Raw genomic sequence first — 71,784 nt, 5'->3', positions numbered from 1 at the left:
CTGAGCTGGTCCCATTTGCCTACATAATGTGGTGGATGTGGAGTGCACCCATGGAAGTCCAGATTGTCCCATCACACTCCTCTCCTGTAGATTTTTTTTTGGGGGGGGGGCAGGTTTTTTTAGAGGCATCCGTTAGTCTTGTGAGACCATGGATTTGCGCCTTGGAAGGTTTCCAGGGCGCAGGCCTGGGCAAGGTTGTATGGAAGACTGGCAGTTGCCCATTCTGCAAGTCTCCCCTCTCCACGCCACCGATGTTGTCCAAGGGAAGGGCACTAGGGCCAATACAGCTTGGCACTGGTGTCATCGCAGAGCAATGTGTGGTTAAGTGCCTTGCTCAAGGACACAACATGCTGCCTCGGCCAAAGCTCGAACTAGTGACCTTCAGATCACTAGACAAACGTGTTAACTACTTGGCCGTGCTGGGGGCAGATAATGTGGCAGATTTGGAGTGCAAGATCTACAACATCCAGAGAAGCGGGGAGTGTCTCGTCACACAGCTGAGCTATGCTTTATAGATGGGGGATGGGTAATGTGGATGTGAAGTGCATGGACTTACTGCACCCAGACTGTCAAGAGTGTGGCAACACACTCTTGACTGACAGCCCCATTTGCCTGTGTTTGATCCACATCCCTTTAACTCTTCCAGTCCATGTACCTGTTCAAGTAACTTTTAAATGTAATTTTACCTGCCTCTACTATCTCCTCTGACAGCATGTTCCATACACCCACCACACTCTCTGTGAAAAACTCAGAGCAGGAGCTCGGTGCAACAGCGCAGCACCTTCAGAGAAAAGTTTATTATAGTGGAGGAGGTGTTCCATTGCTGAGGCAAAGTTCGGGTTGTGTGGGTCAGTTCAAGAGTATAGGAGATAGATTTTTTGTTGAAGTTGAAGAAGATATTGGTGAGGCCTAATTTACAGTGTTGTGTGCAGTTCTGCTCACCTACCTGCAAGAAAGACTTCAATATGCTTGAAACGGTGGAGAGAAATTTTACAAGAATGTTGCCAGGACTTGAGGACCTGACTTAGAGATGGCTTGAATAGTTTAGGATTTTATTCTCTGCAGTGCAGGGCAATGAGGGGAGATCTTTTAGAGGTATACATAGGATAGTATAGATAGTGATTTGGAGGGATTTGGGCCAAGTGAAACTTGGAATAAAGTTGAAAGAGTGCAGAGGAAATTTACAAGAGTGTTGCAAGGACTTAAGGACCTGAGTTGCAGAGGAAGCTTGAACAAGTTAGGAATTTATTCCCTGGAGTGCAGGAGAATGAGGGGAGATCTTTTCGAAGTGTACAAAATTAAGAGGGTTACAGATAGGGTGAATCAAATGTATGCAGACTTTTTCCCCTCAGTCTGGGCGAGACTAGAATGAAAGGCCATAGATTAAGGATGAAAGGGAAACTTCATCACCCAGAGGGTGGTAAAAGGGTGGAACAAGCTGCCAACAGAAGTGGTAGATGAGGGATCGATTATAACACTTAAGAATAGTTTGAGCAACACATATAAAAGATGCTGGTGAACGCAGCAGGCCGGGCAGCATCTCTAGGAAGAGGCACAGTCGACGTTTCGGGCTGAGACCCTTCGTCAAGACTAACTGAAAGAAGAGCTAGTAAGAGATTTGAAAGTGGGAGGGAGAGAGGAAGATCCAAAATGATTGGAGAAGACAGGAGGGGGAGGGATGGAGCCAAGAGCTGGACAGTAGATTGGCAAAACGGATATGAGAGGATCATGGGACAGGAGGCCTAGGGAGAAAGAAAAGGGGGAGGGGGGAGCCCAGAGAATGGGCAAGGGGTATAGTGAGAGGGACAGAGGGAGAAAAAGGAGAGAGAGAGAGAGAAAAAGAATGTGTGTATATAAATAAATAAATAACGGGCGGGGTATGAGGGGGAGGTGGGGCAATAGCGGAAGTTTGAGAAGTTAATGTTCATGCCATCAGGTTGGAGGCTACCCAGACAGAGTATAAAGTGTTGTTCCTCCAACCTGAGTGTGGCTTCATCTTTACAGTAGAGGAGGCCGTGGATAGACATATCAGAATGGGAACGGGACGTGGAATTAAAATGTGTGGCCACTGGGAGATCCTGCTTTCTCTGGCGGACAGAGCGTAGGTGTTCAGCAAAGCGGTCTCCCAGTCTGTGTCGGGTCTTTTTTTTTAATAGTTTGGATAGGCTCGTGGATGAAAGAAGTATGGAGGGATATGGTCCAGGTGCAGGTAGATCAAACTAGGTAGACAAGGCCAATACAGACTAGGTGGGTCAAAGGGCCTGGTTATGTACTGCAGTGCTCTATTCATCTAAAAACCTTATGGTTGTAGGGAAGAAACCGTGCCTGAAACTGCTGGTGTGCACCCATGTCCCCTCTTTCAGGGAACAATGCACTTGGACCACAAGTCCAACGCATGTTTGTTCCAAGTACTGGGAGAAAAATAAATTCTATAAGACCAGAATTTGGCCATTCAGCTCATTGAGTCTGCTCCACCATGGCTGATTCTTTTATTCCTGCCTTCTCTCCTTAACACTCCTCTCCAATCAAGAACCAATCAACCTCTGCCTTGAATATACCCAGTGATTTGACCTCTACCATCACCCTCAGTTGCAATTCCACAGATTCGCTGAAGACATTGTTCCTCATCTCAGTTCCAAAGGGGTGTCTCTTTGTTCTGAGATTGTGTCCTCAGATCCTGGACACTCCTACTGATGGAAACACCTTCTCCACACCCGCTCAATCCAGGCCTTCCAGTATCTGGGAGGTTTCAATGACGTTTCCTCATCCCCATCTTTCAGAACTCCATTGAGCACAGGCCCAGAGAATTCAAAAACCACTCAGATCTTCACACCAGACTCACCTGCTTCTGCCATAACTGAGCACTATCTTACTCTTAAGTGATGGTCCCTCCCTTCCTCCTTAATTCTAGACTATCAACGCAGATGCTGCCTTACCCAATGAAATGCTTCAGGCTCTCCCGGATATTACCTTGGCTTTTGGAGGCTGTGGGAATTCACATTTGGGTCGCCAGCCTAACATAACATCTTCCTCCCTTTCTCTACACAGAATGAGGGGCACCTGAGGAGCCATGTCCCCTCCAACCTCTATGCCCACGACAGCTCTTCCCGCTGGGACAGTGACTCGGGTGCCAGGGAGACCTCTGCCAACCTACCTGCCCTCCCAGGTTTTATCTCGGGCTCTTGGCAGCTGTGGGATTTCATGCTTAGGGCACCATCGGAATGGGAGGCCTCTCCCACTCCCTCCAGGACAGGTGCAGGGCACCTGGTGAAGCTGTTCCCATCTGACCTCCATGCAGGCAAGAGTTCAGGGGCTGGGACGACATCTGCCAACCTGTCCAATCTCCCGTCCCAGCTGGAGTCCTTCACTGGACAGGATCCGACGTTCCTGCAGCAGCTCGGTACGGTGAAGGAGAACGTGTGGCGGCTAAGTCCTCAACAGATGCAAACACGCGACTCCAACCAAAGAACGTAAGTCCCCCCTTTTGTTGACTCACTGCCTCACCTGCAGGTGCTGCATACCTTTTTGACACCCCCTCTCCCCTTGTGTGGGCACGTGGCCAAGTGGTTAAGGCGTTCGTCTAGTCATCTCAAGGTCGCTAGTTCGAGCCTCAGCTGTGGCAGCGTGTTTGTGTTCTTGAGCAAGGCACTTAACCACACATTGCTCTAGTCTGTGCGAGGAGTGGCGCCCCACACAGACTTCCAATCTGCGCCTTGTAAGGCACGAAAATGCCCGACACAGGCCTCTCATGATCTGAGTCGACATTCCCTCCCCTCCCCCGCCCCTGAACTCAGGGGTCTGTGGGCAATAATGATCAGCAGGAACCCTGTCTGATTCTCCCCCCTCTACTCCATGGTTCATCGGTCAGGATAAACCAATACCAATTCCCAATGGAATGAGCTGTCTGAAGAAATGGGAATTAGCATTGGATCTGGAGTTAGAATTGGTTTATTGTTGTCACCAGTACTGAGGTACAGTGAAAAGCTTATTTTGCAAACTGATCATTGCATAGTGCATTGAGAAGGAACAAGGTAAAACAATAACAAGATGTAGAATAAAGTGCAACAGTTGCATAGAAAGTGCAGTACAAGCAGACAATATCACAGCAAGGCAGATTCAATTGCAGAATTTCAAAAAGACATTTGGACAAGTACCCACTATTGACGGTGTGTGACCTGCCCCTGTTCCTCTGTCCCTCAACACCTTCCACCCACTCCAGTACTGTCACGTCTTTCCTTTAGCTCTGAATGGGCCACAGCTCTCAGTAGAGTGACAGATTCTGAGGACATCAGCGCCTCAGTACCCAAGAGCAGAATTAATGGTGTAAGTTAGCACAATTAACTCACTGACAAGCATATTGACAATCTCAAAGCTTCTGCATCCTTGCAGGACCTGGGACTGGGTCCAGAGGGTGCAGTGTGGGAGAGGCTGAGGGATTTGGGCCAGGAGAGGGAGGAGGGGGAGTGCAGGCACTGTATTTAGAACCTTCCTCCTTCTTCCTCTGACAGGCTTCTGCACCGAGCCGTCCTCCTCCGCAACCGAACCCTGGTCTACGTGCTTGCAAAGAGGATGTCAGAGATGGGATCTCTCGACGCTCAGGATGTCAGCGGGAAGGTCAGTGCGTGTGCAAGTGCGTGCATTTGTGTGCAACCCGATCCCTTGTAACTCTTAGGACATGTGATGGAAACAGTGTCTGAACTTATTGCTTTCCCTCTTCTAAACCACCCCCGCACTCCCCCCATCCCTACAGACTGCTCTGCACTTTGCCGTGGAACGGAACGAGCCCCTCATCGTCCTTGACCTGCTCAGCCTCGGGGCCAGCCTCTGCATTCAGGATCACCTTGGCAAGACTCCGCTGCACATCTGCGCTGAGGACTGCCTCAGTTCTGTGCTGCAGGTAACTATCCCCCTCTGGTGACCAGTCACAGCCAGCAGCCGCCACCTCCTCCATTCCAGTGACTGGAGGAGTGTCCGCCGTTCAGCCTGTGGGAATATCTGAGTTTCCCATGCCTGATTCACTGAAGGGTCTTGGGCTGCAGATCCACAGCTCCCTGAAAGTCAATGGGGAGTAGAGAAAGCACAGGTAAACAGGCTTGTGGAGGAGGTGTTAAGGCATGCTTGCCTTTATCAGTCGGGACACTGAGTACAAGAGTCAGGAAGTCATGTTGCAGCTGTATAGATCTTTGGTCAGGTCACTCTTGGAGTATTGTGTGTAGTTCTGCTCACCTCATGACAGGAAGGATGTGGAGACTTTGGAGTGGGTGCAGAAGAGTTTTACCAGGATGCTGCCTGGATTAAGGGGCTGATATCCTGAGCATCAAGAGATACCATCTTCGACATTTTCCTTGCAAGTACGTAGAGCCAGGTTTGGCTGTGGAGGAGGACAGCTCGGTGCTGGAGCCTGTCAGAGGATGGACAAACTTGAGTTGTTTTCCCTGGAGCAGAGGAGGCCGAGGGGAGTCTTGATAGAAGTTTATAAACTTATGAGAGGCACAGACAGAGTAGACAGTATCTTTCACCCCATAGTTTATGAGATGCATAAGACAGAATAGACAGCTGGTTTCTTGTACCCCGGGTCAAAATCTCTAATACCAGAGGGCAGGCATTTAGTGTGAGGAGAAGGATGTCCAAAGGAGATGTGCGGGGCAAGTTTTTTTTCCACAGAGAATAGTTGGTGCCTGGACTGCGCTGCCTGGTGTGGTAGTGGAAGCAGATATGATAGAGGTGTTGAAGAGGCTGTTAGACAGACACATAAATGTGCAGGGAAGCAAGAGAAAATCTGAAAATGCTGAAAATCCAAAGGGATTTCTGAAGGGTCTCAGCCCGAAACATTGACTGTCCTTTTTTGTCTTGTTGTGCTTTCCCGGCGTTTTGTGCGCGTTGCAGGGGATGGGGGGATGTGGGCCATCTGTAGGAAGAAGAGCCTTGGTTTAGTTCGACATTGTGTTCATCATAGAGATCAGATTCAGATTTGCTATCAATGAAATGTCACGAAATTCGATGCTTTGTGGCAGCAGTACTGCGCAGGATGTAAAAAACTACCACAGGTTACAATAAATAGTGTAATCGCAAAGTAGTGTTCAGCAATTCATGGGCCAGTCAGAACTCTGCTGGCAAAAGGCAAGAAGATGCACCTAAAATGTCGAGTGTGGGTCTTCAGACTCCCGTATCTCCACCCTGTTGGTAGCAGTGAGAAGAGAGCATGTTCTGGGCTGAGTGGCCTGCTCCAGTGTTCCAGGAGCCTCCTTTCCTTTGTGTCCAAAATGAACCACCACATTCTGAAGACTTAGCTTAGAACAGGAGGAGTGCTGACCCGATCTTTTGCCTGGACCCCTAAACCTGTGCCCTCTAGTTCTTGATTCTTCACCCTATCTCTGCCCCTCATGATATTCCGCATCTCTGGAAGGTCACCCTTCAGTCTCCTACGCACCAAGGAACAAAGTCCCAGCTGCCTAACCTTCACCCTGTAATTCAACCCCTTTGAGTCCTAGCAACTGCCTCAAAACTTTTAAACTTTTGCCAAGTATGTCTTTCTTTAGAGGAGACCAAAATTGTAAACAACTGGTAGTATGTTTAATACTGATATATGTTCTGAGATGCAATGAACTGATTTTGGTTGCTTGCCATCCAGGTAGATCATTTCGTGCATAAGTACAATGAGCTAGTAAAAAAAGAAAACAGAATATAATGTAACAGGTACATACCATCTGGTACAGAGGGGCCACTGCACAGGATCGGAAAAAGCTGCAGAAGGTTGTAAACTCAGCCAGATCCATTATGGGCACTGGCCTCCCCAGCATCCAGGACACCTTCAAAAGCTGATGCCTCAAAAAGGCAGCATCCATCATTAAGGACCCCTATCCACCCTCTCCTCATTACTACCATCAAAGAAGTGGGACAGGAGCCTGAAGATGCACACTCAGTGTTTCAGGAACAGCTTCTACCCCTCTGCCATCAGATCTCTGAACTGACACTGAACCCATGTATACTACCACACTATCTTTTTTGTTCTTTTTACAGTACCTATTTAATTTAATTTTCTTATTTATATATATATAGTGTATGTATTACGCTGCTGCTGGCATGACATATGCCAACGATATTAAACCTGATTCTGAATTCTAATTCTGAAAGTGCAGTGCAGGCAGTCAATAAGGTTCAAGGGTCATTGCAAAGTAGATTATGAGGTCTAGAATTCACCTTTAGCATTTAAGAGGTCCATTTAAAGAGTCTGATAACAGTGGGATAGCAGCTCTCTCCAAGCCTGGTGGTACATAGTTTCAGGCATTTGTATCTTCTGCCCGATGGGAGAGGGGAGAAGAGAGAATGTCCGGGCTGGGTGGGGTCTTCGATTACGCTGGCTGCTTTGCAGAAGCAATGAGAAATGTAGGGAGAGTCCATGGAGGAAAGGTTGGTTTCTGTGATGTGCTGAGCTACGACCACAACCCTCTGCAGTTTCTTGTGGTCACAGGCAGAGCAGCTGCTACATCAAACCAAGATGCATCCGAATCAGATGCTTCCTGTGGGTCCATCAATAACAAAAGGTGCAGGTCAATGGAGGAATGTCAAATTTCTTTGGCCTTCTGAGAAAGTAGAAGTACTGGTGAACTTTTTTTGGGCAGTGACATCAGTGTGGTTGGACCAGGACAGGCAATTGTTGATGCTTTCAACCCTCTCCACCCCAGCACCTCTGATGTAGGTAGGAGCGAGTGCACTGGCCCGTCTCCTGAAGTAAGGTCTCCTCTCAGTCTCCACCATTCGAGAGAAGATCACCCAAGTTTGTCTAGAACAACACACACAGAAAGTCTGAGCAACTCAGCAGGTCAGGCACCACCTATAGAAATAAACAGTCAACGTTTTGGGCCAAGACCCATCATCAGGACTGAAAAGGAAGAGTGATGACACCAGTATAAAAAGGTGGGGTGGGGTGGGGGGGAGAGGAGGACAAGCTAGATTGTGACAGATGAAGCCAGGGAAGGTGGAGAAGAAAAGAATCTGATAGGAGAGGAGAGTGGAAAATGGGAGAAGGAGGAGGGGCACCAGGGGTAGGTGATAGGCAGGTGAGGAGAAAAGATCAGAGGCCAGAGTGGGGGATAGAAGAAGGAAGAGGGAGGGGAAAAGAAACAAAAAAACAAAAGGATTATTGGAAGGCAGAAGCAATGTTCATGCCATCAGGTTGAAAGCTACCTGGAAGGAATATAAGGTGTTGCTCCTCCACCTTGAGAGTGGCCTCATTGTAGCAGAAGAGGAGGCCATGGATCAACATGATGGAACGGGAATGGGGATAGGAATTAGGATACTGGAAAACTTTCCACTGGAAAATTCCACTTTTGGCAGATGGAGCAGAGGTCCTCCACAAAGTAGCCCCCCAATTTTTCCTCAGGTCACATCAGCAGTACCCAATTTGCAAGTGAAGTGTTGCCTCATTTGGAAGGAATGTTTGGAGCTCTGAATGGAGGTGAACTAGCAGGCGTAGTGCTCCTGTCTCTTGCAGAAATATGTGCCAGGAGGGCAATTAGTGGGGAAGCATGAATGCAGAATGGGATCACAGAGGGAAAGAGGGGGGGGGACAAAAGGAATCTGTGAAGGTGGCAGAAGATGTCCAGAAAACGGAGGAGATGTAGATGAGGGCAGCATCAATGGTGGAGGAAGGGAAACCCTGTTCTTTGAAGTAGGAGGATATCTGTGATGTCCCGGAAAGGAAAGCCTCATCCTGGGAACAGATGCAGCAGAATCAAAGGAACTTGGAAAAGGGAATAGCATTTTTACAGGAGACAGGGCAGGAAGAGGTAGAGTCAAGATAGCCATAGGAATTGATTGCCTTATAAAAGAGCTCAGTAGACAGTTTGTCTCCAGAAATGGGGCAGAGAGGCTGGAGGTAAAGTCATTGAAATTGACAAGCTCGGCATGGGTGCGAGGAGCAGCACCGATGCAGTCATCAGTGTAGTGGAGGAGAAGTTGGGGGGTATCACCAAGGAAGGACTATTCTACGTAGCTAATGAAGAGGCAGGCATAGCTGGGACCCACGTGTGCCAATGACTACCCCTTCAGTTTGGAGAAGGCGGGAGGAGCCAAAGGAGAAATTGTTGAGGGTGAGGGCCAGTTGTGCCAGACAGAAGAGGGTGGTGGTGGAGGAAAACAGGTTAGGTCTTTTGACCAGAAAGAATGGATGTCCAGCTTCTTCTGTAATCCAGGCAGCATCCTGGTTTATCCTCATCGGTACCCTCTCCAAAGTCTCCATCTCCTCCCTGTAAGTGAGGTGACCAGAGCCAAATGCAAGTCTCTAAGGGCAGCCTCATGCACACTGACTTTATCTCAGAGTAGCAGCAGCTGCGGATTGATAATCCCCTGGAAGGTGGTCCCCAACCTCCGGGCCTCGGACCGATATATTGCCATGCAGAATACAGCGGTGCAGCGGTAGTCGGAATGCACCCAGCACATCTTTAAGAAAAAGGCCGAAATAAACAAGCTAATTAATTAGGTGCTGCCCGGCACATAAGTGTCCGCCCAGATCCGGGCGGCCTAATTAATTAGCTTGTTTATTTTGGCTTTTTTCTTAAAGATGTGCTGGGTGCGTTCCGACTACCACTGCACCCAGTGCATTCTTCGCAGCAATGTATCGATCCGCGGCCCGGAGGTTGGGGACCACTCTCTCTCCACTTTCAACCTCCTTCCACCCTGCTCTGGGTACACCTGGATCAGGATTTCTACTGCAACCCCAAGAAAATGTGTGAGCTTATTCTGAGCCCTTCTTGAGAACCAGAGACTAATACACCAACATTTCTTTTTCATCTCAGGCAATCCAACTGATGGGATTGGATGGAGCATTAATTGCACAGAATACAGAGGATAATAACGGTAAGGTCCTGGTCTCATGTAGGACCAGGGAAGGGGGCCGAACATAACTTCCACACCCTATCCAAATGCTCCTCATTCAATGTCAAACAGGGCTAAGAAGTTGGGTCCCATAGGGAGTGTGATGGTGCAAGTGAATGGAGAGGGGTGGGGTCGCATTGGGAGGATGAACGATGGGAATGAATGCGGAAGTGGGGGGTCCCATTGGGAGCATGGACAATGGGAGTGAATGGGAAGCGGTAGGGTTTCATTGGGAGTGTAGATGGCAGGACAGAATGTGGAGGGGTGGGGCTCCATTGGGATTGCGGGGGATGGGAGTGAAGCCATCGGGGCATGACCTATTGGGAGTAAAGGTGCTGGATTCATTGGGAGCATGGACTGGGGTTGGAAGGGGGTGGGGTTCCTTTAGGACTGCAGACAGTAAGAGTGAATGAGAAGGGGTGAGTTCCCAATGGGATTGCAGGTACTGAGAGTGAATGGGAAGGGGTGGGGTCTCGTTGGGAGTGTGGACAGTGGGAGTAAATTGGAAAGGGTGGATCCTATGGGAGTGAATAGGAAGGGACATGTCCTATTGGTAGTGTGGACATTGGGAGTGAATGAGAAGGGGTGAGTTCCAATTGGGAGTGAATGGGCAGGGGGTTGGGTCCCATTGGAAATGTGGATTGTGGAAATGAAAGGGAAGGGGTGTGGAGAGAAAAGCCTGCGTTCATAACTGAAACCCATTTCCTGTGGAATCCCTCTCTAGGATGCACCCCCATGCACTACGCAGTGGAAAACCTATCTTATCCCAATCTGATCCCTGAGCTGTGGTTTTGGAGGGAAGAGGCATACAATGTCATCAGCAGTCTAATCCGGCTGGGGGCATCTGACCACCTACAGGTGAGGCCACTGCTCACTGCTCCAAGTGCAGGTGGGTTAGGGGAGGGTCAGAGTGGGACAGTCATGTGTGTGTGTGTGTGTGTGTGTGTGTGTGTGTGTGTGTGTGAAACCCATCCCCAGTGAGCGTCAGTGCTTTGTGTTGGTGCAGGTGTGTGTGTGTGTGTGTATACGTGCGCGTGTGGGTGTGCATGAGGGTGGGGGTTATGTGTGGGTACGTGAGTGCCTGTGCAATGGGGTAGATGGTTACTCACCAGCCCTAATGGCCCCCTTTCCCCCGGTACTTTTCCAGGGACCTGGCCATGAGGCAGCCATGGGCGGAAGACAGAGGACAGAACCCCATCTGAGCCCAGACGTCAGACGCACAGAAAGATGCCAGACACCCGAGGGGATTGCGTTGTACTGACCGATGGCAGACGACATACAATACACCCCAGTCTGACATTGGCTGTGGAAAATTATGATTTTAATGATTTATTTCATTAATATTACTCAGAATATCAGGTGCCGTGGGAGGGGCGGTGAGGAGGGAGCCCCGTGGGAGGGGCTTTGAGGAGGGAGTGGTGGGAGGTGCAGTGAAGAGGAAGCTCCGTGGAAGGAGTGTTCAGAAGGGAGCTCCACGGGAGGGGCGGTGAGGAGGGAGCTCCATAGGAGAGAGCGCTGTGGTGGGGCGGTGAGGAGGGTGTATTGTCGGAGGGACGGTGAGGAGGAAGAGCGCTGCGGGAGGGGCGGTGAGGAGGAAGTGCTATGGGGAGGGGTGGCGCCTTCCAAACGAGATACAGTATTCCCAACATTACACTTTGAGTAAAGTCACTAAGAGAGCCAGACGTTGCGGGAAAGCCTGTGTGCCCCCTCCTGCCCCTACACCCATCCCTGTGTCGGTAACCCTCTCCCAGTGACTCTCCGGACACTGATCGCTGGTACCCCACACCGTCTTACATTCCAGAGGCCAGGTGTCCTGTGGGTGGGGTTAAACTCAGAGGGAGCAGGTCCAGAATAGATATCCCTCGGAGCAAGTGCCTCCTTCAACAGGGCTTATGTGGGGATGGAGGAGACATTTCTGGACCCAGACCTGAGTCTGAGCTCTGCAACCCCTTTCAGCCCTATTACCATGTGCCTACTGAGACAGTGATTAGGGTGGCACCGAACGGTATCGGTTCCTGAATCTGGCGGGGCTGGGCGGGGCAGGTCTGCAGGCTTCTGTACCTCCTGCCCAATGGGAAATGACATGGACCGGGTGGCAGCGCCTCCTGATGGTGGGGAGGGATATGACCGTGATGTACTGGTCCGCTTCGGTCATTTTATGTTCCTCTGCATTAGTATTGCCATACCAGACTGTGATGCAGTCAGGATGCATTCAACGGGGCATATGTTTTAAATATGAATAGTGTTTTAATTATTGAGCACTTTGTTGTATCTTCCTATAACATTGAAACAATGATTTGTGGATTGTATTCTTAATTTTTAAAAAATCACAGATTCAATTCTCTGAAACTTGTCTTGCTGTATCTCTAAGAGTTACCAGGCCTCATAGTGAAAAGTCCTAATAGTAGGGGCTGGATCGAGCAAGGTGGTTGTGTTAGCTGGGAGGCAAAAGTCAAGTTTATTTTCAAGTCCATGTACGAACAGGAGCAATGAATATCTTACTTGCTGCCGCATCACGGGCATACAGCATCAGATAAGCAGCATCCACCGGAAAAGCACCAACTAAACATAATTCTTAGGAGAAAAGCAGTTAGATCAAGTTTAAGAAAATATTGTCCACTGTAGTGTTCAGAGGTCACTGTTTCTATACCGAGGTTCTACCTAACCCTAACCCTAAAGCAAGACTGATGGGAAGTAGCTGTTCCTGAACCTGGTGGTTTGATACATCAGGACAATGTATCTCAATGGTTCTCAACCAAGAGCCAATGGACCCCTTGCTTAATGGTTTTGGTCTATGGTATAAAAAGATTGGGAGCCCCTACTGTAACTCCTGCCCGATGGTAGCCCCAAGAAAAATTTTCTTTAGCTATTGGGTGGTGAATCTATGAATTCATTGTCACAGATGGCTGTGAAGACCAAGTCAGTGGGTACATTTAAAGTGGAGATTCATAAGTTCTTGATTAGTCAGGGCGTCAACGGGGAGAAAGCGGGAGAATGGGGTTGAGAGGGATATTAAATCAGCTGTGATGGAATGGCGGATAAGTCGATGGGTCCAATGTTCTAATAATGGTCTAAAATGGCATGGCACAGATGTTGGGGATCTTTGATGATGGACGTTGCCTAATGCCTCCTGTAGATACTACCGATGTTGGGGAGGGATGTGTCCGTGTACTGGGCTGAGTCCGCTGCTCTCTGCAGCTTCTTACATTCCTGTGTACAGCATTCGATTGCTGTACCAGACCAGATGCAACCAGTCAGGACATCTGTAGAAGTGTGTTAGAGTGCTGGGTGACAACCCGACCTCCTTAACCTCCTGAGAAAGTAAAAACACTGGCCTTCCTTGATGTTAATGCCCAGGAATTTAAAGCCGCCGACTCTTCCCACCAACGATCTCCAGTGCTTGTTTGCATAATGGCTGCGCGCATCGCCGCCTGACTGCGGCCGCAATAAACTGCAGAGAGCTGCGGGCACAGCCGAGCACATCACGGAAAGCAGCCTCCCCTCCACACACTCTGTCTACATTTCTCGCTGCCTCAGTAAAACAGCCAGCATAATCAAATCCCTGTCTCTTCCTCATTCGCCATTTCAGTCTCTCTCCCACCTTCCTTTGCCTCTTTCTCTCACCTTCCCCTCTATCTCTAAATACCTCCTTTTCCCTTCCTCTCTCCTCCTTCCCACATCACCTCTTACCACTCTTGCTTTCGTCATCCATCTCTCTCTAACCCCTCCCTTTCTCTAATCCCTCTCCCTCCCTTCCCTTCCCTCTCTCCCCAGTGAGGAACATGACGCACTGCACCGCCACCACTAGATGGAGCTGATCACTGAATTTTGAGGGCCTTCAGTGCCTTGAGCTGCTGCCCTAACCGGCCTCCCCTCCGCGGACTCCGTCTACACCTCCCACTACCTCAGTAAATCAAAGACCCCACCCGCCCCGGACATTCTCTCTTCTCACCTCTTCTTTTCGGGCAGGAGGCACAAAAGCCTGAAAGCGCAGACCACCAGGCTCATCGGTAGCTGTTACACTTCACCAGTGTTGATGGTCAGCGAGGAGGAGATTATCACCTCTGTCCGTGCCCAGATAGGATACTGTAAAGACGCCCGGGCACGGACGCAGGAAGGGGAGCTGGCGATCAACTCGGACAGTCTTCGGCTGCCCGCACCTGGTACAAACAAGCCGCAGCCGGGGAAGCTCGCCAACACCTCTACTTTTTAGGAAGCTAAAAAAAAATCATCGTCATGTCCCCGTTGACCCTCACCAATTTTTTACCGATGCACCACAGAAAGCATCCTATCCGGATGCAATACGTCTTGGTACGGCAACTGCTCTGCAAGAAACGGCAGGGAGTTGTGGACACGGCTCAGCACATCACAGAAACCCGCCTCCCCTCCATGGACTCTGTCTACACTTCTCTCTCCCTCAGTAAAGCAGCCAGCATAACCAAAGCCAACCCTGGACATGTTCTCTCCACCTTCTCCCATCAGGAGGAAATCATGTCTCAAGGACAGATTCTATTGCATTGTTATAGACTATTGAACTGGTCTGTTAAAGTAGGCTAAGTTGGACTCTTGACCTTACAATTGACCTTGTTATGATGTTGCACGATAACAACACTATAATCAGCGTGACAGTGAGAAAGCAATTTACCAATTTGCTGGATTGTAGATCACCCAGACAGAATATGAACTATAAGACCATAGACCATAAGACACAGGAACAAAATTAGGCCATTCGGCCCATTGAGTCTTCTCCATCATGGCTGAATTATTAACCCTCCCAACTCCATTCTCCTCCCCTCTCCCCGTAACTTTTGACGCCCAGGTTAATCAAGAATCTATCAACATCCGCCTTAAATATACCCAATGACTTGCCATGCACGGTGTTTATGGCAATGAATTCCACAGATTTATCACCCTCTGCCTAAAGAAATCTTTCCTTATCCCTGCCTAAATGGACATCCTCTATTCCGAGGTGGTGCCCTCTGGTGCTAGACTCCCCACTACAGGAAACATCCTCTCTACAAATGCTCTACCTTGGCTTTTCAATATTCATAGGTTTCATTGAGATACTCTCTCATTCTTTTAAATTCCAGCGAGTACAGGCCCAGAGCCATCAAGTGCTCCTCACACGATAACTCTTTCATTCCAGTATTCATTCTGGTGAAACTCCTGTGGACCCTGTCCAATGCCGCACGTCTCTTTCTCAGATAAGGGGCCCAAAACTGCTCACAATACAAGTGCAGTCCAGTCAATGCATTATGTACTTGCTTTTGTATTCTGGTCCTTTCAAAATAAATGCTAATATTGCAATTGCCTTCCTTACCACCGACTCAATCTGCAAGTGCACCTTTAGGGAATCCTGCACAAGGAACACCAAGTCCCTTTGCACCCCTGACTTTTGAATTTTCTCACCATTTAGAAAATAGTCTCACCTTTCGTCCTTCTTGTCAAAGTGCATGACCATGCACATCCCTTCACTATATTCCTTCTACCACTTCCTTGCCCATTCCACCAATCTGTCTTCATCCTTCTGCAAACACCCTGCTTCCTCAACACTATCTTTGTATCATAGAGTCAAGAGTCATAGAGAAGTACAGCAGATAAACAGGCCCTTTGGCCCATCTAGTCTGTGCTGAACCATTTAAATTACCTACTCCCGTTGACCTGCACCGGGACCATAACCCTCTATACCCCTAATCATCCATGTACCTATCCAAACTTCTCTTCAACATTGAAATCAAGCTTGTATGCACCACTTGTGCTGGCAGCTCATTCCACACTCTCACAACCCTCTAAGTGAAGAGATTTTCCCTTATGTTCCCCCTAAACTTCTCAACTTTCACCTTTAACCCATCTCCTCCGGTTGTAGTCCCACCTATCCCATCACCTGTACTCCACTTTCAACAAATTATGGACCTGTATTCCCAGATTCCTTTGTTCTAACACACTCAGTGCTCTACCGTTCACTGTATAAGGCCCACCTTGGCTGGTCCTATCAGAGAGCAAAACCTCACACTTGTCTCCATTAAATTCCATCTGCCATATTCAGCCCATTTCTCCAGTTGGTCCAGATCCTGCTGAAAGCCATGGTAGCTGTACTCACTGTCCACTACACCCCCAATCTAGGTGTCATCTGCAAATTTGCTGATCTGGTTAACCACATTATTATCCAGATTATTGATATAGATGACAAATAACAAAGGACCCAGCACCGATCCCTGCGGCACATCTCTAGACATGGGCCTCCAGTCAGAGAGGCAAACCTTTACTACGACTCTCTGGCTTCTCCCACAAAGCTAATGTCTAATCCAATTAACTACCTCATCTTGAATGCCTGAGCCTTCTTGACCAGTCTCCCATGCAGGACCTTGTCAAAAGCCTTGCTAAGATCCATGTAGACAACATCCACTGCCTTGCCTTCATCCGCTTTCCTGGTAACTTCATCAAAAAACTCTGTAAGATTGGCTAGACATGACCAATCATGCACAAAGCTATGCTGACTATCCTTAATCAGTCCATGTCTATCAAAACACACAAAAAATGCTGGAGGAATTCAGCAGATGAGGCAGCATCAATGGTTTATTCCATACATTCCTGGTTTATTTTCAGACCCTTGCTTAAACAGCAGAACAACATTGGCTATCCTCCAATCTTCTGGTACCCCTCCTATCGCTAAAGATGATTTAAATATCTCTGCTGGGGCCCCAACAGTTTCTGCAATTGCCTCCTGCAGGGTCTGAAGGAACATATTGTTAGGCCCTGGAGATTTATCCACCCTAGAGGAGGAGAAAGAGGAGAAGATGGCAGCGCGATGGCAGCGCGCGCGGCCTTTCCGGTGATGAATATCTGTTATCTGTCAAGTAGGGGACCGTGCACAATTCTGATTTGATGGGGACAGACGTGAGAGTACGGAGGAACATCTGGAAAACTTCTGAAATGCCCGTTTCGCTGCCACTGTGACTGTGTGGTAACCAGAATCTCCGGAGCAGAAGGCCCCAAAATCCTCGGCTTTGTGTGTTTCAGCGGCCAGGGCGAGGTCGAAGGTGCTCGGCAGAGGATGGCGCTCAGGAGGCTGTATCGGAGAGGCTGGTCGGAAGCTCGAAGTTTTCGGACGGATGGACTCAGTGTCCGCTGTGGTCAGCTGCTTCCAAGGCACCGGCAAGTTGACGGTGCCTGGAGGTTTATGGCAGGGAGTTTCTCCCTTTTGCCGCCTGCTATCGGGGACTCGGGAGTCGATCGACTCGGGGACTTTTGAGACTTTTTTTTACCGTGTCCATGGTTTGTTCTTCATCAAATTATGGTATTGCTTTGCACTGCTGTAACTATATGTTATAATTCTGTGGTCTTGTCAGTGTTAGTCTTTGGTTTGTCCTGTTTTCTGTGATATCACTCTGGAGAAACATTGTATCATTTCTTAATGCATGTGCATTTCTAAATGACAATAAACAAGGACTGAGTGTTCTCATAGTCTAATTTGCCTAAACATCACCTCCACTGTATAGAGTCCATGAAGTTGCTGCCACTTTGCCTCACTTCTATAGACTCTGTGTCTGTCTCCTGAGTAAATACAGATGTAAAAAACCCACTTAAGATCTCCCCCATCTGTTTTGACTCCACACTTGGATTACCATTCTGATCTTCCAGAGGACCAATTTTGGCCCTTTCAATTCTTTTGCTCTTAACACATCCATAGAAACCTTTAGGAATTTCTTTCACCTTGTCTGCTAGAGCAACTTCATGCCTGCTTTCAGCTCTCCTGATTTCTTTCTAAAGTGTTCTCTTGCATTTCTTACATTCCATAAGCACCTCACTTCTTCCTACTTGCCTCTACCTGCTACGCACCTCTTTTTTTTTTCCTTAGCCAGGGATCGAATCTCTCAAAAACCAACGTTCCCTACTCTTATAATCTTTACCTTTTATTCTGACAAGATTTGCACTCTCAAAATTTCACTTCTGAGGGCCTCCCACTTATCAAGTACACTTTTGCCAGAGAACAGCCTGTCCCAATCCACACTTGCCAGATCCTTTCTGATACCATCAAGATTGGCCTTTCTCTAATATCAGCCCATAAGCCAGACCTATCTTTTTGTATATTTACTTTGAAACTAATGGCATTGAGATCACTAGAGGCAAAGTGTTCCCCGACACAAACTTTTGTCACCTGCTCTGTCTTATTCCCTAACAGCAGATCAAGTTCCGTGTAGTCTCTCAGTGGGACTGATTGAAAACTTTCCTGAACACATTGGACAAACTCTATCCCATTTAAGTCTTTTTACAGTATGGAAGTCCCAGTCAATAAGTGGAAAGTTAAAATCACCTCCTATAACACCTTACGTTTCTTGCAACAGTCAGCAAACTCTCTGCAAATGTGTTCCTCTTTAGTTCTCGGACTGTTGGGTGGTCTGTAATATAGCCCTATTAGCGTGGTCATAACTTTCTTATTTCTCATTTCGACCCCTAATGCTTTACTAGACCAGTTCTCCAGTCTGCCTTGACTGAGCACTGCTGTGATATTTTCCCTGACTAGTAATACCACCCTTGCTCCCTTAATCCCTCCCACTCTGTTGCATATAAAACGGCAGAACTCCGGAATACTTTGCTGGCCGTCCTGCCCCTCCTGCATCCAAGTCTCACTAATGGCTACATTATCATAATTCCAGGTGTTGATCCATACCATGAGCTCATTTGCTTTTCCTACAATATTTCTTGCATTGAAATATACGCAGCTCAGGACATTAGTTGCACCATGCTCAACTTTTTGACTCCAAACGTCGTCTGAGGTCTTAACAACATCTGTCTCTACAATCTCTCCACTAACTGTTTGGGTACTGTGTTTCCCATCCCTCTGCAACACATCATAAACTTGGCCACAAAGCCATTAATTTCTTCATCCAAATCATTGACATATAATGTAAAAATCAGTGGTCCTAACACCGACCCCCTGTGGTACACCTCTAGTCACCAGGTCACCAGCAGCCAACCAGAAAAGACCCCCTTTATTCCCATTTTTTGCCTCTTGCCAATCAGCCAATCTTCCATCCATGCTAGTATCTTGCAATACCATGGGCTCTTTTCTTGTTAAGCAGCCTCATGTGCCGCACCGTGTCAAAGGGCGTTCTGAAAATCCAAATAAACAACATCCACGGACTCTCCTTTGTCAATACCGCCTGTTATTTCCTCAAAGATTTCCAACAGATTTGTCAGTCAAGATTTTCTCTTGAGAAAACCATGGCCTAATATATCATGTACTTCCAAGTATCCTTAATAATAGACTCCAACATCTACCCTATCACTGGTCAGGCTAACTGACCTATAATTTCTTTTCTTCTGCCTCCCTTATTAAAGAGTGGAGGGACATTTCCAATTTCCAATCGTCCAGATTCATTCCAGGATCTAGTGATCCTTGAAAGATCATTATTAATGCCTCTGCAATCTCTTCAGCTCCCTCTTTCAGAACACTAGAGTGGAGTCCATCTGGTTTTCTAGTTGAACTAATTAATTATTCCCGAACAACTGGGGGTATGGGAACGGAATTTATTTTTTTATTTAGAGATACAGTATAGTAACAGCACCCTCTGGACAGAGAGCCTGAGCTGCCCAATTACACCCAGGTAACCGATTATCCTGTATGTCCTTGGGATGTGGGAGAAACACAGAGGACTTAGAGGAAACCCACAGCAAATCGGGCAAGTTTGAGTGCTACATTTTATGGGGAGTTAGGACTGACACAGTGAGTGAAAAGTGTCGCAGAACAATGAGATGTAGGGGTACTGCTACATATTTCCCTGACAGTGGAGACACAGGTAGACCGTTTGGCATGCTGGCCTTCACTGAGTACAGGAGTTGAGAGTCACATTCCAGCTGTACAAAATTCTGGTGAGACCGCACTTGGAGTATCACGTGCAGTTCTGGTCACCCAGGACATCGTTAAGCTGAAGAGCGTGCGGAAAAGATTCACGAGGATGTCACCAGGATTGGAGAGCATGAGCTATAAGGAGAAACTGAACTGGCTGGGACTGTTTTCTCTGGAGTGAAGGGGGCCGAGAGGTGACCTTATAGAGGTTTATAAAACCAGGAAGGGTGTTGGCAAGTTAGATGGGCACAGTCTTTTCCTCAGGGTAGGGGAATCTAAAACTAGAGGCTGCAGGTGAGAGGGGAAAGCTTTAAAGGGGACCTGAAGGGCCATCTTCTTCACCCAGACGGTGGTGAGTGTGTGGCCAGCAGAAGTAGTTGAATCAGGTACAATAACAACATTGTTCACCTGGGGATCCCGTCCCGTCGAGATTCCAGTCTCTCGCACTTATCCTGGAAGGGGTGATAGATCTCAGGGTATCACAAGGAAGGAGGGGTGGGAGGAGAGACGGGAGGGAGGGAAAGGGAGGAGTTTAGTGAGAGGAAGGAAGGCAGGGAACAGGAGCTGGAGGTGGGACAGAAAGCCTGGCCTGGATGAATGGGTACAAAGGGCCTCAAAACTCATGGAGAACGCAGCATCTAGAGGCGCAGTGCTGAGTGTCATGGGCGGAGGTGGAAGAGGGGGAAGAGAAGGAGGGAAGGAGGAGCACTGGGGGCAAGCAGGGAAAGGGGAAAAAGAGGGAATGGGTTACAGGGGTGTAAGGGAGAGTGGAAAAGAGAGGGAGACAAAAGAGGGAGGGACAGGGAGGGGTTTAGAGAGAAGAAGGGGAAGAAAGAGGGGAGGAGAGGGAAGAGGAGGGAGAGGGAGATAGGAGAGAGGGAAAGGGGAGAAAGCAGTGGTGAGCGGGAGGGGAGGGAGAGGGGAAGTGAGGAGGGAGGCGAGGGAAGAGAGAGGAATTGGAGTCAGAGGGGGAGTGGGAGAGAGAAGGAGAGTGGAGAGAGATTGGAAGGGGTTAGAGAGAGGAGAGGAAGAGAAAGTGGGGGAGAGAGGAGGATGGTGAGAGAGGAAGGGAGGAGGGGGAATGAGATGGAAGCGGAGGGGGAGAGTGAGGGGGGAAAGGGGAGAGATGGAGGGAGGAGAGAGGAGAGAAGCAGGGAACTGAACCATCTGGATGGAGGTGAGGTTGAGAGCAGGAATGGCAGGGGGTGGGGGGTAACAGCTGATGACCCAGTTGAATACTCTAGGGTGGCGGCTATCAGCTCTGGAAGGGGAGGACGTTGCAAGAGAACAGAGACAGAAAAGCTGAGAGAAAGAGGTGGCATCTTCATGCTCGGGAGTAGTAGTCCGGCCCCTCCTTATAACTCATGCCCTCCAGTTCCAGTAACATCCTCGTGAATGTGTTCAGGAAAGTTTTCTAAATCAATATATAGAGGTATCAACAAAAGAGGTTGCAATATTTTATCTCCTATTAGGGAACCAGACAGGTCAGGTGACATAAGTATGAGTAGCTGAACATTTTGGGTCCAGTGACCATAATGTCATTAGTTTCAAGTTAATTATGGATAAAGATAGGTCTGGCCCTCGAGTTAAAGTTCTAAGTTGGAGAAGGGCCAATTTTGAGGTAATGAGAAAGGATCTAGGAAGAGTGGATTGGGATAAGTTTTTCTGGCAAGGATGTATTCAGTACGTGGAAGGCATTCAAAGGCGAAATTTTGAGAGTGCAGAGTTTGCATGTTCCTGCCAGGATTAAGTGCAAAATTAACAGGCATAGCGAACCTTGGTTCTCAAGGGATATTGGTGACCTGGTTAAGAAAAAGAGAGAGGTGTATAGCAGGTATAGGCAACAAGGAACAAATGAGGTACTTGAAGAGTATAGGAAATGTAAGAAAATACTAAAGAAGGAAATCAGGAAGGCAAAAAGAAGACATCAGGTTGCTTTGGCAGATAATGTGAAGGCAAACCGGAAGGGTTTCTACAAGTATATTAAGAGCAAAAGGATAGTAAGGGACAAAATTGGTCCCCTAGAAGATCAAAGTAGTCGTCTATGTGTGGAGCATCATGAGATGGGGGAGATATTAAACATTTTTTTGCATCGGTATTTACTCAGGAAACTGGCATAGCGTATGTAGAAGGAAGGGAAACAAGCAACAGTGTCATGGAACATATAGAGATTAAAGAGGAGGAGGTGCTTGCTGCTTTACAGCGAATGAAGATAGATAAATCCCCCGGGCCTGACATGATATTTCCTCGGACCTTGAGAGAGACTAGTGTAGAAATTGCAGGGGCCCTGGCAGAAATATTTAAAATGTCCTTAGCCACGTGTGCGGTGCCGGAGGATTGGAGGATAGCTCATGTTGTTCCGTTGTTTAAAAAAGGCTTCAAAAGTAAACCAGGTAATTACAGGTCGGTGAGCCTGACATCAGTAGTAGGTAAATTATTGGAAGGTGTTCTGAGAGATCAGATATACAAGTATTTGGACAGCCAAGTGCTGATTAAGGATAGTCAGCATGGCTTTGTGTGTGGTAGATCGTGTCTAATGAATCTTGTAGAGTTTTTCGAGGAGGTTACCAAGAAGGTAGACAAAGGAAAGGCTGTGGATGTTGTCTACATGGACATTAGAAAGGCCTTTGACAAGGTCCCATATGGGAGGTTAGTTCAGGAAGTTCAGACACTAGGTATCCATGGAGAGGTTGTAAACGGGATTCAAAGTTGGCTGTGTGGGAGAAGACAGGGAGTGGTAGTGGATGATTGCTTATCAGACTGGAGGCCTGTGACTAGTGGTGTGCCTCAGGGATCTGTGCTGGGATCATTGTTGTTTGTTGTCTATATCAATGATCTAGATAATAATGTGGTAAATTGGATCAGCACGTTGGCTGATGACACTAAGATTGGAGGCGTTGTGGACAGCGAGGAAGGCTTTCAAAGCTTGCAGAGGGATCTGGACCAACTGGAAAAATGGGCCAGAAAATGGCAGATGGAAGTTAATGCAGACAAGTATGAGGTGTTGCATTTTGGAAGGACAAATCAAGGTAGGACATACACAGTAAATGGTAGGGCACGGAGGAGTGCGGAGGGACAAAGAGATCTGAGAGTTCAGATACATAATTCCCTGAAAGTGGTGTCACAGGTAGACAGGGTTGTAAAGAAGGCTTTTGGCATCCTGGCATTCATAAATCAAAGTATTGAGTATAGAAGTTGGGATGTTATGGGGAGGTTGTATAAGACATTGGTGAGGCCAGATTTGGAGTATTGTGTACAGTTCTGGTCACCTAACTATAGGAAGGATATCAGTAAGATTGAAAGAGTGCAGAGAAGGTTTACTAGGCTGTTGCCGGGTCTTCAGGAGTGAGTTACAGGGAAAGATTGAACAGGTTAGGACTTTATTCCTTGGAGTGAAGAAGAATGAGGGGAGATTTGATAGAGGTTTACAAATCTATGAGGGGTATAGACAGTGTAAATGTGAATAGGCTCTTTCCACTTTGATTAGGAGAGATAAGTATGAGAGGACATGGCTTTAGGGTGAGAGGGGAAAGGTTTAGGGGGAACATTAGGGGGAACTTCTTCACAGAGGGGTGGGAGTGTGGAACGAGCTGCCATCTGACGTGGTAAGTGCGGGCTCACTCTTAAGTTTTAAGAATAAATTGGATAGATACATGGATGGGAGAGGTCTGGAGGGTTATGGACTGGGTGCAGTTCAGTGGGACTAGCGGAATAACGTTTCGGCTCAGACTAGAAGGGCCGAATGGCTTGTTTTCTGTGCTGTAGTGTTCTATGGTTCTATGAATGAAAAAGGAGCTAGTGCTTTCCCAGTATATATGACGAATAAACTGTTCTTGGGCTACCAGCTGGGTACAGGTATCGATTATAACCAATGATTCGATGACAAACTCTGCCATCTTCTTCAGCTTCTTTATTCATCCTGGTGAATCATCCCTGCACCCTCTCCAGCTTAATGACATCCTCCCTATAGCTGAGTGACCAGAACCGCACACAATACTCCAAGTGCGGCCTCACCAACATCCAGTACTGTTGTAATGTGATGTCCCAACTCTTGTACTCAATTACCCCGACTGATAGAGGTCACCATGCCAGACACCTTCTTCACCACCCTGCCTATCTGCGCCGCCACTTTCAGAGAATTGTGTACCTGTACCCCAAGGTCTCTCTGTTCCACAACACTACCTATTCACCACCTAAGTCTTGCCTTTGTTTAACTTCCCAGAAATATAACACTCACACTTTTTCGAGTTAAATCCCATCTGCCAGTCCTTGGGCCACTTACCCAGTTTATTTGTTCAATGCAGAAGAGTTTGTTGTTCAACTAGAAGAACATAAGAACATAATCTCAGAAATAGGAGCAGGAGTTGGCCATCTGGCTCATTGAGCCTGCTCCACCATGCCATAAGATCATGGCTGATCTGGCCATGGATTCATCTCCACCTACCTGCCTTTCCCTCATAACCCTTAATTCTCCAACTATACAAAAATCTATCTAACATTGTCTTAAATATATTCACTGAGGTAGCCTCCACTGCTTCATTTGGCAGAGAATTCCACAGATACACCACTCTCTGGGAAAACCAAGTCCTCCTCATCTCTGTCCTAAATCTACTCCCCCGAATCTTGACACTATGTCCCCTAGCTCTAGTCTCACCTGCCAGTGGAAACAACTTTTCTTCCTCTATCTTATCTATTCCTTTCATAATTTTATGTTTCCATAATATCCCCTCTCATTCTTCTGAATTCCAGTGAGTACAATCCCAGGTGACTCAATCTCTCCTCACAGTCTAACCCCCCTCATCTCTGGAATCAACCTGGTGAACCTCCTCCGCACCGCCTCCAAAGCCAGTATATCCTTCTTCAAGTAAGGAGACCAGAACTGCACGCAGTACTCGAGGTGCAGCCTCACCAGTACTCTGTACAGTTGCAGCATAACCTCCCTGCTCTTAAATTCAATCCCTCTAGCAATGAAGGCCAACATTCTGTTTGCCTTCTTGATGGCCTGCTTCACCTGCAAACAAACCTTCTGTGATTCCTTACTTTATTGTGTCCATTACCGTTCATTGTGAACAGTAGTTCATATTCCGTCTGGGTATTTTACCTCCCAGTAATTTGGTAAACAGAATGGTAAATTGGTTCATTATTGTCACAGGTACGAAGATACAGTGAAAAGCTTGCCTTGCATACTGTTCATACAGATCAGATCATTATCCAGTACACTGGGGTAGAACAAGGGAAAACAATAACGGAATGTAGAATAAAGTGTGACAGTTACAGAGAAAGTGCAGACAATAGAGCACACCTTCATTATGAGGTAGATTGTGAGGTCAAGAGTCCATCTTATCTGTCTAGAGAACCATTCAATAGACTTATAACAGCAGGATAAAGCTGTCCTTGAGCCCAGTCGTATGTGCTTTCATGCATTTGTATCTTTACCCGACGGGAGTGGGGAGAAGAGAGAATGTCTGGGGTGGCTGGGGTCTTTCATTATGCTGGCTACTTTACTGAGGCAGTGGGAAGTGTTGACAGAGTCCATGGACGGGAGGCTGGTTTCTGTGACGTGCTGAGCTGTGTCCACAACTCTCTGCAGTTTCTTGTGGTCACGGGCAGAGCGGTTGCCGTACCAAGCCGTGATGCCTCTGGATAGGAAGCTTTCTGTGGTGCACTGATAAAAATTGGTGAGGGACTTGCCAGATTTCTTTCAGCTCCTGAGGAAGTAGAGGTGTTGGTGAGCCTTCTGGGCCGTTGCATGAGGAATCAATTTTCCAGCAGTCTCCCTCTACCTCCATGAGTCCACCCGGAGTTTCTCCCTCCCTCCAGTTTTCCATCCTCCACATTCCCGCCTCATTTCCCGCACTTGTCTCCCTCATCCCACCTGATCCCTCTCTCCCCTTTCTTTCTCCTCACCCATCAAGCCCCACTCCCTGCCCCTTCTCATTCCCCTCTCCTCCTCCTCCTCCACCTTCTGCACACTCTCCCCCCTCCCCTCCTGAGGGACTGCTTCCTGCAGACGAGCTCCCTCCCCACCGCTCTTGCAGCTGACAGTACACCCGGAAGCAAGGCTGTGCGTGGGCCGGTGCCTATGCGCCCTGCGGTTTCCTGCCTTCCCCGGAAGGCTGTCACTGTGCTGGTACGTGAGGAGAGGCCGGGAGAAGGGGGAGGCGTTTCCCTTCCAGCATCGCATGCACTATGTACGGTGAGGGGGCTCCATCCCTCCGTGACATCACTCCCCACCTGGTGACAACACTCCCTCTGCCATGATGTCACTCCCACCCCAGTGACATCACTCCCTCCCTCAGTGACATCACAATCTCTATCAGTGATATTACCCCCGCCCACACCCCTCCCTCGCCTACACCCTTCCCCATCTCTGTGACCCCCTCCATCCCCTACACTCACCCTTGCCCTATATCCCTTCCCATTTCTGTGACCCCCCTCACCTGCACTCCTCCCTATCTCTGTGACCCCCTCCCTCCCCTACATCCCACATCTCTGTGACCCCCCCCTTTCCTTCCCTACACCCCTCCCTCAGCAGAGATTATGCTTTTCCTCCAAAGGTGCTTAGGGTCTCGAACTGACAGCCCAAGTGGGTGTTGGATACAGAACACCCTTCTGATATTTACACAGGTCTCAAAGGGCTGTGAAGCAGTCCCCCTCCCTAACCACCACCTAACTACGAGGTTAGATATTATAAGGAACTCTTTTATAGAGTCACACAGCAGGAAAACAAATCCATCGGCCCAATTTCACATTCTGACCAAGCTTCCTCATTGAAGCTAATCCCATTTGCCTGCATATGACTCAAACCCCTCTAAACCTTCCTATCCTTGTACCTGTCCAAGTGCTTTTTAAATGTTGTGCGTGTACCCGCCCCAACCACTTCCTCTGGGCAAAAATATTACCCCTCAGGCTCCTATTAAACCTCTCTGACCCCACCTTAAACCTGTGCCCTCTAGTTTTTGATTCCCCAACTCTGGGGAAAAGACTGGGTGCATTCACGCTATCTATGGTTGTATAGGATATCCCTTCAGTCTCCTATGCTCCAAAGAAATTCGCAACCTGCTCTACCTCTCCATAATTCAGTCCCTCGAGTCCCAGCAACATCCTCTGCACTCTTCCCAACTAAATGGCATCTTTACCACCAAAGTGTGACCTCACCAACATGTTGTACAACGGTAAACATGACATCCCTGACCCTTGTACTCAGTGCCCTGGTCAATGAAGGCCAGCGATCGTCTTCTTCATCACCTTGTCTACCCCCTAGCTGGAACAGCAGGGAAGGGCCAAATGGCCTTTCCTGTGTGTGTATATATAAAACATAGAACATCGCACAATACATGCCCTTTGACCCACTATATCGTGCCAATCTATATAAACCAATTTCACAATTAGTCTAGCCTTCCCCTCTTGCACAGCCCAATGCCCCCATCTGTCTTCCTCTCATTCCGCAACCAGAGATAATGCTAAAGTACAGAGGCTGCTAAACAAGAAAAGAGCCCATGGTAAGAGCAAGAATTATAACGATACGGGGGTAAGGCAGGAGAATAGCATTGAGAGGGATAATAAATCAGCCATGACCAAATGACAGAGCAGACTTGATGGGCCAAATGGCCTATCTCTGCTCCTGTGTCCTATGATCTCATAGTCTTAATGACCTGGGGTTGACGAGGATCGAGAGGGAGTCTTTCTCAAGGGCTCTCTCTCCGCACTGATAGGGTTGGTCTCAGACAATTGTGGTGCTTTGTTCTGGGCTCTGGGCTTGTATGACTGGGGGGAGGGGAGAGGACACCGAGCTCCAGCTGAGGCATGAGGACAGTCCCTCTGACAGACATAGCAGAGTGGTGGCCTCAGGGCTGTGACGCTGCTTTGGGGCAGTTCAGCGGGATTCCCAGTGTGGATGGTGACTCACCAAGAGCAGCACAAGGCGAGGTTTGAGGTGGCTGGGAAAGAAGAAGTGAGAGTGAGAGTGCATGTGGGGGGAGGAGAGAGAGAGGGCCCAGCTGAGAAACTCAAACCAAAACATGTAGCAAAGCTACAGCAGTGTTTGTATTTGTGTGTGTGTCTGTGTGTGTGTATGTGTGTGAATGTATGAGTGAGTGTTTGTGTGTGTGTATATGTGAGTGAGTGTGTGCATATATGTGACTGTGTGTGTATGTGTATGTGAGTGCATGCATATGTGTATATCTAAGTGTATGTGTGTGTATCAGTGACCAGTGAGGGGCTGTGTGTGTGAGTGTGAGAAAGAAAGAGAGAGAGTATGTATATGAGTGTGTGTGTGTGTGTGTGTGTGTGTGTGTGTGTGTGTGTGAGTGAGAGAGAGAAAGAGAGAGAGAGAGAGAGAGAGAGTGTGTGTGTGTGTGTATGCACAGGAAGGACTCACACATGCAACTGTGTCCTAACTGTAATCCCCTCTCTCTCTCATATATTCTGTCACCCTCCCTTCTTCCCTCTCACACTCTCTTGCTCTGCCCCCATCATTCTCCAGCTCCCCTCTCCCTCTGTCTTTCCTCCCTTCCTCAGACTCACAGCCTTCCACCCTTTCATATCCCACTAACACACTCTACCCACCCCTACCCCCCCCCCAGTCATACATGCACACACTCGGTACTCCCCACTGCCGTTAGATCTCCATTGAATCTCTAGCCCCTTTCACTGCTCTTTTTAAATACACCAGTCACAAACCTCCTTCCCCAACTTCTACTCCCTTGCTCCCTCTCTATAACCCCCCTCCCCCGTGTTCTGGGTACATATAATATTCTCAAATGTATTAATATTCTATCTCTCCCTCTCTCCTTCGCTTCCACACCCTCCCCCCATCTCTCCCTTACCTTTCCCTCTCTCCCCATTTCTTTCTCCATCCCTCCCTCCCTCTGCCCTTCCCTCACTCCCTCTTCCTTGCTCTCTATCCCCTTTCCCTCTCATGGTCTCTCTCTCTCTCTCCCCACCCTCCAACCGTCCTTCTTTACGCTTCTCCCTCCCTCGTCGTGGGGTGGCTCAGTTGTGTAGTAGTTAACGTAACGAGTACCAGAGACCCGGGTTCAATTCCCACTGCTGCCTGCAAGGAGTTTGTACGTTCTCCTCAAGATCGCATACTGGTTGGGAGGTAAATTGTCCCGTTCCAAGGCTGGGATTGAATTAAAGGATTGCCGGGGCGCAGTTTAAAGAGCCAGAAAAAAAAACAAATTCCCCCTTCCCTCCAACTCTCCCTCCCTTCAGCCCTCTCGATTCCTCTCCTCTTTCTCCCTCACTATCCCTGACCAATCCCCTCTCCCTCCTTCCCTGCTTTTGTCTGTCTCTCCTTTCCCCACCCCTCTGTGGTCGTTTAGATTTGGGCAGATTCGCCGGCGGTGACGCAGTGGGAACTCCCCCCTCCCCCCTCGCCCGCCAGCCCGCCCCGAGACGCCTCCGCTGTGGGTGGGGCCTTTTAAAGCCGAGGAAGGGAAGGAGGGGAAGAGAAAGCAGAAGCGAGAGGGAGGGAGAGAGAGTGAGTGCGAGCGAGCGACAGCTCCGGGCAGCCTGCCTGAGGATGCACTGGCAAAAATGTGAGTATCCGGTTTCACAGCGGCGGGTGGTGTTGCAGTCCCCGCCATCTGCTCCCTCTCTCTCTCTTAACCCTTCTGTTCCATCCCTTCTCTATCCCGTTTCTCAAATGCCTCCCCATCCCAAACCCCTTTTCTCTCCCTCCCACCCCCTGCCCCTCTCTCTACTCTCTCATATTTCCCTCCCTCACGCATTCCTTCTCCCATCTCACTCCTCTTTCCCCCTCGCTTCTACCACTCCTTGCCGCATTCTCTAACTTTCCATCACCCTCTCTCCCTTTTTATCACCTACCATCCCATTTATAACCCATCCTTCGCCGTCCCCTTCACCTGTCCCTTTCTCTTCCCTCTTTCCCATTCTCCTCTACCCTCACGCTTCATCCATCTGCCCCACTTGCTTTATTCCCCCATCTCTCTACATCTTTCTACTCTTTCTCACCCTCCTCTCCCCGTCTCCCTCTGCCCATTTGACTCCCTCTCTCCTTCCTTTCCCTGTTTCCTCCCTTCCCTCCCCTACCATCCTCATCCGTCTCCCCTCCCCTTCCTCCCTATCCCAACCATCATCCATTCAAACTCTCCCAACAACCATCCATTCCTCCTCTCCTTCCCTCCATTCCCCCCTTCCTCCCCATCTCTCCCTTTCCTTCCATTCCTTCCTCCCTCTCCCACCCCATCTCCCCTTTCCTTCCCACCCTTCCTCCCTCTCCCACCCCATCTCCCCTTTCCTTCCCACCCTTCCTTCCTTCCATCCTTCCATCCCTCCCCCCTCCCTTCATCCCTTCCCCTCGCCCCCTCCATCCGTCACCTTTCTCTCCCCCTCCATCCATCACCTTTCTCTCCCTCCCTCCATCACCTTTCTCTCCCTCCCTCAATCCCCTCTCCCTCCCTCCATCCCCCTCTCTCCCTCCATCCATCCATCCCCTCTCCCTCCATCCATAACCTCTCTCTCCTTCCCTCCACCCCTCCATCTCTCTCCCTCTCTCCAACCGTCCCCTCTGTTTCCCCCTCCCTCTCTTTCCCCTCCCCATCCCTCTCTCTCTCTGCTTCCTCTTTCTCCCTCCCTCCCCTCTCTCCCTCCCTCCCTCCCTCCTCCAAAGCTGACCCTTTAACCATGACCTCATTCTACATCTCCAAACTAAGCGGAACCCCGCGGGTAGTGACGCGCGATTATTGGTGTGGGACCACCTTACAGGGGATTTCCCCGCGGGGATTCCGCTGCGTGCGTCACTATAGGTGGGGTGTAGGGTGGGCTCCGTCCGCCGTGCGCCAATCAGCGCCACGTTCTTGTCTGACGTCACCTCCCTATCGGCAACACTGGGTTCCAAGCGGAACCCTGAAAATTTCCGTAACGCCTTGTCGCAGCTAATCGGCGGAGCGAAATCCGCAACCCCTCGCTGCCATTCTGAGCACGGGAAGATACGAACTGCGGCCGAGATGATATCACCGTACGGGACACAGGGTGGGGGGTGCGCTCCGCGCTCTCCCTCCCACTGCACGGCGCTCCCTCCTTGCATCCCGACGTTTCCTTCGAGGGCGGAGCGTCCCCTCGGCGCCTTCTCAATGTTGTATACAATTAGATTGACAGTACTGAGGGAGGTCTGCCCTATGAGAAAGGTCGACGGTGAGGGTGCGCCGCTCCACAATACAGACCAGGATATTAACCTAAGACCCCGACTACCGAACGTAAAATAAAATCCACGGCCACGATCGGAAGGGAAAGCGGGGATTTGGTGGTGGGGGTGTAGTTTTCCTGGGTCCCGGATCCGAGATTCACTCCTTGGGCGCCGCGCCGTTGCCGATTATGGGGTCTTGCTGTGCCTACTTCCTTTTTGCCCTCTCTCCCTGGGTTCCTACAGTGTTCACTCCTTCAGACCACCTCACTTGGGCGAGTGCTTGAGGTAAGGGAGAGCGGCTGGAACACTGCGAGTTTTCAGTACTTGAGAATAGGATTGTCATGTGAGGGTGTGGCAAGGAAAGGGTGTGAGTCCTCAAGAGAATTAAAACAGAACCTGTCCCTTTAAGGAATCGAAAGAGGAAGGAGATAGGAGACTAACATTTAGAGCGTGGGTGGTAGGGGAAGTCGGTTTACTGATGTGAGGGCAGGTGACCCAAGCGGTGATGGGAAAGGGCATCACTTTATTTAACAAGGAAATAATGTGTTATATCCTGTTCGAGGAAGCATGATTCTCTCTCTCCCCCCTCTCCCTCACCCTCTCACCCTCTTCCCTTCTCCCTCCCCCTTTCTTCTCCCTCCCCCTTTCTTCTCCCTCCCCCTTTCTTCTCCCTCCCCCTTTCTTCTCCCTCCCCCTTTCTTCTCCCTCCCCCTTTCTTCTCCCTCCCCCTTTCTTCCCCCTCTTTCTTCTTCCCCCTTCTCACCCCTCCCCACTTTCTCCCACTCCCTTTCCCCCCTCTCTTCACCCCGTCTCCCCTACCCCTCTCTGGGACAGTTCAAAGGAGAAGTGTGAGACAAATTATTTTTACACAGAGTGGTGAGTGCCTGAAGTGCCTTCTCAGGGCTGGTGGGGGAGGCAGATATGACAAGGTGTTTAAGAGGCTGTTAGATAGAAACATGAATATGCAGAGAATGTTGGGTTTTGCGTGCACATGGTCCCTACCTCTCTATTCCCTGCTTGTTCATGCATGTCTATCTCAAACACTTGTATCATATCACCCTCCACCTCCACTCTCTGTGTAAAAACAAACTTGCCCCAACAGCTCCTTTAAACGTTCTCCTTCTGACCTTAAACTGGTGTCCTCCAGTGTTTGACATTTCTTAGAACAGCACAGCACAGGCCCTTATAATCTATAATCTGGCAATCTATATAAACCCATTCCACAATCAATCTAATCCTTCCTTCCTGCAGAGCCCATAACTGTCCATCTGCTTATCCAAAAATGCCTCTGTTGTATCTGCCTCGACCTCCACCCCGAGCAGTGTGTCCCAGACACCCACTACTCTCTATTCCCAGATACCCACGACTTTCTGTGCAAAAAGAAACTACCTCTGACATCTCTTCCAAACCGTCCATTCACCTTAAGTGAGTTCAAGAGCCATGAGGTAATGTTACAGCTGTATAAGACCTTAGTTAGACCCCACTTGGAGTACTGTGTTCAGCTCTGGTCACCTTACTACAGGAAGGATGTGGATACTATAGAGAGAGTGCACAGGAGACTTACAAGGATGTTGCCTGGATTGGGGAGCATGTTTTATGCGAATAGGTTGAGTGAAATCGGCCTTTTCTCCTTGGAGCAACGGAGGATGAGAGGTGACCTGACAGAGATATATAAGATGATGAGAGGCATTGATCATGTGGATGGCCAGAGGCTTTTTCCCAGGGCCGAAATGGCTAACACAAGGGGGCATAGTTTTAAGGTGCTTGGAAGTAGGTACAAGGGGGATGTCAGAGGTTTCTCACACAGAGAGTGGTGGGTGCGTGAAATGCACTGCCAGCAACAGTGGTAGAGGCGGATACGATAGGGTCTTTAAAGAGACTTATAGATAGGTACATGGAGCTTAGAAAAATAGGGGGTCTATGCAGTCGAGAAATTCTAGGCAGTTTCAAAAGTTGGTTACATGGTAGGCTCAACATGGTGGGCCGAAGGGTCTGTAATGTGCTGTGGATTTCTATGTTCTATGTTAAGTGGATATCCTCTGGTATTGGCCATTGCTACCTTTGGGAGAAGGCATTGGCTCTCCACTTTTATCTCTGCCTCTCATAATCTCATATGCCTCTATTAAGTTATCTCTCATCCTGTTTTAAGAAAAGTTCTAGTTCACTCAACCTTTCCTCTGAAGACACATCTCGAATCCAGGCAGCATTCTGGTAAATCTCCTCTGCACTCTCTCTAATGCTTCCACATCCTTCCTGTAATGAGGGGACAAGAACTGAATACAATACTCCAAGTGCAGTCTAACCAGAGTTTGATGGAGCTCCAATATTATGTCATAACTTTTGAACTCAGCCCCTTGACTAATGAAAGCCAGCACACCATACACCTTCTTAACCATCCTATCAATTTACACTGCAACTTTAAAGGGCCTATGGTCCCCCTATTTCTCCACACTGCTGCTCTGCCTTGAGTGTACTACTCAAAGTGAATTACTTCACACTCTTCCAGACTGAACAGCAGCTGCCACTTCAACCCGGAGAAGTGTGAGGTGGTACACTTTGGAAGGACAAACTCCAAGGCAGAGTACAAAGTAAATGGCAGGATACTTGGTAGTGTGGAGAAGCAGAGGGATCTGGGGGTACATGTCCACAGATCCCTGAAAGTTGCCTCACAGGTGGATGGGGTAGTTAAGAAAGCTTATGGGGTGTTAGCTTTCATAAATCGAGGGATAGAGTTTAAGAGTCGCGATGTAATGATGCAGCTCTATAAAACTCTGGTTAGGCCACACTTGGAGTACTGTGTCCAGTTCTGGTCGCCTCACTATAGGAAGGATGTGGAAGCATTGGAAAGGGTACAGAGGAGATTTACCAGGATGCTGCCTAGTTTAGAGAGTATGGATTATGATCAGAGATTAAGGGAGCTAGGGCTTTACTCTCTGGAGAGAAGAAGAATGAGAGGAGACATGATAGAGGTATACAAGATATTCAGAGGAGTTAAAAGTGGACAGCCAGCGCCTCTTCCCCAGGACACCACTGCTCAATACGAGAGGACATGGTTTTAAGGTAAGGGGTGGGAAGTTCAAGGGGGATATTAAAGGAAGGTTTTTTACTCAGAGAGTGGTTGGTGCGTGGAATGCACTGCCTGAGTCAGTGGTGGAGGCAGATACAGTAGTGAAGTTTAAGAGATTACTAGACAGGTATATGGAGGAATTTAAGGTGGGGGTTGTATGGGAGGCAGGGTCTGAGGGTCAGCACAATATTGTGGGCCGAAGGGCCTGTACTGTGCTGTACTATTCTATGTTCTGTGTTCTATGTTCTCAGGTCAGCTCTGCATCCTGTCAATATCCCATTGTAACCTACGACAGCCTTTGACACTATCCACAACGCGACCAATGTTCATGTCATCTGCTAACTTACCAACCCACCCTTACGATTCCTCATCTAGGTCATTTATAAAAATCACAAAGAGCAATGGGTACATAACAGATTCCTGTAGCACACCAGTTGTCAGCGACCTCCATCTACTAGGATATGCTCCTTCTACTAGCATCCTCTGCCTTCTAAGGCCAAGCCAGTTCCGAATCCATGGCCACATTTCCCTGGATCCCATGCCTCCCATGGGCTTACCATGTGGAACCTTGTCAAATACCTCACTAAAATCTGTACAGACCACACTCACTGCTCTACCTTCATCAATCTGTTTTGCCACTTACTCAATCAGGCTCATGAGGCACAACCTATCGCTCACAAAGCCATGCTGACTATCTTTAATCAGACTATGCTTCTCCAGATCCTTATTTTGCATCATAAGACTGACTGGTCTATAATTCCCAGGGTTATCCCTATTCCCTTTTTTGAGCAAAGGAATAACATTTGCCACCCTCCACTCATCTGGTACTACGTTTGTAGCCAGCAAGCATGCAAAGATCACCATCAACACCCCGGCAATCTTGCTCCTCATTTCCCATCGCAACTTGGGGTATATCCTGTCTGGCCATGGGGATTTATCTACCCTAATGTGTTTCAAAAGCACCAACACTGTCTCTTTCTTAACCTCAATATTGGCCTGTTCTACACTGCCCTCACATTTGTCACTGGTGAACACTGAAGCAAAGTATTCAATAAGGAACTCCTCTGACTCCAGATACACACTTCCTACGTTATCCCTGATCAGTCCTACCCTCACTCTAGTCATTCTTCTGATCTTCAAGTATGTCTACAATGCCTTGGGCTTTTCCTTACTCCTACTCACCAAGAAGGTCTTCTCATGTCCCATTCTAGCTCTCCTAAGTCACTTCCTAGCTGCCTTGTAACTCTCCAGAGCCCTGTCTGATATTTGCTTCATATACCTTAAGTAAGCTTCTTTCTTCCTCTTGACTTGATGTTCCACATCTCTTGTCAACCAACCATGGTTCCTTCACCCAACCATCGTTTCCCTGCCTCACTGAGACAGACCTACCCAGAACCCTCAGCAAGAGCTTTCTAAACAACCTCCACATTTATGCTGTTCATTTCCCTGAGTATAAGTCTTCTCAATCTATGCTCCCATGTTCCTGCCTCACACCAACATAATTATCCCTACCTCCCCCAAATTAAATACTCCCTATACTATCTGCTTCTGCCCTTGTCCATGGCTATGCTAAAGGTCAGGGAATTGTGGTCGCTATCTCCGAAATGCTGACCCACTGAGAGATCTGTCAGCTGCTCATGTTCATTGTCTAGATCCAGTATGACCTCTATTCTATTTAGCTTGTCCACATACTGTGTCAGGAATCCTTCCTAAAAGATTCTGCCCTATCTAAGCCTCTTGCACTAAGGAGGTGCCAGTCAACATTAAGGAGGTTGATTTCACCGATTACAACAACCCTGTTATTTTTGTACCAGTCCAAAATCTGCCTCCCGATCTGCTCCTCATTGTCCCTGTTGCTATTGGGGTATCTATAGAATATTCCCAACAGAGTGATTGCTTCCTTCCTGTTTCTGACTTCCACCCACACTGACAACCCCCCCACTCCTTTGTGTAGTGGTGATACTATCCCTGATTAGCAATACCACTACCCCCACCTCTTTTACCTCCCTTCCTGTCCAGAATCAGATTTAATATCACCTGCATATGTCATGAAATTTGTTGTTTTGCAGCAGTGAAAGCTACAAATTATAAGTATATATTAAAAAATAATTAAATATGTAGTGCAAATGGGGAGGGGAAATATACTGAGGAAGTGTTCATGAGTTAACTGTCCATTCAGAAAAGTGACGTTGGAGGGGAAGAAGCTGTTCCTGAAATGTTGAGTGTGTGTCTTCAGGCTCCTGTACCTCCTCCTTGATGGTCGCAATGAAAAGAGGGCCTGCCGTGGGTGATGAGAGTCCTTTGACGATGGACACTGCCTTTTAAAAGTGTCCCGGGTGCTGAGGAGGCTTGTGTCCATGATGGAACTGGCTGAGTTTATGACTTTCTACGGTTTTTTCTCTTGCCATGCTACTCAACTGGCTGATCTACCTCGCCCCTGTACGCCTCCTCATCACCACCTGAAATTCTGCTAATAATTATTGTGTCATCCGCAAATTTATAGACGGCTTTCGAGCTGTGCCTAGCCACACGGTCGTGAGTGTAGGAGTAGAGCAGTGGGCTAAGCACATATCCTTGGCGTGCACCAGTGTCGATTATCAGCAGGGAATAGGCGTTGTGTCCAATCCACACAGACTGGTCTCCCAGTGAGGAAGTCAAGGATCCAGTGGCAAAGGGAGGGACAGAGGCCCAGGTTCTGGATCTCTCTGATTAAAACTGAGGGTATGATTGCATTGAGCACTGAGTTGTAGTCAAGAAACAGCCTGATGTGAGTGTTACTGCTGACAAGGTGATCCAAGACCGAGTGGAGAGCCAGTGATATTGCATCCGCTGTAGATCTATTCTGGTGAGAGGTGAACTGAAGGTCCTCGCTTAGACAGGAGTTGATTGTAGCCATGTCCAGCCTCTCAAAGCACTTCATCATAGTAGATGTGAGTGCCACTGTGCAAAAGCCATTGGAGCAGCTCACCCTGCTCTTCCTGGTCACTGGTATGATTGCCACCCTTTCGAAGCAGGTGGGAACCTCTGACTAGCAGTGAGAGATTGACGATGTCCTTCAACATTCCTGCCAGCTGGTTGCCACAGGTTTTCAGAGCCCCACCAGGTACACCATCAGGGCCTGACGCCCCCTCGAGAGCGCCTGTAGTCAGCCTCTGAGATACCTAACACAGGGTTACTGAAAGCTGCAGGGATTCGCATTGATGTCGCTTTACTCTCCCTTTCAAAGCATGCATAAAAGATGTTGGTCTCATCTAGCAGTGGACACCATAGCTATTCACGCTGCTAGGTTTTATTAAGATTTTACCTCCTAATGGCCTGCAAACCCTGCCAGAGCTGATGTGCACCCAATTCCATCTCTAACCTCAATCACAATTGTTTTCTCACTCTTAAGATAGCTTTTCATAGGTGGCGCCTGGACTGCTTGTATAGTTCTGAGTGCCATAGCCCACATGTGGCACAGCCCTCTAAACCTGTCCTGTCCATGTACTTATCATGACAGCTTTTAAATGCGGCTAACATGCCCTCTTTCCCTGTGTGTGCGCGCCCCTCTGTGTGGGGAGTGCACCTTCTTAGCAAGGACGTCAAAGGCGATGGGAGAAAGCAGGAGAATGGGGTCAGAGTGGAAAAGAAATCAGCCAAGTTGAATGGCAGAGCAGACTTGATGGGCCAAATGGCCTAATTCTGTTCCTATGTCTTATGGCATCACCACATCAGTTTAAACCATTTACGTACACTGAGGCTCCTTGACAGCATCTTCCGAACCAACTTCCTCTACCAGCTGGAAGGATAACAGCACCAAAAGCAGGGGGGATCACCCCCTCCCCTGTAAGCGGCCATCTGAGACACACACCTGGAGTATTCTGAAGTTCCTGTTGCCCTACTACAGGGAGGGTGTTGTTACGTACTCCGTAACTGGGTTGCCAAACCAGCAGAAATGGATCATTCAGTTGGAGTCTGGATTACTAGAACTAAGGAAGTTTTATTAAAGAAACAAGCAACACAGTACTCTAATCAAAAGGATGATAAATGCAACAGTTCAGCAATGATAAACACACATACACAGAATTAAGATAACAGGATCAACCAAGCTCTATCGCTGTCTAAGGGTAAATGACCAGTTTCAAAGTGATGCAAAGTTCAGTTCAATTTAGTTCAGTTCAGTTCGCAGTGATCGCTGCCGTGGCGATGGGCAGTGGGCGGAAGGAGAGAGAGAGCAAAACGAATGAGTGTTCAAGGCTTCCACACAGACCCTCGCAGTCAGCTTTCGGGCGAGTCCTTTGTGATGTCATCTGAGGTCACCGACCGTGACCCCTCCGTTTCCAGATACGATCGTTTCCCTGCGGTGAACCTGGCACCCAGGCAAGGGTGGACACACACCAGGTTCCCGCCAATCGTGCCTTTCCACCCTGTGCGTCTATGGCCCGGTACTTCCCACTGACTTGTGAGAGACGCACCGCTTCCAGGGTCTCGTTACCTCGGGTGTCGTGTGTGTCCTGCCTTAGCGAACCTGTCCCTTTTTATCCCCCTGCTGGGGTATCGCCTGTCCATCACTTCAAACAGTTCAGGGTTCAAAGGGGGAGCCGATCTTGACAGCTCTCCTTCCCCTTCATTAACATCTCCAAATGCTGCTCCATTGTTTTCCTTATCTCTCTCTCTCCTGAAGACAGGTGGCAGACCAACTGCTGATCCCACTGTTGCCAGCACAGGACAGCTAACATCTTAATCTATGTGTATTCTTGTCACAGTGTGCAGAAGAGGTTCACCAGGATGGTGAGGAGAAGTGGGACAAGGTTGGGTTGATTTCCATGGAGTGTCAAGAGATTGAGGGGAAACCTAGAGGAAGGTTGAATTGCTAAATTGTTTTATTATTGTACAGTGAAAAACGCACTTCCATATCATCCATACAATCAATTCAGTGCATTAGGTACTACGCAGGGAAAGCAATAACAGAATGCAGAATGAAGTGTTACAATTACATAGAAAGCACAGTTCAGACAGACCATAAGGTAGAAGGCCATGACAAGCTAGATTGTGAGGCCCAGAGTCCATTGTACCATACTAGGAGACTGTTCAATCATCTTATAACAGCAGGGTAGAAGCTGTCATTGAGCCTGGTGGTATGTGCTTTCAGGGTTTTGTATCTTCTGCACAGTGGGAGAGGGGAGAAGAGAGAATGCCTGGGATGGGTGGGGTCTTTGATTATGCTGGCTGCTTTACCAAGGCAGCAAGAGGTACAGAATGGGTCCGTGGAGGGGAGTCTGGTCCCCATAATGTGCTGAGCTGTGTCCGTGCTCACTGCAGTTTCTTGTGGCACGGGCAGAGCAGTTGCCATACCGACCTATTATGTATCTAGATAGGATGCTTTCTATAGAGCATCAGTAAACTTGTTAGGGTCATGCTGAATTTCGTTAACCTCCTAAGGAAGTTGGTAAGCTACCTTGGCCGTGACATCTACACGGTTGGACCAGCACAGGCTGTTGGTAATGTTCACACAACGGAACTTGAAAGTCTCAACTCTCTTGACCTCAACACTGTGTTTGACTCAAGGCTGGTGTTGAGGGAACGGAGAGTGGAACCTCAGGGTATGAGGCAGGGGTTGGGAGAGCAGTCCGGGGAGGGAAAGAGGTTCCAATTTCACCCAGTTTGACCCCTTGCTCCTTTATGCACAGCATCAAAAGAGAGGTCCCAGTCCAACCTTCTCCCCACAGTGAGGGAGCTCCTGGAAGCAAAGAGAAGAAGCAGCAATGGAGGGAGCCCCATGGTGAGTGTCTGGGGTTCAGGTGCAGTGGGTGAAGGCGAGGAGTGAGTGGAAGGTGGGTGGGGGGGACTGTCCACTGGGAGTAAGAGGGCAGAGTTCTGTTTGTTGGAAGCAAAGGCTTCAGGAAGAGGTGGGGCTGTGGAAGAGAGGTCTGTTGTGGGAGATGGTTAGCGGGATGGGCAGGGCCACTGAGTGAAAGAGGCAGAGGTCCAGATGAAAGAAAGGGAGAAGTTTCTCCATGAGGGGCGCGTCTCCAGGTGACCATCTGGGAAAGTGGGTGGGCTCTGAATGATGGGTGGAAAGGGAAGACTGGGAAAGGGGCGATGGACAGAAAGGGGCATGTCTCTTAGAGAAAAACATGTGAACTTTTGTAAGGGGTCAGGCTGCAGACAGTTGCAATAACTCATGTTTACTTTAGCAGGCACCATCGAAAGCCTCGTCTCATCAGCAAGGTGAGTGTCAAATATATACAGAGTATTCCTGTAACTCACTCTCTGGGATCTACATAACCCCTTGGACCCTTGGATTAGGTCCCAGAATGTAGCCCACTCCTGTGGAAATATGTTCCATATATAAACCGGCTGAACCCCTGGGTTAGATCCCAGCCTGTAACCCTCTCCCAGTGGACTGTTATTCTATATATAACCCACCCGAACCCCAGCATTAGATCCTAGCCAGTAACCCACTGCTAGGATCTGTTATTAGAACATAGAACAGCGCAGCACAATACAGGCCCTTCACCCATGATGTTGTGCTGACATTTTAAGACCACAAGACAGAGGAGCTGTCTTATAATTTCCTTTCTTTTGCCTCCCTGCCTTAAGGAATGGAGTGACATTTGCCATTTTTCAGTCCTCTGAAACCATTCTAGGATCTAGTGATTCTTGAAAGATCATTACTAATGCCTCCACAATCTCTTCAGCTACCTCTTTCAGAACCCTGGGGTGTAGTCCGTCTGGTCCAGGTGACTTATCTATCTTCAGCCCTTAAAGCTTCTTTTCACTTTTAACCTACTCTAAGATCAACGTAACCCTTCTCTCCCACGTAGACCGGGTGGTGGCGCAGTGAGATCAGCGCCAGACGCCAGAATGGAGGTTCCGGGTTCGAATCCAGTCGCTGAGTACGCTTTCCATCCGTGCCAGGTTTAGCATTGAGCTCGCAACTCGACCTCATAAAATAAAGAAAAATACTGTACTGTGAAATGTCCGTGTGAAGAGTAGCGTGCCACACAGTCTCTCATCCCACGCCTTGTAAGGCATGAAAATGCCCAACACTGGCCTTTAAGGCCTGAGTCAACGTCATCATCATCTCCCACATAGTCCTCCAATTTTCTAACATCCATGTGCCTTTCTAAGAGTCTCTTAAATTTCCCTAATGTGTAAGCCTCTACCATTAACCCTGGCACTACTCTCCATATTTAGAAAAAGATCTGCCTCTGACAACGTTCCTATGTTTTCCCCCAAAAGTCTTCAAAGTATGCCCCCTCGTCTTAGTCATCTCTGCCCTGGGTAAGTCTCTGACTATCCACTCTCCTATCATCTTGTACACCTCTATAACGTTGTCTGTCATCCTCTCTGAAGAGAAAAGCCCTAGCTCACTCAGACTTTCCTCAGCCTCCCCCACATCCTGTGTAGTTAATGTGCTGGTGTTCAGTCACTTGGCATAGGGCTGTTACTGATGGTCTCTCATTATTCCTTTGACAGACAACTTCAGTTTTCCCAACCCGGGGGGAAATCTCGGCCCCGTCTTCCCGGCATACCCCTCTTGGCACGTCGACGCGGCCCAGTCCACGCTGTCGCAAGAAAACTCAGCATGTGTGATGCCTGAGGAGGTTCTCCCCAGAGAGGGGCCGAACCCGGTGGGGGTGTACGATCCCTACGTGTTCACTACACCCGGCAGTGACACTATTGCAGTGTACCAAGAACAGCCGGCTCCTTACACGGTTGGTAGCCCTTCTTCTCTGCAGGGTCTCTGGAGAGGGAGGTGAATGGGTAAGGGGTTAGCTTAGGAGTGGGGCAGGTAGAGACGTTGGCATGCCTTCTTCCTTGTGGTCGTGGAATTTGATATTGGTTTATTCTTTTGTCACATGTATTGAGATACAGTGAAAACCTTGTCTGTTCATACAGATCAGATTATTGCAACAGTGCAGAACAAGGTAAGACAATAACAGAACGCAGAATAAAGTGCAGTGCGGGTAAATGATAGAAGTGCAGGATCATAACAAGGTAGACTGTGAGGTCAAGAATCCAACTTATGATGCAAGGGAGTCTGATAATAGTGGGGTAGAAATTGTCTTTGAGCCTGGTGCTCTCAGGCTTTCGAATTTTCTGCCTGATGGGAGAGAGAATGTTCAGAGTAGGTAAGGTCTTTGATTATGCTGGCTGTTTTACTATGGCAAGGGAAACTGCAGACAGTCCATCGAAGGGGAGGCTGGTTTCCATGATGTGCTGAGCTGTGTCCACAACGCTCTGCAGTTTCCTGCGGCCGCGGGCGGAGCAGTTGCCGTACCAAGCTGTGATACATCCGGCTGGGATGCTTCCTGTGGATCATTGATACATATTGGTGAGGGTCAATGGGGATGTGCCAAATTCCTTTAGCCTCCCGAGGAAGTAGAGGTGTTGGTGAGCTTTCTTAATGATCATGATGGTCATGGGATCTTGCTGTGCACAAGTGAGGTTGTCCTCCTTGTCTGCCCTGAGTAATCAGTGACGTGTCAGTCCTGAGCTTGGGTCAAAAGTTCAGCTTTTCTTTTTCCATCTTTAAATCTTTTTATTAATTATATAATCTTCCACAGCTATAAAATGCAGAAATTCAACAAATTAGTATGTATATAATTAATAAAGCTGAAAAAAAGCATATATGCTAATGAAAAAAAAATTTATAAAAGGAAGAGAAGGAAAAAAAGAGAACCCCAACTAACTAAAAAAAACCCACTAACTATAAAACAAAACAAGAAAAAAAACCCATTAGGAACTAACTCCCGGAGCAATACGTCTTACAATCATTTATATATACACGTTTGTGTAAAAGAAGAAAAAGAAAACAACAACCACCAAATCATATTTATATAACATAAATTTGGAAGGAAACCATGTAAATTGATTCAAATTAAATGATAATATTTAGCAAAAGAGCTCCACCTTCTCTCAAAATCAAATCGGGGATCAAAAGTTCTACTTCTAGTTTTTTCCAAACTAAGACGTAACATTACTTGGGAAAACCATTGAAAAGTTCAAAGTTCAATGTAAATTTATTATCTAATGTTCCTATATCTTACCATATACTGCCTCAAGATTCATTTGCTTGCAGGCATTTACAAGAACAATAAAGAGGGGGTTTCTGAAAAACTATACATAAATAAATACTGACCCACAATCAATGTACAAAAGAAGAGAAAATGTGCAAATACAGAAAATACTGAGAACATGAATGGTAAAGAAGTCCTTGAAATTGAATCTGTAGGTCATGGAATCAGTTCAGATGGTGGTTGATGAAGTTGTCCACACGGGTTCAGGAGACAAGATGATGGCTGTTGGTTCCGGAACCTGGTGGTGTGGGACCCTAATGCCTGAACGAAGAATCTGTTCCATTTCCACAGTCAAAGGCAGATGAGCTGAAGTTTGCAATTCACACTAAAATAGCTGGTTGTCAGGACTTACAGGGGCATCCTGATCAGCTGGGTCAGGTAGCCGAGGAACGACAAGTGGGAGGTGTGAGTGTGAGGTGTTGGGAAAACAGACAAGGGCAGGACTTTCACAGTAGACGGCCGGGCCCCGGGCTTTCACAGTAGATGGCCGGGCCCTGGGGAGTGTTGCAGAACAGAGGAACCTAGGAGTACAAGTATATGGTTCCCTGAAAATGGACTCACAGATGGACAAGGCAGTGCAGAAGGCATTCAGCAGGCTGGCCTTCATCAGTCACAGCAACTGAGTACAGGAGTTCAGACATTATGTTGCAGTTTTACAAGATGTTGGTCAGGCCACACCTGGGATATTGTTTTCAGGTTTAGTCACCCAGCTATAGGAAGGATGTCATTACATTGGAAAGAGAGCAGAGAAGTTTTACAAGAACGTTACCAGGACTCGAGGGATTGAGCTATAGAGGGAGGTTGAGCAAGTTGCAACCTTTTTCCTTGGAGTGTAGGATTTTGTAGAGGTATAAAATCATGAGGGGCAGAGACAGGGTGAATCTGCAGAGACTTCTTCCCCAGGGTTGGAGTATCTAGAACTAGAGGGCACAGGGTTAAAGGTGAGAGGGGGGAGATTGAATAGGAACCTGAGGGGTAGATTCTTCACCCAGAGGGTGGCCCGTTTATAGAACGAGTGATGTGGGTGAGACAGGTACATTAACATTCAGATGACACCTGGACAGGTAAATGAATAGGAAAAGGTTTAGAGCAGGGGTTCCCGACCCTTTTTTACGCAATGGAGCCTTACCATCAACCGATGGGTCCGAGAACCCCAGGTTGGGAACCCCTGGTATAGACGAATATGGGCCAAATGCAGGCAAATGGTTCTAGCTTGGGATGGGAATCCTGGTTGGCATGGACGAGTTGGGCTGCAGGGCCTGTTTCCTTACTGTGTGACTTCACCCACGGGATTGCTGATTCTCTTGAGTTGTCTCTGGAAGATTAGTTAATTAGTTACTGTGTACATTGGATTCCTGGCGATGGGGGAGGGGTGGGGGAGACCTGGGAATTGGTCTTATGTTGGTGATATGGACAAGTATGAAATTATGAGGGGCATAAATGGGGTAAATGCACACAGTCTTGTCACCAGGGTTTGGGGAACCAACAACTAGAGGGCACAGGTTTAAGGTGAGAGAGGGGAGACTTAATAGTTAGTTACCTGAGGAAGGTTTTTCACCCAGAGGATGGTCTGTATATGGAATGAGCTGCCAGAGGAAGTGGTTGAGGCAGATACGTTAACAAAAATTAAATGACGTTTGATGAGGTCCATGGATAGGGAAGGTTTAGCAGCTGAAATATGGGCACAAGATGGGAATCTTGGTAGGCAAGAAAGAGTTGGGTTAAAGGGCTTTTTTCTGTGCTGTATGACTATTGAGGGGAGGGAGGGGTGGGAAGCAGGGTAAGGGGAAGAGAGTGGGTGGGTCCAGGAGGGGAGGCAGAAGGGGAGGCGAATGGGTTGGAAGGGAGGGAGAGAAGGGAAGTAGGGGATGAGGAGAAAGAAAACTGATGGAGGGAAGGATTGGGCAGAGGTAGGAGGGAAGGAGAGGTGGGCAGAGAACAGGGACAGAGGGTTGGAGGGGATGAGAAAGCAAAGTAGGAGGAGGAAAGGGAAGTTAGTGGGGAGGGGAGGATAGAGAGGAAGAAGGAAGGGTAAGAGAGGAATGAGGGTAGGATGGAGTAAGGAGGGAATGGGGAGGGGAGGAGGGAGATGGGGAGGTAGTGGGAGAAGGAAGAGGAAGGGGCAGAGAGTGGGGAGGGAGGGTGGAGGATTAAGAAGGGAAAAAGAGGGAGGAAGGAGGGACAGAGAAAGCACAAGGGAGGGAGAGAGGAGGAGCTGTCCGCTGTAAAGAACCCCTCTCCTCCCCACAGCCCCTGATTCCGGGACCTAACCTGCTACCACTTGAGCCCCCGTGTCCGGTCTTGCCGCATTGGGTGGGATCAGGGGCCTGCGCCCAGCAGGACGACCCTACTCCAGTCCCCTACCTCCCCTCGGGACTGACGGTGGGGCATTCCACCTTTCCACCCCAGCCCCTGGGCGGACCCCAGCTGGAGGAAGCTCGCAGGACGGTCCAGCGGATGCAGGTGTCTGAGCTGCTGCAGCCCGACCACGACGGAGACACGTGAGTGCGTGCTTGCTCGGCTCCAACATGTACGCACCCTCGCGCTTGCTCTCCCCCACACGCGTGCTCTCTCGCTCTAATCCTCACACATACCTCAACCACACTCGTTCGTGCGCACTCTGCCTCTTCTGCATCAGTCCTTGCTCGCTCATGTCACACTCTTGCATGGATTTGCTTTGCACACCCACCCTTCTGCATTGACCTTCGCACACTCAGCTGTCACACTTGTTACTTGTACCTTGTCCCTTGCATACACCATTTTGCACTAATTCTTGCACTCTCAGCTATTGCACCCATTCACGCACATGCCAGCCCTCCACTAATCCTTGTGTACTCAGTTGTTGTGCTTTCTAACTACATCCCCCTCTCCTTGCACACACCTTTCAACACTCATCTGCCATATTCATTCTTACATTCCCTCTCCTTGCACACTGAACCTCCTGTACTGATATGCTCTACTGTCTCGTTTGTTCTTGCACGCTCACTTTTGCACCCTTAGATCTGTCCACCACACTCATTCTCGCACACCTTGGTGATTGCACACTGACTCTTACACTTACCTTTGCAAGCTCATCTGCCACACTCACCTTTGCACACCATGCTCCCTCTACGCTTACCCTCCAACATAAATACCCGGCCCCTCTCACATTCATATGTGCTAATATTTGCACAACCATCTGCCATGCTTAGTTCTTGCGTGCCCTGCCTCTTGCACCACAGCTCTCCATGTCTGCTCAGCTGCCACACACTCTTACACACTCACGCTTATGTGCTATTCATTGCATGTCCGTCTACTCCACACTTGATCTTGCACACCTATAATCTTGTGCACTCACCCTTCCATACTTATCCATGTGTATCCCACTCCTTGCACACTTACCCTTCGATATTTATCCTCACCCACCCATCTGCCACATTCACTCTTGTCCGCCCTGCTCTTTGGATTTCCTGTGTTAATCCTTGCACGTTCATCTGCCACACTCACTATTCTACTCCCTTCCCCTCACACACTTTGCCTTCTGCACTAATCTTTGCACGTGCAGAATGCCTGGCACTCATGTCCGTGCACATCCAGACCCTCGCACCCTCACTCATCCCCACTTATTCTCATATTCTCACTTGCCATACTCACCTTGCACACTTATCCTCCAATACATATCCTTACACACTCATCTGGCACACACAGCTATTTGCCACACTCATCCTGCCCCGTGTTTATCCTTGCATGCACACTCTGCTTTACACTCGCCTCTCCGCCCCAGCAGGCTGATCTTGCTTGCTCGTCTGTCCCCGTACCCCACCTACCCCCTGTCCCTCGTGCACCCCTCGTGCCAGTCTGACTCCCCAACCCCAGTCTTCAGCAACGCCGCCTCCCGTTAACGCGTTCTTCCTGTGGCAGGGTCCTGCACATCTACGCAGCCAAGGGGATGCGGGAGTTTGCTTTTGCCACCGCTGAGAGGGTATGCAGACTCAAGGGCCTGGAGGTGCGGGAGCACAAGGGCAAGGTAAGCAAGACCCCAGCCCGTGGACGTGGCACTCGGCAAGGCCTCCCACACGTAGGTTGGGACTGGCACAGTGGGGCGGCGTGCGAGGGGCAGAGAGACCCATTCCCCTGTGAAGCTCAGTGGGTGTGTGTGGTTGGAGTTTGTAAGAGAAAGGGAGACGGGTATAGAGTGAGAGTGAGAGAGATTGGGAGTGTGTGCATGAGAGAGAGTGATGGGGAGAGACAGAGAGATATAGGGAGAAGGGGGAAAGGCGGAGAGGGAGGGGGGAAAGGGGGAGAGGGAGAGGGGAAGGAGGGGGAGAGAGAGGAGGAGGAAAGGGGAGGGAGACAGACAGACAAAGATGGGAGAGACAGATAGATGGTGGGAGACATTGGGATAGATACAAAGAGAGAGTGTGTGTGTGTGTGTATATATGTCTATATGTATATATATATTTACACACATTCTATTTATACAGTCTCATTATGACCCTGTAGGTTCCCCCCCAGGTACTCCAGGTCCCTCCCACATCCCCAAAAAACGAAGTGCGGGCTGGGTTAATGGACCACTGTGAATCCACCCCCCACCCCGCCCCCCGTGCGAGGCCGAGGGGAGTCATCAGTGGAAAGCTGAAGGGAGGATGAAACAGGATGGGTGTAAATGGGTTGCTGATGGTCAGCATGGATTTGGTGGGCCAAATGGCCTTTTTTGTGTCTGAGTGACCCTTTGTATCTCTATGCTCAGTTTGGCCTGGATGGGGTCACTGATAGGCACAGGAGGCCCAGTGGCTGGTTTGGGTTGTTGAGGAGAGGGTCCTGGGATAGAAATCAGGGGGGACCTTACGGAAGTGTTTCAAATTATGACAGGCATTGATAAAGTGGATGGCCACAGTCTTTTCCCCAGGGCAGGGGAGTCCAAAACTAGGGGACAAAGATTGAGGGCAAGAAAGAAAGGTTTAAAAAGGGACATGAGAGGAAAGCTTTTTTCATCCAGAAAGTGCTGGGTATACAGAACGAGCTGCCAGAGGAAGTGGTTGAGGCAGATACAATAGTATTGTTTACAAAGCACTTGGACAGGAACATACGTGTATGGTGGGGGTGGGGAGGGGCAGGGGTGGAGCTATGAGGGATATGGGCTGAAAAGAGGAATTGGGACTATATGGGTGGGTTGGCATGAATTGTTTGGTTCAAAAGGGCCGTGTCTGTGAGTTGCATTCCCAGTGGCAAATTGCATGATTGACTCTCTCTCTAAATCTCTCTCTCTCTCTCTCTCTCTCTCTCTCTCTCACTTCCTCCCTCTCTCTCCTTCCCAACCTCTATTTCTCGGCCCCTCCATCGACCTCTCTCTCACTCCCCCCACCTATCCCACCATAGACACCACTGCTGGTGGCTGTGACAGCAAACCAGCCCCAGATCGTGTATGACCTGATTGAGCTGGGAGCTGATGTCCGAGCTACAGACCTGAAAGGGCAAACCGTCCTCCATCTCGCCGCCACGGAGGGCTATCCGCAGATTCTGCAGGTAACAAGGAAGCTTTACTCCGTGTCTGACCCCGGGAGTGTGTGATGGGACAGTGTGGAGGGAGCTTCACTCTGAGTCTAACCCCGGGAGTGTGTGATGGGACAGTGTGGAGGGAACGTCACTCTGTGTCTAACCCCGGGAGTGTGTGTTGGGGTGGAGTGGAGGGAGCTTCACTCTGTGTCTGACCCCGGGAGTGTGTGATGGGACGGAATGGAGGGAGCTTCACTCTGTGTCTAACCCCGGGAGTGTGTGATGGGATGGAGTGGAGGGAGATTCACTCTGTGTCTGACCCTGGGAGTGTGTGATGGGACGGAGTGGAGGGAGATTCACTCTGTGTCTGACCTTGAGAGTGTGTGCTGGGAAGATTTCACTAATCTTGCTCTCTCCCACAGGCTGTCCAGTGGACTGGGGTACAAGTTAATATTGAGGCTCGAAACTACGAAGGTAATTTCTAGAAGTGTTATTGTCAACCATTGTCTAATAATTACACACTGATTGTTAATTACATACTATTTCCCTCAGAAGGACTTTTCCCCTTGGGGTATTGTCACATTATGGGATCTTCCTCTGTAGAGTCTGGTAATTGGTTTATACATCAGGGGTTTCCAGAGGTACTTTCCCATTGGCTGAAAGGCTTTGGTCTTGGAATTAGTTTATTGTTGTCACATGTACAGAGGTACAGTGAAAAGTTTGTCTTGCATTCTGTTCATACAGATCAGATCAGTACACATTGAGTCAGTACAAGGTAAAACAATAACAGAATGCAATAAAGTTAAAAGGTGACCATAAAAGTGCAGTGCAGGTGATCTTTAATGTACATGATCATAATGAGGTTGATTGTAAGGCCAAGAGTCCATCTTATCACACAAGGTCTGATCAATAATCTTATGACAGTGGGGCAGAAGCTGTCCTTGTGCCTGGTGGTTTCTGCTTTCGGGCTTTTGTATCTTCTACCCAATGAGAGGGAGGAGAAGGTGGAATGCCCGGGCTAGGCGGGGTCTTTGATTGTGCTGGCTGCTTTCCCGAGTTAGTGAAAAGTGTAGGCAGTCGATGGAGGGGAGGCTGGTTTCTGTGATGTGCCAAGCTGTGTCTGCAGCTCTAGTCGTTTCTTATGATCACGGGCAGGGCAGTTGTCTTGCCAAGCCATGATGCATTTTCCACGGTGCAGCTGTACCATTGGTGAGGGTCAATGGAGCCGTGCCAAATTTATCAGAAAGTAGAGGCATTGGAGAGCTTTTGCAAACAAGAACATGTGAGTGAGTAAAATGTGAACAACTTGTGGTGTGCATCATGTGCCATGGCAAAATATTATTTCCAGCATTAAAGATTTCCAATAATTTACACAGGGGACCATTTTACCAGAAAGCATTAAGAGAAAGTACTGGGAACATTTACTCAGCAGCTCAGGCAGCAAGTGAAAAGAGACAGAGAGGTTGAAGGTTTCAGGCCGAAGACCTTTTAATCTTGGGATGGGAGTCTGTAACTTCCCCTAAATAGAGTGAGGAGATGGGTTCTGTGTCTGTGATTCCCCCACCCGATAATGGGATAAAAAGTCAAAGTCTGTCCCAAGCCTTGAGGCCCATCAGGCCAGTGCTCATGCTGGTTTCTGTGGCGTGAAGCGACTGAGAGTATGAGACTCCCCTCCACCCACCCACCGCCCAATAGCCAATGTCTAATCCAATTTACTACCTCAAATTGAATGCTGTGTGTGACTTCCCCTACACGGTAACGGGACAGAACCTGTGTCTGCGATCTCCCCCACACAGTGATGGGATGGGGTCTGTTTCTGTGATCTCCCTCTCAGGGCGACGGGACAGAACCTGTGTCTGCAATCTCCCCCACACAATGATAGGACGGAGTCTGTGTCTCCGATTCTCGCACACGGAGACGGGTCAGGGTAAATGTCTGCCATGCTGTGATGTGATGAGATCTGTGTCTGATTCTCCCATACAGTGTCAGGGTGTGGTCTGTGTGAGTCACAGAAAACTACAGCACAGAAACAGGCTCTTTGGCCCACCTAGTCTGTGCCGAACCATTTAAACTGCCTACTCCCATCAACCTGCATTTACAACATAGCCATCCCTACCTTGCCCATTCATGTAAAAAGCCTGCTTGCACTTACCCTATCTATAACTCTCATAATTTTGTACAATTCTATCAAATCTCCCCTCAGTATTCTACATTCTAGGGAATAAAGTTCTAATCTATTCAATCTTTCCTTATAACTCAAGGTCCTCCAGTCCTGGTAACATCCTTGTAAATGTTCTCTGTACTCCTTCAAACTTATTTATATCTTTCCTGCAGGTAGGTGAATAGAACTGAACACAATACTTCAAATTAGGCCTCGCCATCATCTTACAACTTCCACAAAACATCCCTCCCGTGCTCAATACTTCGATTTATGAATGCTAATGTGCCAAAAGCTTTCTTAATGACCCTATCTACCTGTGATGTCACTCTCAATGAATTCCCAGATCCCTTTGTTCTACCACAATCCTCAGTGCCCGACCACCACTGTGCAAGACCTACCCTGGTTGGTCTCCCAAAGTGCAAAACCTCACACTTGTCTGCATTAAATTCCATCTGCCATTTGTTCAGCCCACTTTTCCAGATGATCCAAATCCAGCTGCAAGCTTTGATAGTCTTCATCGCAGTCCACTACATTCTTGGTGTCATCCACAAATATGCTGATCCAGTTAACCACATTATCATCCAGATCACTGATATAGATGGCGAACAACAACAGAGCCAGCACCAATCCCTCTGGCCCACCACTAGTCACAGGCCTCCAGTAAGAAAGACAACCATCTACTAACACTTGCAGGCTTCTCCCACAAAGCCAATGTCTAATCCAATTTACTACCTCACTTTGAATACCAAGCAACTGAATCTGCATCCACTGTGTTGCCTTCAACTGTCCTGATAACTTCATCAAAAACTCTACAAAATTAGTTAGATATGATTTAACACTCAAACAGCCATGCTGACTATCCCTAATCAATTCCTGTCTATCCAAATATTCATAATTCCAGTCTCTTAGAATACTTTCCAATAACCTTCCCACAACTGATGTCAGACTCACTGGCCGATAATTTCCTGGTTTATTCATAGAGCCTTTTTCAAACAACAGAACAATGTTAGCTATCCTCCAATTCTCCAGTACCTCACCTGTCGCTGAGGATGGTTTAAATATCTCTGCTGGGGCCCCGGCAGTTTCTGCACTGTCCTCCCACAGAGTCCACAGGAACACCTTGTCAGGCCGTGGGGATTTGTCCACTCTGATTTGCCTCAAGACAGCAAACACCTCCTCCTCCTCTGTAAATCTGTATAGGGCCCAGGAACTCACTGCTGCTTTGCCTCACTTCCATAGACTCTGTGTCCATCTCCTGAGTAAATACACATTGAAAAGAATCCATTTAAGTTCTCCCCGTCTCCTTTGGCTCCACACGTGGATTACCATTCTAATCTTCTAGTGGACCAATTTTGTTCTTTTGCTCTTAACATACTGTGGAAGCCAATAGGGTTCACTTTGCTTGCTCGTGCTTTCTTTTAGCTCTCCTGATTTCCTTCCTAAGTGTTCTCTTGCATTTCTTATACTCCTCAACTACCTCATTTGCTCCTGCCTGCCTGTACCTGCTGTGCAACTCCCTTCTCTAAGCCTGGGCCTCAATATCTCTTAAAAACCAATGTTCCCTAAATCTGTCATCCTTGCCTTTTATTCTGACAGGCACGTACAAGCTTCGTGCTCCCACACTTTTACTTTTGAAGTCCCCCTCCCACTTACCAAGTACACCTTTGCTAGAAAACAGCCTGTCCCAATTCACTCTTACCAGATCCTTTCTGATACCATCAAAATTGGCCATTCTCCAAATTATAATCTCAATTCGAGGACCAGACCTATCTTTTTCCATAATTACCTCGAAACTAATGGCATTATGACCACTAGATGCAAAGTGCTCCCCTAAAAGTCCAAGGGTTCCTAACCTGGGGTTCATGGACCCCTTGCTTAATGATATTGTTCCATGGCTTAAAAAGATTTGGGGATCCCCGCCCTACACAAACCCGTCACCTGGCCTGTCTCATTCCCTTAAAGCATTGCACACTCTCTCACTGGGACTTCTATGTACTGGTGAAGGAAACTTTCCTGAATGCATTTGGCAAACTCTATCCAATCTAATCCTTTTACAGTATGAACGTCCCAGTCAATATGTCAAAGTTAAAATCACCTACTATCACAGCCTTGTGTTTCTTGCAACTGTTTGAAATCTCTCTACAAATTTGTTCCTTTTGGGTGGTCTATAATATAGCCCCATTAAGGTGATCATACTCTTCCTATTCCCCAGTTCTACCCACAAAGCACTGAACAATTTCTCCAGTCTGTCCTGACTGAGCACTGCTGTGGATGTTTTCCGTGAATAGGAACACCACCCCTCCTCCTTTAATCCCCCCCCCACTCTGTCACATTTAAAACAACGGAACCCTGGAATATTGAGCTGCCAGCCGTGCCCCTCCTGCAACCAAGTCTCACTTATGGCTACAATATTATAATTCCCTGTGTTGATCCAAGGCCCGAGCTCATCCACCTTTCCTACAATACTTCTTGCATTATAATACACTCAACTCAGAATATTAGTCCCATCTTGCTCAACCTTTTGCTTCCTGGCTTTGTCTGAGGTCTTAATAACATCTATCTTTACAACCAGTGTAGTATCTGTTCTGGCACTCTGGTTCTTCCCCGCCCCCCCTCTCTTCCCTTGAGGATATGAGTCACCCTCCAGTTAGGTGCAAACTGTCTCTTCTGTACAGGTCCCACCTTCTCAGGAAAAGAGCCCAATGATCCAAAAATATGAAGCCCTCCCTCCTACACCAACTCCTTAGCCATATGTTAAAACTGTATAATCCTATTTCTGGCCTCACTAGCATGTGGCAGAGGTAGCAAACCTGAGATCACAACCCTGGTGATCCTGTACTTTAAAGTAGCACTTAAGTCCCTGAAACTCACATTGCAGAACCTCGTCCCTCTTCAAACCTATGTCACTGGCACTGATGTGGAGATCTGCTACTCACCCTCCCACTTAAGAATGCTGAAAACTCTGTCCATATCCAAGACCCTGGCATCTGGGAGACAACATGTCATCTGGGTATCTCATTCTTGTCCACAGAACCTCCTTTCTGTTTGCTTAACTAATGAATCCCCCACACGGTGACAGGACGGGGTCTGTGTCTGTGATTCTCCGCACACGGTGACAGGACGGGGTCTGTGTCTGTGATTCCCCCACAGAGTGACGGGACGGGGTCTGTGTCTGTGATTCCCCCCACACAGTGACAGGACGGGGTCTGTGTCTGTGATTCCCCCATACGGTGATGGGACGGGGTCTGTGTCTGTGATTCCCCCCGCACAGTGATGGGATGGGATCTGTGTCTGTGATTCCCCCACACGGTGACAGGACGGGGTCTGTGTCTGTGATTTCCCCCACACAGTGACAGGACGGGGTCTGTGTCTGTGATTCCACCATACGGTGATGGGATGGGGTCTGTGTCTGTGATTCCCCCCACATGGTGACGGGATGGGACGGGGTCTGTGTCTGTGATTCCCCACACAGTGACGGGATGGGATCTGTTTCCATGATTTCCAACTATCTTACAGGCTGTTATGAGTGTCCTTAATCTAACGATGTCCTGATATTCCCTAGGGTTTACGCCTCTGCACTGTGCTGTCAAAGCCCACGGCTGCAGCAGCATTAGGAAGGAGTGGGATATCCGGAGGTTCGGAAGGGAGACATGCAGGGGTCTCCAAAACCTTGCTCAGGACATCCTGCAGTGTATCATTCACCTGCTGAATATGGGGGCATCCATCTTCTCCCAGGTATCTGTCACTGGTGGTGCTCCCTCCTCGTCAGCCCTCTCTGGATACATCACTCCATCCTCGCCACCCCTCCCTTGGCATGCCACTCCCTCCATGCCGCCCCTCCCTCAGCATGCCAGCTCCTCTCTCAGCGTGATACCCCCTCCTTGCTGCCCCTCCATCAGCGTGCCAGTCCCTCCCTCAGCGTGCCACACCCTCCGTGCTGCCCCTCCTTCAGCATGACACTCTCTCCTCGCTGCCCCTCCATCAGCGTGCCAGCCCCTCTCTCAGCGTGCCACTCCCTCCGCGCCGCCGCTCCTCAGTGTGACACTCTCTCCTCACTGCCCCTCCATCGGCATGCCAGCCCCTCTCTCAGTGTGACACCCCCTCCTCGCCGCCCCTCCCCCCGGGGTGACACCCCCTCCTCGCCGCCCCTCCCCCCGGGGTGACACCCCCTCCTCGCCGCCCCTCCCCCCGGCGTGACACCCCCTCCTCGCCGCCCCTCCCCCCGGCGTGACACCCCCTCCTCGCCGCCCCTCCCCCCGGCGTGACACCCCCTCCTCGCCGCCCCTCCCCCCGGCGTGACACCCCCTCCTCGCCGCCCCTCCCCCCGGCGTGACACCCCCTCCTCGCCGCCCCTCCCCCCAGTGTGACAACCCCTCCTCGCCGCCCCTCCCCCCGGCATGACACACCCTCCTCACCGCCCCTCCCTCAGCTGACGGTTGTCCCATCCGTTGTGCAGGACGTGAAGAGCAGCATGAGCATCCTCCACCAGGCCGTGCAGGACGGGAACATCTCCCTGGTCCAGTTCATTCTGCAGCTGCCCAACCCTCGGGTCCAGGAATTCGTCAACCTGAAGGTGCCTGGGCCCTTGAGTGTGGGGTGGGGTGGGGCAGGGTGGCGGGAGGCAGTGTGCAGAGGTCAGTGACTGTCTGAGGGTAAACAGGCCCCTCAGCTCTGAACCACGTCCACATTTAATGCCAGTCCTGTGCTTAATTCGTATCCCTGTACACCCTTCCTATCCTTTAAACATTGTAACTGTAGGGTGATAGGGTGGAGATAAGTCCCTACCAAAAGAGGTGAAAGGTGTTCCCTCCTTCCGCTAGCCTGCAGGGAAAGGTGTGGCGCCTGCCTACTCCGATCAGGGTCACGTGAAGCCACGTGAGTGTGTGGTGGATGGTTGTTTGAGCGCCTGGTGATAAAGTCCTGGTTACGCAACCACTGACGCCAGGCAGATCACCTCCAAATACAAAATAATCTGCAGATCATCACTGAAGCGTATTGACAACGGCTGGGGTCACACTGCCCAGAGGAAGGCAATGGCAAAACACTTCTGTAGAAGCACTTACCAAGAACAATCATGGTCGTGAGACCATCATTGCCCACGTCATACAACACGGTACATGAAGATGACGATGAATAGTACCTGCTTTGGCCACTTCCTCTGGCTGCCCGTTCCATGTACAGCCACCCTCTGAGTAAAGTAGTTTCCCCTCAGGTTCCTATTAAATCTCTCCCCTCTCACCTTAAACCTGTGCCCTGTAGTTCTTGGTTCTCTAACCCTGGGGAAAAGACTGAGCACAGTCAACCTATCCATGCCCTTCAAGGTTTTTTACCACCTCTGTAAAATCATTAGTCTCCTACGCACTAAGGAATAATATCCCACCCTTTCTAACCTCTCCCTATATCTCAAGCCCTTGAGTCCTGGCAACATTCCAGTCAATCTCCTCTGTCCTGTTTAATAACATTTTTCCCACAGCAGGGCGACCAAAACTGAACACAATACTCCATGTGCGGCCTCTACAGCTGCAACGTGACCTCCCAACTCCTGTAGTCATGGCCTTGACTAACGAAAGCCAGGACAGTGAAGTGCCTTCTTCACTGCCCCGTCTACCCTCATCTCCACAAATATCTTTTGTATTTCTGGACAGTATCTCTTCCTCTTCAGTGGTTAAAGGTCATGCTCTACCAAGTCAAGCCCATCCCATTGGGGGTCAAGGGTTTTTGCCCTTTTGCAGTGTCAGAGGGTCACATTTCCTGGGTTCAGGGGTCATGCTCTGCCAGGTCAGAGGAGCATGGGTTGAGTCTTTGGAAAGTCAGGGTGTTTGACGGGGTCAAGGGCAACATGCTTTGAGGATGAGGTTCATGCCCTCCTGTGGTCAGATACTGTGATATAAAGGTGATGGTGTGAGGGCAAGGGTTTCACTCAAGTGTTAAAGGTCGGGGCCATGGCCTGTGGCTGCAGGGTCAATGACCATGAACCACATGTTCAAGGGTTGGGAGGGGTCGTACACTGCAGGGTGAGCAGTCAGGTGGTCATGCCCCACAGTCTTGGGAATTCAGGGGTCGTGTCCCACAGGTTCAGCGGTCTGGAGGTTATGCCCTCCATTTTCAAGGTCAAGAGGTCACACCCTGCAGGTTCAAGGTTAGGATGCCATGCCCTGCAGGTTCAGGAGCCAGGGGTCGTGGCCGGAAAGATCCCCCGGTAACGTTGCCTCTTTGTCCACAGGCCCATGGGAACACCGCACTGCACATGGCTGCCGGACTGCATGGAGACCGGAACCAAGAGCAGATCATCCGGCTGCTGCTGGACTGTGGGGCCGATCCCAGCATCCGGAACTTGGAGAATGAGCAGCCGGGTCACCTCCTGCCCAACAGCCCTCATGGCGAGCAGGTGAGGAACTGGGGTCAAGTGCAGGACGATGAGTGTCCTGTCAAATATGGGGTGGTGGGGGGGGGGGTAGCGTACTGAGGCCAAGCCCAGGGGGCTGGGGGCCCTGAGGGTCCTCATATCCCAAGTCCCACAGCTCAACCCAAATCTCCGTCTCATCTGAATCGCCTCCCTCTCTGATGACTCTCCATTGCCTCCGCAGATGAAACATTTGTTGAAGAGAGGCCGCCTTGCCTTGTCGACCAATCACAGAGTCGGATCCTCATAGGACCCATCACAGACCTGGACTATTTTCAGTCCCCGTGTATCCCTCCACTGGATGGAATCCGTGTCACTCCCGTCGGGAGGAAACATCCGTCTCCTTCCCCATTTAGCCCTCAAACCCCTCCCTCCCTCATTCCCTTCCTCTTCTCCTCTTCCTTCACCTACTATGCTCTCTCCCTCCCTGCTTCCTTCCCTCTTTCCCCATTACTCAGCCTCCCCCTCTATTAGCCCTCTCTTTTCCACCCTTCCCTCCCCTCTTACTCTATCTCCCTTTCTTTTCTCTGTCCTCACTTCCACCATCCCTATCCCTTCCTTATCACTTCCCTATCACTCCTTACCCCTCTTTTAATCCTCCCTCTTCCTTTATCCACTTCCACCTCTTCTCTCTCTCCTCCTCTGCCTCGTCCCCCTTTCCCACCGTCCCTCCCTCATCACTCAACTGAAATAATTTATTCTGTTCCCATTTCCTGCTGGAAGAAGGTGCAGAGAGACAACCCATGGCTGACCCCACCTCCTCGTGTGGGCAGAGTGCGTGGCGAAAGGGTGGTGGTGGGGGGGGGGGTGTTGGTCTCATCTGCCTTCAAACACCCCCACCCCACACAGGGACCTATGTGTAGCAGCACACAGTGACACCTAGTCCGCCCGCAGCCAAATCTTCACGCACTCCACCCCCCACCTCACTGCGATCCCCTCCACACCCTGGAATCTCTGCACCTCCTTCCAGCTGTTTATTTTATCGGCTTTGGAAGCCGCCCTTTTTAATCCACCTCCTAAGAATTGGAGCGGGGGAGAGAGAGAGAGAGACAGAGAAAGGGGCAAGAGAGATTTCTCATGGTCTATCCCCTCTCACTTCCCATCTCCCTCTCCCGTCTTCTGCGCGAAATTGGCTTGGAGCTCCAAGCCAAAAATGTGGACTGTTTTTGTTCTGTTGGGACAGTAAGATTCACTTGGGGGGGGGGGTGGATTGGATAATGGAGATGGTGGGGAGATGAATTGCATCCTAGTCCTCCTGCTCACCCTGAGCCAGGGCTAGGATCTGAGGATTCCCCTCTCTATCCCCTCCTCAATTATTTGATTTCTGTGAAATCTGAATCCTCCCAGTGGGGAGAACTCCATCTTACGCACCCACTGCAGGGCTGCTCTGCGTTTGCCAGTAATCCCTGTGGGGGTGGGTATTGCCAGGCCTGGTGTAGTGTATCATTGCACTGGGTTGTGTGTGAGTGTGAAATAGAGAGAATGTAAACTCCATGGCTCCTTTATTAGGTACACCTTTGTACCTGCTCGTTAATGCAAATATCTGATCAGCCAATCATGTGACGGCAACGCAATGTACACGAGCATGCCGACATGGTCAAGAGGTTCAGTTGTTGTTCAGACCAAACATCAGAATGGGGGAAGAAATGTGATATAAGTGACTGACCGTGAAATGATTACTGGTGCCAGACAGGGTGGTTTGAGTATCTCAGAAACTGCTGATCTCCCGGGATTTTCATGCACAGCAGTCTCTAGAGTTTACAGAGAGTGCTGTGAAAAACGGGAAATAAAACATCCAGTGAGCATCGGTTCTGTGGGTGAAAACACCTTGTTAATGAGAGAGGTCAGGCAAGAATGGTCAGACTGTTTCAAGGTGACAGTAACTCAAATAACCACACGTTACAACAGTGGTGTGCAGAAGAGCATCTCTAAACGTACAACACATTGAACCTTGAAGCAGCAGAAGACCTCACTGGGTTCCACTCCCGTACCTAATAAAGTGGCCACTCAGAGTGGGTGTGTGCATGAGAGAGAGAGAGAATGTGGGTTTTTGCGTGGGTGTCTATGTATGATAGGGTGTGTGCTTGTGCATGAGAGAAAAGCTGTGTGTTTGGAGGAAGAGGTAACGAGAGGCGTATGTTCATGAGGGAGATCTTGTGTGCGTGCGCACACCCTTGTAAGGGACCGCTGTGTATCTGTGACTGAGGGCTGTACATGTGGGAGGCATTGGAAGAGGGGGCAAGGAGGGCTCGCAGTTTTGTGAGACGGTACGTTGTGTTTTGGTACATGGACATCTGCTTGAGGCGTGCACGCATGTGTGTGTGTGAGTGTGTGTGTGTGTAACATCTGAGTGATGTGTCTGTGTCTGAGAGCGCGCGTCTGCACTGTGTGCAGGACTTAGGTTCCACGTGGGCAATTATTGAGCGCACCTGGGGTGGGGAGGGGTGAGTTTTTCCACCTCTACGGCACCAAGATTGGTCTCCACAGCCAACACACAACCCCCCCCCCCGATTTGCCCAGCAACCTTCGTGGAGTGGGTGGGGAAGGGGAGGGTGAGGGTGCTCGCTCCAGACCGTTCCCCTCTCCCACCCTCGCACCCTTATGGCTGAATTATGTGTCTCAAATGCAAGCTTCCCACGTCCGAGTAAAATTCCTCCCCCCCCCCCACGCAGTTCCCACATCTGGGGAGGGGGCTGACAAGTGAACAAGGTGTCCTGAGCCGAGGGGCCTTTGGGAGAAGGTGGAGGGGAGCTTGCACATGGGACAGGGGACAATGCACTTTCGTTGGCCTCTTGCACTTCTGTGTGACCTCTATGAGGTCATCTCCACCTGCGTTTCTTGCTTTAATGTCTGTAAAGCAGTTTATAATCATTTAAATAAATTAATGACTAATCTGCGTGAGTTAGTGTTTCTTCTCTCTGACAGGTGGGTGTGCTCCAGAGGGGTAGTTCACCAGATACCAGGCAAGGAAGGCAAGTGACAGGCCAGGCTGTTAGAAGAAGGGAGTTGCTGATGGGGTCAGCCAGCCCAGTAGCAGGCCTTCCTGCCCAACTGCTCTGTGTCAAGGTCCCCATCCATGCTAGTCCCATCCGCGTCTGACCAAACCTTTCCTGTCCATGTACCTGTCCAAAAATCTTTTGAATGTTGTTAATGTACCTACCTTGACCACTTCCTCTGGTAGCTCATTCCATATACGGACTACCCACTGGGTAAAAAAATTACCCCTCAGATCCTCTTTGACATTAAACCTGGGCCCTCCAATTCTTGATTCGCAACCCTGAGGAAAAGACTGTGTGCATCCACCCTATCTATGTCCTTGTAAGTCCATTCCTCAGACTCCTATGCTTCAATGTGTGTGACCTACCTCTCCCTCTAACTCGGGACCTTATCATCTTCATAAATCTCCTCAGTGGACTTTCTAGCTTCATGGCATCTCTCTTGTAGCAGGGCAACCAAAACTGAACCCAGTTCTCTAAATGCAACCTCACAGACGTCTTTTACAACTGCAAGATAATGTCCCATCTACTACACTCAGTGCCCTGACTGATGAAGGCCAGCATGTCACCGCCTGGTCTTCCTCTGATGGCACGTTCCAGGGACCATGTAGCTGTACTCCTAGGGCCCTCGGTTCTGCAACACTCCAGGGCCTGGGAAAGCCCTGCCCCCATTGGTCTCCCCAAAATGCAAAACCTCACACTTATCCGAATTAAACTCCATTTGCCATTTCTCAGCCCACTTACGCAGCCAGTCAAAATCACTCTGTAAATCCTGATGACCACCTCCACTCTCAATGACACCACCTGGTCTGGTGATGTCTGAAAATTCACGAACCATGCCTTCTACAAAATCTTCAACGTAGATGACAAGCAGCAATGGTCCCAGCACTGAGCTCTGGCAAACACAGCCAGTCACGGGCCTCCAGCGCAAGAAACAAGCAACACCTTCTGCTTCCTACCATTGAACGATTCTGTCTCCAATTCCTCAGCTCCCCCTGGATCCTATGAGATCTGTACTACTGGGATACAGACTGCAGTCAACACGAACCAACCTCTGGAATGGGTGGGATGTGTCAAGAGGGATGGTTGGACATTTGAGGCTTGCATCTGCTGGAAACAATTCTATAGCATGGAAGCAGCCTTCACCAAATCCACCTCACACTTACCCAAATTAAACTCCATCCACAGTTCCTTAGTCCACAACCTAGTGGATCAGGATACCCCTGTAAATACTGGCAGCCAGCTTCACCGTCTACAACACTAGCTATCCACAAGTTCATTAACCATGTCCTGTATATTCACATACAAATCCTTACTTTCGCTACATGTCCCTATCACCTTCTCCCCTCTGATCCCTGAACTTGAGGCTGTGCGTCAGCGACAGGAGTAAGTGATCGGTCCCGCGAGTCCCCGTGCAAAGTGTTTTCTTTGGCTGTTGTTTGACTGGCAAACAAAAGCATTGAAAACACTGGGAGTGGGTTTGGGAAGCGATTTTCCTAGAATCCTTGAAAAAAGGGGTGGCTCTTCAGCACATAAAGGGACTGGGGTGCCCACTTACATTGGGTGCACTCTGGAACTTAAGGGCTGAGGAGCACTCGATCAGTTCACTCTAGAAGATGGGTGCCAGTTTAAGGGGGTGTATTCTAAAGTGTCTGGGGAGGTGTAGTACCTTCAGTGAAGGGGCTTGTGGGGCATGGACCCCTACCATTAACTGAGGGGTCCATGGACCTCAGGGTGGGCATCCCTGCTCTAGAACAAAGGATGGTGGAGCACTTAATTGGTTCATTTCTAGAACAAAAGTGGTAATATTAACTGGTTGTTCTCTAGAATGTGAAGGATGGAAATGTTTAAGAGGGGCAACATGCATTCTTGGCCATTAAAAATAGGAGGAACTTAAATGGGTGCACTCTAAAACATAATGGATGGCAGATCTCTAAATTGGTTCACTCTATAACACTTAGCTGTGTATGTTCTAGAACACACAGAACAGGGAGGTCACTTGAATGGGTAGAACATACAGTACATGGGAGATTTAAGAGAATGCACTGTAGAATATGAGGAATAGTAACAGTTGTGTGCTGGACACAGTATGTACTAAAACATAAAGAACGACGGTGCAGAAATGGCTGTGCTCTAGAACACAAAGGACTGGAAGTTTAAGAGGGTGCATTCTATAGTGTGCTAGAACATAAAGAGCAGGGGAAACATTTGTGGGTGCACTCCAGAGCACAAGAGACTGGGGGAATTTAATAGATGTACTCTAGAACATAATATACTTCTGACACAAACAGGCATGCTCTAACACATGAAGAATGTACACCAACACGTGAAAGCCTGCTTAAGAGGCTTTGGTCTGGAACACAAGGGAAGGGAGACTTAAAATCAGCTTGCTCTAAAATATAAAGAACATGCTTGAGGGGTTATGGCACAGAACTCAAAGAACAGGGAGCCAGATGGAAGGATACGCTCTAGAATCAGGGGCAATTTATGGGTGTGCTTTCAAACCTAATGAACGGGGGTGGAAGGGTCAGTTAAAAGGTGTAATCTGGAATATGAGGAAGTGTGGGGTCGGTTACATGGTGTGAGATAGAATGTAAGCAATAGGGAGTCAGAGAATGTAAGAACAGCGGGTCAGTTACGTGTGAGGATAGTGCAATCTACAATAGGAGCAGGGAGCTAGTTACAAGGTGTGATCTAGAACACAAGGAATGGGGTGGCAGTTTAAACTGTGATCCAGAACGTAAAAGAAGGCAATTCAATCATTGCACTCTAGAACTTGTAGTGGCGTGCAGCTATGACGATAAGTGCTGTGACACACCCAGAATCATGTGCATGGGGTCACAGAGGTGAAGCCGAGAGTCCCGTAAACATTCTCAATCATCAAGCTCTTGTTCTTGCGGATAAACTGGCCTCTGACAGCTCGTGCTTGTTTCTCCGTCACACTTTATTTCCTTGTGCACAAGGAGAACAGTTCAGCCATTGTCACCCAACTATCCTGAAACTCCAGCTGAGAATAGCCAACTGTTGTAGAGACAGGATCCATTCGAAACGGGCCTTGTTGGTCAGGGTGTCAAAAGTTGTGGGGAGAATAGAGTTTAGAAGGATAATAACTCAGCCATGATGGACCAGTGAAGCAGAATTGATGGGCTGAATGGCCTAATTCTGCTCCTATGGCTTATGGAAATAGTGCACTTTCAAATCTCATTATTTGCATATATAGGTACAATCATAATACATATTTCAGGTGCTAATAATGTCTAAGTTAAAGGCCAATAATACCTTCGATTTAGTAAAGTATTGGTCTGCCTGGTGACATTGGTTCTCAGGCTTGATGAGAGAACTGGAGTATGGTTCTCGAGTGCCACGTTCACCTAGGGTGTGTACAATGACTGTCATCTCATCACCTTGACCCGTGCCTCACTGCAACATCCACACGCCCAGAAACAGCTCATCAGACGAGGTCTCCCAGGAGTTCGGGACGATCCACGATTCGGGAGGCGGGAATGTCTCGAACTCGTCCGGCATTTCCCCTCAGCGTTCCCTGTCCAGAGGAGGAGAGGAAGGAAGGAAAAAGGAAGGGAGACCATCAGTGCCACAAACATCATCATGCTGACACAGACACTGTGAGCTGAAGGACCTGTTCCTGTGCCATCCCATTTGATGTTCTGTGTTTTGTGGAAGGTCGGACATGGAGAGAACCGTACAAAACACAGAACAGGCCCTTCAGCCCACAGTGCCTGTGCTATCCCATTTGATGTTCTGTGTTTTTGCGGAAGGTCGGACATGGAGAGAACAGTACAAAACACAGAATGGGCCCTTCGGCCCACAGTGCCTATGCTGAACGCAATGACAAAATAGACCCAATCCCTTCGGCCTGCACATGATCCATACCACTCCATTCCCTGCACGTCCATGCACCTGAGAGCCTCTTCAAAACCTGTACCATATCTGCCTCCAACACCACCCCTGGCAGCGCATTCCAGGCACCCATAGTACTACTCTCGGTTTAAAACACAGTGCCTATAAAAAGCATTCACCCCCCTCCGGAGGCTTTTCATGTTTTACGATATTGAATCACAGTGGACTCAGTTTGGCTTTTTTGTCTCTTTCATGTCGCAGTGAAAACAGATCTCTACAAAATGATCTAAATTAATTGCAAATATAAAACGCAAAGTAAGTGATTGCAATAGTGTTCACCCTCTTCAAGGTGCATTTCATAGATGCACCTTTGGCAGCAATTACAGCTGTGAGTCTGTCAGCTTTGCACATCTGGACACTACAATTTTCCCCCACTCTTCTTTACAAAACTGTTCAGGCGCTGTCAGATTGCATGGGGATCATGAGTGAACAGCCCTTTTCAAGTCCAGCCACAAATTCTCAATTGGATTGAGGTCTGGACTCTGACTTGGCCACTCCAGGACATTAACTTTGTTATTTTTAAGCCATTCTTGTGTAGCTTTGGCTTTATGCTGGGGGTCATTGTCTTGGAAGACAAATCTTCTCCCAAGTTAAAGTTCTCTTGCAGACTTCATCAGGTTTTCCTCCAGGATTTCCCTGTATTTTGCTGCGTTCATTTAACCCTCTATCTTCACAAGCCTTCCAGGGCCTGCTGCAGTGAAGCATCCCCAAAGCATGATGCAGCTTCTATCATACTTCACGGTAGGGATGGTGTGTTTTTGATTATGTGCAGTGCCAAACATAGCATTTAGTTTGATGGCCCAAATAGCTTGATTTTCTTGTATTTACCTCCTGACTTGTGCTTTTCAATAATCTTTCTCAAGGTTTACCAAATCATGGAATGGATGGTCACCAAATACAAGAGATTCTGCAGATGATGGAAATTGAGAGCAATACACACAAAAAAGTCAATATTTCAGGCTGAAAACCTTCATCAGGACAGGAAAGGAAAGGGGAAGGTGTCAGAATTAGAAGGTGGAGGGAGGGAGAGGAGGACAAGCTAGAAAATGATAGGTGAAGCCAGGAGGGTGGGGGAGGGCAGCTGAAATAAGAAGATGAGAAGTGATAGGTGGAAGAGGTAAAGAGCTGTAGAAGAATGAGTCTGATAGGAGAGGAGAGAGGATCATCGGAGAAGGAAAGGAGGGGGTGTACAGGGGGGGGGAGGTGACAGACAGGTGAGGAGAAGAGGTAAGAGGCCAAAGTGGGAAAATGAAGAGGGGAGAGGGAGGTGAAAAATCACCGGAGGTTAGATAAATGGACATTCATGCCTTAAGGTTGGAGGCTACCGAGATAGAATAGGCCTCATTGCGGCAGTCGAGGTGGCCATAGAACAACAAGTCAGAACAGGAATGGGGATTGGATTCAAAATGATTGGCCATCAGGAAATGCCATTTTTTTGTGGATAGAGCGGAGGTGCTGGAGGGTCACAGGATAGGGGAGTCGAAAACTAAAGGGCATGGGTTTAAAGTGACTGAAGGAATATTTAAAGGCGACCCGGGGGTGGGTTTTTCACCCAGAGGGTGGTGGGTGTATGGGTACAATGACCCCTGGACAGCTACACGGACAGGAAAGTTTTATTTATTTATTTACTGTGTGGAATAGGCCCTTCTGGTCCTTTGAGCCACACTGCCCAGCCTAATTTAATCCTAGCCTAATCACGGGACAACTTACAATGACCAATTGACCTAGCAATCCGGATGTCTTTGGACTGCGGGAGAAAAGCAGAGCACCCAGAGGAATCCCACGAGGTCACAGGGGGAACGTACAAACCCCTCACAGGCAGCAGCAGGAAATGAACCCGGGTTGCCGGAACTGCAAAGCGTTACAGGGCTATGGTCTGAGCGCAAGCAAACGGGGACTAGCTCAGATAGGCAACCTGGCCAGCACGGATGAGTTGGGCTGAAGGGCTCTTGATTCCCTATTGTGTGACTCTGTGAGTCCAGGACCCTGGTCTCCAGAGGACAGAATGAACTCACAGGGTAACGCACAGCTTCAACTGAAGTGCCGGGCCAGTGAGGAGCAGGAAACTTGGCTGAAGGTACACTGAAGAAGGCAGGGTCTTCATATACTTCTTCGTAGATCCCCTCATTGGAGAAGAGAGTTGGTGAGGGCCCTGGGAGGGAAACACAGAATGGGTGGGTCAAAAACTAGAGTAAGACACAAGTGTGGGTCAGTGAGAGAGAGTCTGAGAGTGCGGAGAGAGTTTGTGCGCGACAGTGTCATGTGGATGAGACTGTTGAGAAAGTGTCGTGCATGCAGGTGATTGTGGGAGTGTGATTACGAGTGCGTTGTGTGTGTGTGTGTGTGTGTGTGTGTGTGTGTGTGTGTGTGTGTGTGTGTGTGTGTGTGTGTGTGTGAGAGAGAGAGAGAGACAGTTGTGACGGGGTCCTGAATTACCCCTGTGAACTGTGCTCGATTACCCCTATGAACTGTGCTTTTGAAAAGAGAGAGAGAGAGAGATGCTCAACGACAGACACCTTGTTAAAAAGAGAAAGAGAGAGTTATTTAACAATGACATCTTGTTTTTAAGTTAGAGAGAGACGAAGACTGCTTGGAGATGGTGCTATGATTATTCGGCAGGTTGTTGATACTTTCTCCAAGGACATTGCCTGCTTGTACAGTCTTACACAGACAGAGAAGGGAGGAGTTATTTGAAAGACAGTTGGTACTCAGTACAGTGAGATAAATCGAAGGTCAGAGGATAGACCTGCAACACATGATTTTGGACACTGAAGGAGCTTTGATGGGCCCACAGAAAAAGTGGGTTTTGAAGGATCGATCAGGCGGATCAATCAGTGGCTCTCACAGTGTGGACAGGGTGTGACCGGTGGGGAGTTATTCGTGTGTCCCACCCTCGCCTGGGTTGATAGCTCCACCACAGAAGAACGGTCCCCTTTGTTGTGGTCACAGTTGGTGACTTTTAAAGGATTACGGAGGACAACGGGAAGATCGATGGCGTCAGCTCATCTGAAGACTCAGATCTCTCTCTCTGTCCATCACTTCTCAACTCAATACCACGAACTGAACTGAACTTTACTCATTATCATAAGACTATCTATTTACCCCTAGACTTGAAGAAGCTTGGTTTTCATATATATTCCACACTTACTTATATATAATCATTGCTAACCAGTTTGATTTATCTGCATAAATTTTACTGTATTGCATAGTTACTAATAAATATTATTAGTTAATAGTGATACTGGACTCCAAAGTGTTTTCCATTTCTGCTGGTTCTTTAACCTGTCATGGGGTACGTGACACAGTGGCTGTATATGTGATTGTGTGAGCGTGCTTGTGCGTGAGAGGGAGTGTGCACGCGTCTCTGTGTGTGCACATCTATGTGCGTGTGTGTTTTACCTGAATCCCACGTTTCCCTGAACGTGCCTGGATGAGCAATTCCTGGAGGACCGGCTCTGTGATCCCAGTGTCCCAGCTGATTCTGTGGGTCAGAGTCACTTTCCTTAGGTTCTTCATTGTCTGGGACCTGCATCAAACTAGTATTTAACACACCTCCCTCCCTCCCTCCTGCCTTCCTCAGGAACGTGGGCCCCTTCAATAGGCTGTGTGAGGAAGCGACTCCCAGTGTGCCGTCACAGGGAGGGAATCCTAGGCTTCAGATCCATAAGACTATAAAAGATAGGAGCAGAACTAGGCCATTCAGCCCATTCAGTTTTCTCTGCCATTTCATAATGGCTGATCCATTTTGCCTCTCAACCTCATTCTCCTGCCTTCTCCCCGTAACGTTTCCAACCCTGACTAATCACGAACCTATCAACCACTGTTTTAAGTGCACCCAGTGACCTGTCCTCCAAACATCCACAGATTCCATAGATTCACTACCCTCTGGCTGAAAAAAAACCCTCCTCATCTTCATTCTAAATAGACATCCCTCTATTCTGAGGCTGTGCCCTCTGGTCCTGGACCACCCCACCATAGGAAACACCGCCTCCATATCCACTCGATCTAGGCCTTTCAACATTCAATAGGTTACAATCAGATCCCCTGCTGAGTCTTCTGAATTCCCGCAAGTACAGACGCAGAGCCCTCAAGCGCCCATCATATAACAACCCTTTCATTCCTGGAGTCATTCCCGTGAACAGTCTCTGTATCCTCTCCAATGTCAGCACATCTGCTAAGGGGCCCAAAACTGCTCACAATACTCCAAGTGAGGACCCACCAGTGCCTCAGCATCACATCCTTGCTTTTATACTCTAGTCCTCGCAAAATGAACGTGAACGTTGCATTTGCCTTCCTCCCTTAGACTGAACCAGCAAGTTAATACAGAATCCAGCACAAGGGTTTCCAAGTCCCTTTGCACCTCGGATTTTTGAATTTTCTCGCCATTTAGAAAATAGTCTACACTTTTATTCCCTCTATCAAAGTGCATGACCATACACTTCTCAACACCATATTCCTGCAACTTCTTTGCCCATTCTCCCAATCTGTCTATGTCCTTCTGTAGCCTCTCTACTTCCTGAACCCTACCTGCCCCTCCACCTACCTTCATATCATCCACAATCATGGCCACAAAGCCACCAATTCCACCACCCAGATCAATCAATACAAAATTATGAAAGGGATAGATTTACTGGGGACAGCAAACTTGTTTCCACTGATAGGTGAGACTAGAACTAGAGGACATAGAAAACCATAGAACCATAGAAACTACAGCACAGAAACAGGCCTTTTGGCCCTTCTTGGCTGTGCCGAACCATTTTCTGCCTAGTCCCACTGACCTGCACACGGACCATATCCCTCCATACACCTCCCATCCATGTATCTGTCCAATTTATTCTTAAATGTTAAAAAAGAACCCGCATTTACCACCTCGTCTGGCAGCTCATTCCATACTCCCACCACTCTCTGTGTGAAGAAGCCCCCCCTAGTGTTCCCTTTAAACTTTTCCCCCCTCACACTTAACCCATGTCCTCTGGTTTTTTTCTCCCCTTGCCTCAGTGGAAAAAGCTGCTTGCATTCACTCTATCGATACCCATCATAATTTTATATACCTCTATCAAATCTCCCCTCATTCTTCTACACTCCAGGGAATAAAGTCCTAACCTATTCAACCTTTCTCTGTAACTGAGTTTCTCAAGTCCTGGCAACATCCTTGTAAACCTTCTCTACACTCTTTCAACCTTATTTATATCCTTCCCGTAATTTGGTGACCAAACCTGAACACAATACTCCAGATTCGGCCTCACCAATGCCTTAAACAACCTCATCATAACATTCCAGCTCTTATACTCAATACTTTGATTAATAAAGGCCAATGTACCAAAAGCTCTCTTTACAACCCTATCCACCTGTGATGCCACTTTTAGGGAATTTTGTATCTGTATTCCCAGATCCCTCTGTTCCACTGCACTCCTCAGTGCCTTACCATTAACCCTGTATGTTCTACGTTGGTTTGTCCTTCCAACGTGCAATACCTCACACTTGTCTATATTAAACTCCATCTGCCATTTTTCAGCCCATTTTTCCAGCTGGTCCAAGTCCCTCTGCAGGCTCTGAAAACCTTCCTCACTGTCTACTACACCTACATAGCCTCAAGATTCGGGTGAATAGATTTAGGACTGAGATGAGGAGGAACTGCTTTTCCCGGAGAGTGGTGAATCTGTGGAATTCTCTGCCCAGTGAAGCAGTGGAGGCTACCTCAGTAGATATATTGAAAACAAGGTTGAATATAATTTTGCATAGCAGGGGAATTAAAAGTTACGGGGAGAAGGCAGGTAGGTGGAGATGAGTCCATGGTCAGATCAGCCATGAGCTTATTGAATGGTGGAGCAGGCTCGATGGGCCAGATGGCCGACTCCTGCTCCCATTTCTTATGTTCTTCTAACCTACAACGTAAGAAGAAGTGGTCCCACCAGAGATCCTCGTGGAGTAGCTGCAACAGTGAAGGAACAGTGATAGTCAGAAAGGGGGAGTCTGTGGGTGGTGGTGGTCCCCTGCCCACCTCTCCACTGCCTCCATCCTTCTGGACAGAGAAATGTGGGGGGGGGGGGGGGGTCAGGAGGGGCTGGGAGAACAACCATGGCACATTCTGTGGACCGTGCACACACTGCAGACTCTGCGGGCCGGTGGGTAGGGAGCCAATCAAGCGGGCTGCTCTGATCTGCGCAATGTCGAGCCTCAAGGGGTGGGAGAGAGAAGGAATGAAGGGAAATGGGGATAGAGGGTGGGGGGTGGGGGGAGGCGGAGGGGGAGGGGCCAGAGTGGTTCACAGAGATAGGGGCAGAGAAGAGGACATGCAAGTAGGTAGTTCACTTCTACTTCATCCCGACAATCCCACCCCCTGATTCCAGCCATCACCCACACACCGCGGTGGGGGGGGGGGTGCAATTTACAGTGACGGAGGAACCCCCCCAATCCCCACATCGATTTTAGGGAATGTGAGGGGAAACCGGAACATTGGAGAATCACAGGGAGAATGTGGAAAGTCCACAAACACATACACACACTGACCCTCACTGAGGGATATCTGTGTTTCTCTCTCACACATCCGGATTTAGATGGTGGGGTATGAGAAGGGGGTACAGGGGCGAAGTTAATATATGTGGAATAGGAGACATCGAGGCAGATAGACGGAGAGCAGGAAGAAGATATTGTGGATGAACGGGGGAGAGGGGGAGAGAGTGATAGTTGACGAGATGGGTGTATAGAGGACAAGGTGGGAGAGGGGATGGAGGACAGTGAGAGGGTCTGCTTGGGATGGGGGTTATGAAAAGAAAGACAGTGGAGGGGAAGAGGAGCAAAGGAACTCACAGGCGATGGACGCCAGCTGCAGTAGCTTTCGTAAGTGCTGCTTCTGGCAGAGCTGGTGCCGGCAAAGACCACATTCCCCAGAGGCATGTCTGAAATGTCTTCAGCATAGTCATTCATCTCCAGGAGACCCTCACTGGGAATAAACAACACCCATTAACCGACGGAGCAGTGACATAGAGTCACTGACCCATCACACACACCCGGGGTCAGACACAGAGTGAAGCTCCCTCCACACTGTCCCATCACACACTCCCGGGGTCAGACACAGAGTGAAGCTCCCTCCACACTGTCCCATCACACACTCCCGGGGTCAGACACAGAGTGAAGCTCCCTCCACACTGTCCCATCACACACTCCCGGGGTCAGACACAGAGTGAAGCTCCTCCACACTGTATCCCATCACACACTCCCGGGGTCAGACATGGTGTGAAGCTCCCTCCACACCGTCCCATCACTCACTCCTGGGGTCAGACACAGTGTGAAGCTCCCTCCACACTGTATCCCATCACACACTCCCGGGGTCAGACACAGAGTGAAGCTCCCTCCACACTGTCCCATCACACACTCCCGGGGTCAGACACAGAGTGAACCTCCCTCCACACCGTCCCATCACACACTCCCGGGGTCAGACACAGAGTGAAGCTCCCTCCACACTGTCCCATCACCCACACCCGGGGTCAGACACAGAGTGAAGCTCCCTCCACACCGTCCCATCACACACTCCCGGGGTCAGACACAGAGTGAATCTCCCTCCACACTGTTCCATCACACACTCCCAGGCTCAGACACAGAGTGAATCTCCCTCCACACCGTCCCATCACACACTCCCGGGGTCAGACACAGGGCTGGAGGAGACCGTGTACCATATGTACGTGGAGTGTGTGAGGCCGCAGCCCCTTTTCGCGTATTTGCGTGGGCTGCTTCTCGCCTCCTGGTTGCATTTCAGTCCCACCCTAGTCATATATGGTCATCCAGTAAGGAGGGGGGCACAGAGGGATGAGGATGTCCTTG

The 71,784-nt window shown here is 48.9% G+C and overlaps 1 protein-coding gene across 2 annotated transcripts; it reads left to right on the top strand.

The window, feature by feature from the left end:
• Positions 1 to 29,193: 29,193 nt before the first annotated feature.
• On the top strand, positions 29,194 to 59,903 carry nfkbid (nuclear factor of kappa light polypeptide gene enhancer in B-cells inhibitor, delta). 2 transcript variants are annotated; one of them, XM_072266248.1, is made up of 12 exons: positions 29,194 to 29,268; positions 39,615 to 39,706; positions 40,125 to 40,155; positions 41,407 to 41,645; positions 45,261 to 45,511; positions 46,911 to 47,016; positions 48,369 to 48,515; positions 48,908 to 48,959; positions 54,209 to 54,381; positions 55,103 to 55,219; positions 56,870 to 57,034; positions 57,234 to 59,903. In XM_072266248.1, the coding sequence occupies exons 1-12, from the start codon at positions 29,253 to 29,255 to the stop codon at positions 57,297 to 57,299; spliced, it is 1,455 nt and encodes a 484-aa protein (XP_072122349.1). In that variant the 5' UTR covers positions 29,194 to 29,252; the 3' UTR covers positions 57,300 to 59,903. The 2 variants fall into 2 exon arrangements, with proteins under 2 accessions (XP_072122349.1, XP_072122348.1); XM_072266247.1 differs by having other exon boundaries at positions 40,122 to 40,155.
• Positions 59,904 to 71,784: the final 11,881 nt, after the last annotated feature.

This window comes from Mobula birostris, chromosome 8, assembly GCF_030028105.1.
Source record: "Mobula birostris isolate sMobBir1 chromosome 8, sMobBir1.hap1, whole genome shotgun sequence".
Lineage (NCBI taxonomy): Eukaryota > Metazoa > Chordata > Chondrichthyes > Myliobatiformes > Myliobatidae > Mobula > Mobula birostris.
Note: the sequence above shows the minus strand (reverse complement) of the source record. Positions and strands in the feature narration are given on the sequence as shown.

Bases quoted from the DNA above. Each gene is read 5' to 3' on its own strand.
- nfkbid (XM_072266247.1), top strand. The intron at 48,960-54,208 runs GTAATTTCTAGA...GATATTCCCTAG, and splicing joins TGAGGCTCGAAACTACGAAG to GGTTTACGCCTCTGCACTGT. The intron at 54,382-55,102 runs GTATCTGTCACT...TCCGTTGTGCAG, and splicing joins GGGCATCCATCTTCTCCCAG to GACGTGAAGAGCAGCATGAG.